Raw genomic sequence first — 72,089 nt, 5'->3', positions numbered from 1 at the left:
TACTTAAGTTCTAAACATTAAAGAAGTATAAGCTTAAGACTAGATCTCATTCTCCTAGGTATTGAATGCCTTTAGTTTGTTGGTGAGGATTGGTATTTATAGCCCCCTCTGCTCCAGGTATATCTTTGTTGTCTTTGGATCCATCCTTTCATGATATACCTTCCATACAAATGGTACCTTCGTTCGCCGCGTGCTTCCTCCAGTCGAACTATGCCACCTCAGCTGACCCATGTTCCTTCGGGAACTTCCCAGACTCAGTACAGATTGTACCTTCGTTCACCGCTAACCTTTTCCAGTCATATTCCACCACGTCACCTCTCTCCACGTTCTTTGGTTATGCGTGTAGATAAGAGATTTGTGCATTTAATGCTGATTAGATGCGTCATCTACCTCTGTCCCTTCGCCAGCTGCCTATCTCTAGACTAGGCTTTACTTTATCCATCTTGGTCGTCGAGGTATCCCTTCTTGGGATAAGATAAAGTACATCTGCGAAGGTATTCTCTGCCCCTTAGGTTTCTCTGGATAGCGAGGGCTATATAGTTATTATGTATGCGACCACTAAGATCGTGACACGTGCTCTGAATAATATTGGTATTCACACAGACTTATTAGGTCTTTAATGTGTTTGCCTGCTCTGATACCAATTGAACATGCGGGGGTCTAACAACCACACCCAACAATTCGTTTGGCAATCTGAGAGAACTTACTCCAATACACTTTCTATAGAATCAACTAGACAGTCAGACTCAATCTAGAGTAAAATATATCAAAGAGTTTAATATCTCTAACTCTTAATTCAATCCGCAATCAACAAATAGAAATCTACGAGCCCAATTGAATATAAGAGGAGTAACTTGAATGGTACCAAAGACCAATGTTCAATTGTCAATCAATGTAAATCAATAACCCAAGGTTGAATATTCTAATTGATTGATCTTAACGCACAACCTGTGATATTTCAATTATATAACAAAAATATAATGCGGAAAAGAAATAACACAGACACCATAATTTTGTTAACGAGGAAACCGCAAATTCAGAAAAACCTCGGGACCTAGTCCAGATTGAACAACACACTGCATTAAGACGCTACAAACTCTAGCCTGCTACCAATTAACTTCAGACTGGAATGTAGTTGAACCTTAATCAATCTCACACTAATTCAAGGTACAGTTGCGCTCCTTACGTCTCTGATCCCAGCAGGATACTACGCACTTGATTCCCTTAGCTGATCTCACCTACAACTAAGAGTTTCTACGACCCAAAGTCGAAGACTTAATAGACAAATCTGTCTCACATAGAAAAGTCTATAGGATTGAATAAATCTGTCTCCCACAAAAATACCCAAGAGTTTTTGTTCCGTGTTTTGATAAATCAAGGTAAACAGAAACCAATTGATAAACCGGACTTATATTCCCGAAGAACAGCCTAATATTATCAATCATCTCACAATAATCTTAATCGACTAGCGAAATAAGATATTGTGGAATCACAAACGATGAGACGAAGGTGTTTGTGATTACCTTTCTATCTTGCCTATCGGAGATATAAATCTCAAGTCAATCTTACGATTGCACTCAATCATGATAGCAAGATCAGATCACGTAACTACAAAGATGATAGTTGGGTCTGGCTTCACAATCCCAATGAAGTCTTCAAGTCATTAACCTACAGGGTCTCGAAAAGAAACCTAAGGTTAAAGGAGAATCGACTCTAGCTATGCAACTAGTAACACACAGGAGGTATGGGGATTAGGTTTCCCAGTTGCTAGAGTTCTCCTTTATATAGTTTTCAAATCAGGGTTTGCAATCCAAGTTACCTTGGTAACAAAGCATTCAATATTCACCGTTAGATGAAAAACCTGATTCAACCAAGCTAATATCTTTCAGTCATTAGATCTAACTTAGCTTGTTACACACAAACGAAATGTACCCTCATTTAGGTTTATGTAACCGTACCTAAATGTGTACACCATGTTGGTTTACAAATAGTTAACCGAGGTTAGCCATATGATTACTCTCATATCAACCTTATTCATCTCAACCATAACTAGTTCAAATGACTCAAATGAAACTCGTTAAAGAGTTATTCAATTTCTATATTCTCATAGAATTATACAAGAACACGATTGAAGCAAAATTGGTTTGATTCACTTGAATCAATACATGAACATTATAGCCATGGTTTGCAAAGATTGCATTCCTTATTGATAAATGTTTAGGTTCATGTACAACCGATTTTATAAAGTAACCCACTTAGGTATACGTACGGGTATGCGTACTTAAGTAACCGGATTTGAGTTTGGTTTAGTTTTCAAGCTCAGCAGAAATTCACGAACGTGAAATTTCCGCCAATGTGTGTACGGGTACGCGTACTTTTGGTAACCGGATGAGTTTGGTTTTGGTTTTCAAACTCAGCAGAACTTCACAGACGTGAACTTCCGTCAGTATGTGTACGGGTACGCATACTTACCCAGTCTCCTACAACATTTTTGTATACACACAAGTATGCATACTTTAGGTTCCCGGTTTTGGACTTATACACTAATGTGCGAACACACTATGCTTATATCCAAAGATAGTTAAAAGATTCTAAACTCTTTATTTCAATCATTGAAACATTCTTAGAGGATGATAATGGACGTTTTCACACACTATTAGCATCAAAGCAATTTTCAAGATATTGAAATAATCATTATTGAAACATTCTAAGCCTACATCAAATGATTGTATCACACAAACCATGTAAGATGTTACTCGACAATTTTCTCATGATATAAGATGAACTTGGTCGAAGCGAAATCTTACCAACACATATTTCGAGAAATATGTAAGCGAGATATACTCATCTCGAAATCTCAAATGTGTATAGAGAAAACTATATCGTTACACGTACGACTTATGTCTCAATATAGGAGATAGAGTAGAAATAGACTTTCCAAGTGATAGATGAGTCAAGTCTCCATATACCTTTTGTCGAAGAAGTTCCACAAGCGCTCCTTAGTAGTTCTTCGTCTTCAAATGATGAACTCCGTGAAAGTTAAGCTCAACTACACAATCTATGTCCTAGTCTGAGACATCTATAAATAGGCTAGAAATCAAGACTTATAGTTTTGATCACTAACATTGACAAACATGCTTGAGATAGAAACGCATGCGAGTTCGACCGAGTAGTGCTCTAACATGATGCTTATGGGTTCACATCTTGCAATGTAAATATTTCAACAATTGTCATCCCCTGCAATATCACAAATCCAAAAACTATTCTTGAGTTTGGACTAGCATATGGTCTTGATATAACCAAAAAAAATTCTATATGGGAAGTTAGAAATGGTCTTAGAATTCATGCTTTTAGAGATAATTTTATCTATCAAATTTATGAACCTCTATGTAATAGTTACCCCAATCCTGATTATATGGTTAGTGAATTCATCGACACTAACACTAGGAACTGGAACCGTTATTTGGTCGCTTTTTTCTTCACCCCAAAGAATAGTTCTAAGATTCCGAATACTAGAATCCCTATTCAGACACAAATATATTGATTTGGATTCATATAAAAGTTGTTACTTTCTCGATTAAGTCATGCTATAAATTCATCACTAGGACAACTGATACAATTACTAATATGTTAGATAATGATACTTATAAGGCCATATGAAGTTTCCCAATCATCCCTAAGATAAAATTGTTTTTGTGGAAATGCTATGAAAATATTCTACCGTCTAAAGTTAGAGTAGGTAGATTTACCTCATCTCGTATTCTCACCCGTGGCATGTGTAATATCAATGAGTTGGAAACTACTGAGCATATTATTTCACATTGCAGTTTTGCTATCTCAATATGGAATTTTGTTCCATGGGGGAGTCACATTCTGCAGTACCAAAACTCTGCAATTACTATCAAGGATTGGGTGAAGGATCTTCTAGCTAGCACCATCTCTATTGATCAAAAATGTGTCATTAGTACTACTATATGGTGTATTTGGAGGGATATATATATATATATATATGTATGATTGTTTTTCAAAATATGAGCCTGAACGAGGATTCCACGTCCAGGCATGCTATTAAATTAGTTAATGAGATGCAGCAAGACACTGTTGTACCTCCCAGTTTCCAAAATAGTGGGAAATATCTAATGCAGATAGACAACTTATAACTGCTTCTTTGCCTTCTGATTGTATGTTATTATTCTGTTATGTTATAAACACAAACAGTCCATGTATTGGTATTATGACAACTGATTTGGCAGGCCATTACAAGGTATTTAAAATATAACCCCCATGACAAGGGACACAGAGGATGCAGAAATTCTAGCAGTATGGGAGGCGATCAAATGGGCAAAGAAGCCAAGAACATCATCTCATATTTACTAAATAAACAAATCCAAATTAGTTGGCATAAAAGCTCAATACTACATGACTGCATCATATTTTTAGGATCATTTCAGTTTATTGAATTTCAGAATATTCACGAAACTTTAATTATATTGCTGATAAAGCAGCAAAGTGTTGTAGACATAATATAGTGATGGGAGAATGGTTTATTTTTATCAACCCAATTTATCACTCAAATCTCTGTAACTTGATTCATTCCGATAAATTTTTTTTAATGACGACCGATTTTCTCGGAGCCGATTTGATTGTGATTTTTGAAGGAAGTCGGATTTCTCTTGATCAATCCATTTATTCATAATCCATTCATCTTGTGCTTATTGTCTCTATGGTATCCACCTTTTATGCTGTGAATTGATCCCTTTGCATCACTGAAAATGCGGAGATCTAACAACCACACCCAACAATTCGTTTGGCAATCTGAGAGGACTTACTCCGATACACTTTCTAGAGAATCAACTAGACAGTCAGACTCAATCTAGAGTAAAGTATATCAAAGAGTTTAATATCTCTAACTCTTAATTTAATCCGCAATCGGCAAATAGAAATATGCGAGCCCGATTGAATATAAGAGGAGTTACTTGAATGGTACCAAAGACCAATGTTCAAGTGTCAATCAATGTAAATCAACAACCAAAGGTTGGATATTCTAATTGATTGATCTTAACGCATAACTTGTGATATTTCAATTATATAACAAAATGTGTTAGATCATAGCTCGGTTGAACCCACCAAGAGTTGGTATGTCAAGTTTGGTTGTCATATTTTAGTGAATCAAAACTCATGTTAAGAGTCGGTTTATTATGTATTAGAGTCAACTTCGTATAGGTTAGCTTGAAAGTATTAGGATATGAGACATTACAAGTATTGCAAAGACTTAAAGATGTGAAGAGAAAGGAGCTACAACGACAACAATCATCCTTCCACTTGAGGTTAGTGATATTTGACTTGAACTGTTTCATTCCCTAACGTATCTTTCAAGTCGTGCATATTGAAAACAAAACTGCGAAGCATATTTGAACTCTAGATAGACATAGTATTAAGGAATACAATATGAGGTTTATTTCTTAACCATTAAACTTTGTAGATAATACATAGCCATAATCATTTGAATGTTATTGTGATTATGTATGGGTATGAGGTGAGGATTTCATCATAGGGAACAATGTTTTACATGTGTTCTAAGGAGGTAAGTTCATAAACTTGTTTGTGAACTGAAAAGGAAATTTCCAGGTGTTATTGGTTTTGTTATTCATTGATTATCTTATGAACAACCAATATGTGTGATTGAGTATAGCCGTTTACAACTTGTTTGTGTTCTTGGTAGAACTATTCACAAAAGCCTGACTTATGTATTGGTATGACTTGTATTAGTGAAACCGATATTAAGTAATCACCTGAGATGGTATGACCGGGTTTGTGATTTTATGTCTGATCAAATCTGGGAAAAGGGGAACCGATCCTAGTAAGAGGTGCAGTACATCACAAAGGGAAACCGATCCTTGTATGACGTGCAACAGGTTTATAGCAGAAAGGGGAACCGATCCTATGGACATGTGCAACACATTCAAGTTAGATACCATATGTATGTGGGGAACCGATCCTGAAACTTGTTTTGGTAGAACCGTTAAACCCATGATTGTGATTGAATGTTATTTGATTAATCTCATAGTTTTTGAAAGTCAGATGAACCAATTCTAAACTTGTTTGGAAGTGTGGCAAATCGGTTTCAAGGTTGTAAGTATGAAAGAGAACTTACAAAGTTAGGATATCGACATACTTTGAACACGTGATGTGAATGTTTATTATTTAATTGTTCAAAGTTATTCCTTAATAGCTAAGGGAAGGGAATCCCAGGATCGAAACATAAATAAGTTAAGAATCTTTTAATTAAGGTTATTAATTTCATTTTGTAGGGAAATAAGAATTAGTAATGTGCATTTACTAATTAGAGATTTTCTTAGAGATTTCGATCATTATTTTTGGACAGAGCATTTCCAGGAATTATGGAAACCGAATTTTTGCTTCAATGAATATCTTGAGAATATTTTTGGTTTTTGGAAAATTCCTTAGTGTCTAAACTTCCTAGTCTGTAAATACTTGAAGTTTGCATTTCTAGCAAACTACCTCTTGTTGTGCTACTACTGGTGAAGCCTCCTATTCAGAGAGGAGAGTAACCTAATTAGGCGAAATCTCTTACGCCCGCTCGGTTTAAAGTCTTCTTTGGGATTTAGAAGCTGTAATCAGTACCATTTGTGGAAAACTAGATAATTGCCGTTTAGCTTTTGTTTTTATTGACTTGATTGACTAACAGTGGTTGAACTTTGATTGCACCTAGTTCTTTTATTCTTGAGAATCTTCTCTTCTTATATAAGATTCACTCAAACTAGTTCAGATTTTCGACAGGGATCTTTAGACTGTTGTTAGTTCTAAAGACGATCTTGTGATAATCAATTGTTAACAGACTCCGTTCTGTGTGTTATTGATCACAAGAGATTCAAGTGATTGTCTGCAGGTGTTTATTGAATATCTAAAAATATTTGAAGACGAAGAAGATATTGAAGATTTCTGATTTGTGAGTTCATAATCTTTGGTGTGCACAATACTTGTTTCAGTAAAAAGAGGATCCAATTAATAATCGGTTTTATCCTTGTGATATAATTGGATTGATTAATTGAGTAGATCGGCATCAACACAATTCTTTGGATTAAGAGTGTTGATTGCAAAATGTTAACGATTACTTTGGTAATTGAACATAAGATAGATCTAAGGACCTAACGAAGGAGTTTGTGTTAAGATAAACAGAAGAGCCTTTGTCCGACTCATATCACTTGGTTGAAGAGAGTTGATACCAAACAAATTTGTGTTCCTTTACTGTTTGGAATATGAACCAAAGGAATTGATCCAAGTACGTGACTTATTTATAAGTTGGACGCATGGGAATACAAGCGGAACTAGGTGAACTATAGGTTTAGTTGCTTGGTCTCAACTATACGAAGTTGGTGTAATTTTGTGTAGCGGCTTAATCCTGAGAGTATTCAATTCTGGACTAGGTCCCGAGGTTTTTCTGCATTTGCGGTTTTCCTCGTTAACAAAATCTTGCTGTGTCATTTACTTTTATTTTCCGCAATTATAATTGTCTTTATTATAATTTAAAGTAAATCACACAAACATTAATTCCTATTTACTTGATAAGTGAATCCTATTGTGTTTGGTTAAGTCCGAACTTTTTTTCAAGTAACATACTTCGTTGTTGTATTGTCTCGATCTCGTATCCAAAGACGATCACACGAAGTGTGAACCGATTAGATGCATTGTCTCGACTCAGTCCATAGACAATCACTTTCGGAGAAAGGACTTATAGGTAGAAAAAGTTTTAGATTGAGGTATATTTGTGTACGCTCGTCTTTTAATCGTTATTAGAGCAGGCAAACGCGAAAAGATCTAACAATCTGTGTTTGGTGGGATCCAACCTATAAGAAATTGAATTTATGTCTGACTCATTTAATGTTATGCAAGAGTATGACTGCTCAAAGGTTGAAGATGTTACTACTTCGTTGACTCATGATCCAGGAGTTGCGAAAACATCTATGTCTATCTCTGATGAAAGAGAAGATGCTGATAAAGATTTGATAAAACTCCTAAAGCATATACAATCTCTGTCTTCTAAAGTTCCAATATTAAAGACAGAATCAAATCTTCTTAAACAGGAGATCAGAGAAAAAGACATTCAACTGAATTGTCTAGCCAAAGAGAAAATGGATCTCACTGTCAAACTAGAGGCTCTTGGTAAATCTCTTACAGATAAAGAGACGCGTCCTATGATTCTAACTAATGATGTTGTTGTGATTTATTCCGATGAGGAAACTAAAAGTCCGTGCTCAACTTCTACAGACTGTGATAAAATCGGTTTAATCACATCTGAAACAGATCAAGATGATGGTATTTTGCCTAACTACATCAAGTTAGAAGAGGATGAGAAACCAGCTTCTAGAGTTACGGATGATCAAACGAAATCTTGTCCAAAGGAAATTTTGGATGTAGTTTTTACAGTGGTAAGAAAACTTCGTTCAACTCGGACTTGTGAAGACTGGGTTCTAGACTTAAATAAAAAATATATACACAAAATATTGTCACAATATCGAGAGAACTGGGACTTGGGATTCTACCATTAATCACAATCACTTGGTTCAAATAATGACTCAAAACAATTCTAGCTCTTTTGTAGACTCTTATCTTTGCCAAAAGTGGATTTCTAAAACATTAGATGTAAATCACAAGCATGGTGTATCAAAAGCTCTTACGTCTAAGCATACACCATCAAAAGAAATCACAACTAATTAGTAAAAATCATAAATCAATTAAAACAAGTGCAAAAGTCATGAAGAATCAATTATAATTACCAAATGATTGTGAAACATGGCTTCCTCCATTGTCCCAGTATTGGGGTTTAGCTCCTCAGATTATTCACGTGCTCAAAATAGTTGTTCATAGCTTAAATAGGTGAAATACAAGAGAAAACTAATAAAGCAGACAGTTTGCTACGCTGTAATATCGTTACAAACAGCTATTACAACGGGTGTTGAACTGTTACATGATAGACACATTTTTGTGTTTAATTTGATCTCAATACTATATATTGTTGGCACTCGAGTTTGTACTAATTTTGGTGTTTTATGTGTTTGTAGGCACCTTTGGAAAATAAACATTTTTTGGAAAATTCGGCTCGAAAAGTTGGTAAAAGCCCCGGAGGACACGTGTTATTCGGACTCTCACCGTTGGATAAGGGGCACCTCAGTTACTAAGGGGCACCCCAGGTCACCCCAAAAGGCATCTGCTATTCGCACCGCAGTACAGGATTAATGGGAGGTCATCTTCTCCATTTGAATTTTGTTTTTGGCGGGAAAATGGAGAACACTTCTGCATATTTTTGATCGAATTGTTGAATGTGTTCTAGGGAGATTCAATGGCTGATTTTTGGTAGATAGTTGTGATATGGCCTATTAAACACACTGTGGGCGTTTGGTTCGACCAGAATTGGCTAGAATCAGCTAAAAGATTCACGGGTTGAAAACAGGGCAGTTCGTGTATATCACGGGTTTCACGTGATTTGGAGAAGATTCAACGTGTTTTGTGCGTGCATGGAAGACCCTCACAGCCTGTTGGAGCGTGAAGGAGTTAAATATGGTAATTTGGAGGCTTGAAAACGCGTGAAAAGATGAAACATGAAAGAAAATATTCCTAAAAATATTTTATTTACTACCGAGTTAAAGAGAATTATATGGAGTGAATGAGCGAGATTCGATGGGTCTGTTGGCTATAAATAGGTTGCTGATTAATGATTTTTCGTGGGTTGTAGTAATGAGGTTCAAACTCTCGGACTTGTGAAGGATAATTTTTTAAACTTAATAAAAAAAAATATATACAATAAAAATATTAACACTGGTGCAAGAAACTGGGACTAAAGATTCGGCCATGCAAAATTTAATTCTAGGCGATTATAGTTCAAAACAAAACAAATATTAACTCTATTCTTTGCCAAAGTAGATTCTATAAAATATTACTTGTATTTTATGAGCATGGCGCATCAAGAATCCCTAAGACTAAGCATGCTCCATCAAATAAAATCATAAATAATTAATTAAAATCTTAATTCAATTAAAATTGGTGCAAAAAATAAATAAAGAATTAATTTAAATTACCACATGGATGAAACACGGCCTCCTCCGTCGTCCCAGTGCTTGGGGTTTAACTCGTCATATTAGTCATGTTCTCAAAATACATAATTGATGCTCAAACTTTGATTAAAAGAGTGAAAAAGTATAAAACAGTGAATCTACGACCCACAAAAGGCGTCCAGAAATCAACGATAGAAGTGTATTGCTGTAAAACAACGATACTTAGCTGCTTCTGTTGACACTGTTGAAGAACGACAGTCCTGGGACGTCTGTTCTTCGTCTTCTCCTTCTTCTTCAACAGCAGCAGGAAACTTTCCTGCAGTTCTTCTTGTCGCCTCTGCAACCTCCCTGGTGGTCTCCCAATCGACCCCAAACTCTCGACACCCTTTCTCTGACCTCCAAGGACACTATTTAAACCCGAAGCATGCATCGAATTTCCTCCATAACTCCACAAATCCTCGGCAGTGAAAGAAAATATTTTCGGATATTTTCTTTCCTGTTTTAGCTTTTCACGCGTTTTCTCTGGTCTAGCACGCTCCAATTCGATTACACATTCTCCAAAAGGTTGCTCGATGCATGAAACACGAGCATAACACACACAAAATCTTCCAGAAGTCGTAGAGAAACTCTTCTGCATGTGTTTTACCTGTTTTGAGCCCGTGAATTGGCTAGCCAATTATAGCCAAATTTGATCTAAGAGAACACTCACAACAGCTTTTCCATGTTAAATCACAACTTCTCACCAATTTTGAGCGATTGAATCGCACTAGAACACCTTCATTTTGTTGATTGAAAATCTGTCAGGAGTGAAAATGGTTTTCCCGCCAAAACACGAATTTGAATGTTGAAGATGATATGCCCCCTATCCTGAACCGGGGTGCGAATAGCAGATGCCTTGGGGGTGACCTGGGGGTGCCCCTTAGTAATTAGGTTACCCCTTATCCAAAAGCGAGAGTCTGAATAACACTTGTCCTCGGGGTACCAAGATCAACTTTTCGAGCCGAATTTTCCAAAAATATTTATTTCCTAAAAATACATAAAAACACAATATTAGTACAAAAATAGGGTTCCAACAATACAGACATTGAGGACAAATTAGACACAAAAATGTTTCTATCAGTTGTTGGGGTTGAGTAGAAAGGATGTCGAGAGTCTGGGGGGCTGAGGAGAGCCAGAGAAGAAGAAATTCGAGTTTTCCCAAACTCGGTTTATGCTGTTGCTGCTGCTGATGAACATGAAGAACACAAAGAACGGACCTGCACCAGCAGTCTTTTTTCTACAGTAATAACGACTCACACCTGTGGGTCGTACATCAGGCAGACTTATTTGCTACAGCGTTTGCAACACAGCTGCAGCAGTCTTATTTTGTCACTGAGGGTAGTAGTTCTCTGGTTTGTAACAAATATAATTGTTACAAACCCGGTTTTATTGTATTTCTCATATTCTCATCATTTGTAAACCATTTTTGAGCATCAATGAAATATTTTGAGAGGTTTTCCAACATGATGAGCGGCTAATTCCCTCGTAACCAAGGCAATGGAGGAAGTTATTCACGCAACATAAATGGGTAACTATTTCATTTAATTATATAATTCACCTAATCGTTGCTTTTGCAGAGTTTTAAATTATTTGAATGATTGTCTTAATTATTTGTTATTCAGTTTGATAGGTTATGCTTGGGTTAATCTCTTGATAATCTATGCTTAAGGTTTACAAATAATGTTTGAGAATATGTATGATTGATAGTGAATTAACGATAAAAGAGGACTTAAGAATTGAATAGAGTTTTGAAATATTTATCATTCAATTTTGCATAATAGTGGAATCTAGTGTCTTGGTTACCTCTCACACCCATTGTTAATATTTTTGTATATATAATTTTATTAAATCTAAAAATTCCATTTCCTTCACAAGTCTGAATCTTTTTACCACTATCACTACAACAACTTTTGCAAAAATCATTATCATTTTGGCGCCGCCGACGCGGATTTGTGCTTAGGTAGAATTTTTAGGTTTTTATTATTTTTTATTATTCCATTTGTTCTTTTTACGTCTCTTTGGTTGTGTCTTTGTATTAAAGGTTTGAAGTTGGATACTAAAGACCTTGAAATCAAAGCTTAAAGCTAAAAGAGAAGGAAAAAAGACAAAGCAAAAAAATAAAGAAAAAAGAGAGAGAAAAAAAAAGAGAGAGAATTATTATTTTTTATTTTCTTTTAAGAGACTTTCCATTTTTTTTTGTAATTATTATTATTATTTTTTGTATTTCTTTTCGCTGGACTGGACTTTGGACAATTTATTTTAATTTTAAACCCTACGGAAGGGTTATATAAATTTTTTTTAATATAAACTGTTTGCATGGAAGGACGACGATTACAATATCGTCTCGGCCCCTCGGGTTCGCACACTGACACCGGAGTCAGTGGCCCGAGACGAATACAACGGTTCTTCGCCCATCTGGTACGGGAGGTAAACTTCTAAACACCCACGAATCTCCTGTCAGCGGGTTTACTGTCTGCCTTAAGGTGATTATATGTTGAGGACTGAACCGGCTGTTTTAATTTCCTAGTAAAGGGCAAGAACTGTCCATATAAGATAAGGGTTCGGATTTCATCACCGTTCCCTTCTTTCCCGCCTTAGGTAAACGAAACCTAACGCGAACCCAAGCTTAAAATTTGATTAGAACGAGACCAATAGGGTAACGAGCTTAGTAGGAAAGTCGTTCGAAAAATATTGGTTACTCTTTTAGCATACTTAGAAGTTCATGATGGTTTCTGTGAGTTGAATGCGTGACTGCGCCTCCTTGTGATAGCGGTGAGGCCTTTGGTATCAAAGCTCCACTGAGCTTCCCTCGCCTCAATTCAACTTACTTTGACTCGGATTGATTCCAGAGGGGTTTGCTTAAATTGTAACGAATTCCCTTTCGAAGGATTAGAAGCTGGTCTAGAAACAATCTAAGTGGATCCATCATGCTTTTTGTTTGCTAGAAATCAGTAGGTTTGATTTGTTCGAGTCAGCCTTGTTTGTGATTGTGTAGAATTCCCTTGCAATTAAGAATGTCGAACTGGTATGACAGAAGACAATACAATGAGTATCGATCTGAATTTGAATATGGACATCATCATTTTTATGACCATGGTGGGAATAGTAGTTGGGAACGCCAACCTTTTCAAGGTTATGGTTCATACCATGGTGAGCCCAATTACTATCCACACGCGAATTGGTCTTACGAGCAAGAAAATCAGGAACATTGTAGTACTGGTTACTCGTTTTTGGAGCAAGAAGATTATAGTACTAGTTCTTCGTCTCTAGAGGATACAATCAAACCTTTGAAAAGTAGTCCTTTTATGATCCCTCTGTTCCTATTCCTCCTTTAGAAGAGTCCCTCAGGAAGTTAGCTGAGTCGACGCGTAAGTTAGCTGAGATGAATAGTATAATTATAGACGAAAGAACTACAATAATGAGTGAACCTTCTTTAGAAGACCACCTCAAGCGGATAGCTGAGACGAACGAAAGAATTGCTCGAAATTACTTGAATTGCCAATATAGTGTATCCAATAATACCCTTGAGAATGAAGATAGTTATTTACATAATCAAGATAACAAGGTTAGAATTGGTAGCACTACTTGTTTTGATGAGGTTCGATCTTTTTCATGTTATTATGATGAGGATAGTGTTGATGGAGAATCATACTTATGTAGGAATAGTGATCAGGAAATGGATACTCCAATTGAGCTTTACAATGATAATATTATTTCTATTTCAAATCCAAATAATTTTAATAATTATTCACCTGTTCAAAAGGACGAGGATTTGACTAGAGATACCCTCGTTTTAGACGATGTAGTATTTCCTGTTTACAAAGCCGATAATGATTTAGAGGAACGAGTTTATTATGAGAATAATGTTTTAGAGTCTAGCGATTTAGAAACAATAGTCTTAGACGAAGAAGATGAACTCGTAGAGCTTTTAAATATGAGTGAGGATGCATCACCTGAGTATAACCTAACAGAAGCAATTGACCATTTTCAGGATTCCGATGATCTAGAAATTAGGAAAATTGTAGTTAGTCTACCTAGAGACACCCAAAACTCTAAGTTTGGGGGTGATTATCATTCTCCCTGTGCTTTACCTTTAACTCTTAGAAAGTTCCCTCGTGTAGGGATTGACATTTGTGCCTCAACCATCGTACAAGATTATCTCCATACACGTTTTCCCGAACCTAATAATGTACAAAGAGAAGATCAGTTGTTAGAAACCCATCCTCTGGTTTATGTGGTTGACCCAGGCTATGATACCAAGATTGACTTTGTTTTCCCACCAAGAAATTTTCTTCCAATTGTGGGAACATTTGATTTTAAGATGTGTCGGTTATTAATTTTTGAGACTAAACCTAATTACTTTAGGAGAATAGGGTCGACACATTTTCTTAAGGAAGACCAACTCTTTCATTGTGGTCAGTTTTGTGAGTCAAGTCTAATTGACTTTAAGGATCCGCAGTTGTTCAGGTTATTGTTATGTGCTTCTAAGTTCCTACTTGAGTATTTCCAGACTCTACAACCTGATCTTAAGAATCCTTCTTTTGAGGAAGTCCAGCCTATGAAAGCATTTTATTTATACCCTTTTATAGAGCCTGAACCTGAGCCATAACTAGAGATAGTTGTCTTAAACAAAAAGTTAAATAAGGGTATGTTCGGTATCTTCTTGGTCTGTTGCAGTTTCCTCTTCTTGTGGTTAGCACTTTTTGATCCAGATGACCCATAATTATTCCGACTACTTCTATATGATTCTATGAGGTGACTAATTCCTTCCGATGTCTGGCTGAAGACTTTAAACTTAGCACATCTTGGGAGGTAACCCAATCTCATGTAACATGGTAATATCTTTCCTTAACCTTTTTGCTTCAAATGGTAACAGTTTCTCCTTGTTCATATGCTTTTAATTTTATCTTTAGAACATTGAGAACAATGTTAGATTTAAGTTTGGGGGTATGGGAGAAACTTTTTAGTTGCATTTTTGAAACTTCTAGCGTCACATGGTATCCGGTTAGCTAAGTTTACATACTATTTCTCACCGAAAAGATAGAAATTAGAATGTTAGGGATAACAACTTATTGAGACATTAGAGAAAAAGACATTGAGATCCTTGAAATTCAGGAGAGAACTTGTTCCTTTTAGAGGGTAACTGTGATGGACCTAACCATACATGATGGAAAGGCAAGTAGGTCAGGGAAATGCCAGAAAGACAAAGCCACCTCACAATGTAGTCTTAGTTACTGGATTGCGACTCTCTCTCAGTAGAAACTTATCATCATCAACAAGCGGAGCGACATCAAAATCTATGAAGAAAGTGAAGACTTTTTAGGTTTAGAAGCAACAATAGAAGAGAATAATTCAAAAATCAAAGTTGAAGTAATAAGAGCAAATGATATAAGTTGTTAGAATCCATGATACCAAGACATCACAAGTTGCGAAGATCCAAGTTTTGAAAGTCCTTCTCTCATGGCCATGTAAATTTTTGTCTTGTAATTTTTTGTTCATCAAAAAAAAAAATGAATGAAAAATGAAAAAAATAAAAAAAATGAAACATCATTACGTTCTTTTTGTTCAATAAGGCCATAGGGAAGAAGAAATTTATAAGTCAAGCAAGAAATCGAAGAGAAGAGTTAATTGTCTAGGTTCTATGAGGTTCGAGAGTTTATCACCAACAGTTGAAGACCGAAGAAGACGTTATTTCTACTGAGCACTGTGAGAGAGTCGAATAAAGATGCATTTTGGTTGCTTTTTTAGTCTGCTTTCAATCTGGCACAAGATCTTTCTAGCACTGGTTTAACTCATCACACGTAATTAGTCCAGCTGTGTAGCAGATGTCCCTCTCATTTTTATATCTCTCCTAATCTTATCCAGCTGTAAAGCAGCGGACGCATCTTACAATGTTTATCTAGCTGTGTAGCGGATATCTCTCTATCTAGCAGTGGTGCGGATGTGTCTCCCTTTTCTTCAGTCAGCTTTAGAGCTGACACCTTTAATTTCTCTGGCATTCTACTTACTTGGAGATAGGTTGATAATATGTATGTCCTCATAGCTCTTTGGATACTTGTGACCAATTAGGAGTAAAGGTTTTGTGGGTACACCTCTGGTAAACCCTCCGGAGACAACACTCCGCCGCTAGGGCCACCTAGCGGTTTAACGGCCTGCTGCACGTGCTAAGTGTAGTCTTTTTATCTTTTCAAAAATAAATTTTGCTCGAGGACTAGCAAATAATAAGTTTGGGGGTATTTGATAGACACATTTTTGTGTTTAATTTGATCTCAATACTATATATTGTTGGCACTCGAGTTTGTACTAATTTTGGTGTTTTATTTGTTTGTAGGCACCTTTGGAAAATAAACATTTTTTGGAAAATTCGGATCGAAAAGTTGGTAAAAGCCCCGGAGGACACGTGTTATTCGGACTCTCACCGTTGGATAAGGGGCACCTCAATTACTAAGGGGAACCCCAGGTCACCCCAAAAGGCATCTGCTATTCGCACCCCAGTACAGGATTAGGGGGAGGTCATCTTCTCCATTTGAATTTTGTTTTTGGCGGGAAAATGGAGAACACTTCTGCAGATTTTTGATCGAATTGTTGAACGTGTTTTACGGAGATTCAATGGCTGATTTTTGGTAGATAGTTGTGATATGTCCTATTAAACACACTGTGGGAGTTTGGTTCGACCAGAATTGGCTAGAATCAGCTAAACAATTCACGGGTTGAAAACAGGGCAGTTCGTGTATATCACGGGTTTCACGTGATTTGGAGAAGATTCAACGTGTTTTGTGCGTGCATGTAAGACCCTCACAGCCTGTTGGAGCGTGAAGGAGTTAAATATGGTAATTTGGAGGCTTGAAAACGCGTGAGAAGATGAAACAGGAAAGAAAATATTCCCAGAAATATTTTCTTTACTGCCGAGTTAAAGATAATTATATGGAGTGAATGAGCGAGATTCGATGGGTCTGTTGGCTATAAATAGGTTGCTGGGGTTGAGTAGAAAGGGTGTCGAGAGTCTGGGGGGCTGAGGAGAGCCAGAGAAGAAGAAATTCGAGTTTTCCCAAACTCGATTTCTGTTGCTGCTGCTGCTGATGAACATGAAGAACACGAAGAACGGACCTGCACCAGCAGTCGTTTTTCTACAGTAATAACGACTCACACCTGTGGGTCGTACATCAGGCAGACTTATTTTCTACAGCGTTTGCGACACAGCTGTAGCAGTCTTATTTTGTCACTGAGGGTCGTAGTTCTCTAAATTGTAACATTACAGAGAAAAGATGACAAGATTATGATATATGTGATATGTTGAACAACGATACTTCTGTTATGTTGTTTGAATAAGACTGCCTCTACGACTGTCCTCGCCCGTCCAATGTTCTTCAGCTTCTCTTCTTCACCAGCAGCAGGTAAATATTACTACAACTTCACCTGCGCTTCTCTGCTCCGATTCTATCGACCCCAAACTCTCCGATCTCCTTCGTAGACCTCACATAAGCCTATATATACACAAAAGATCGATAAATCTCCCGAGAAATCTTCGATTATTTTCTTCTTCTTCACGGCCAAGTTACAGATATTTTATTTCCTTCTAAACTCTCTTTCCGGCTTCTGTTACCTTGTTTATCTTAACCTTCCTGTTAGAATGGAATCCTCCAAAATATATTGTCTACAACCCCTACGTAACTTCCAAGAAGAGGCTTAAACAAAGACCCGAGAAAAGCATCACCTCTGTTTTCCTTGAACATGATTACACAACCCAATTTGATTGATCCAAACACACGTAAAATTACCATTATCCTCTAACAGGTCCAGCCCAAGCCGAAACAGCGATTGAATCTCCATTGAAATATCTCAAAAATCCAAACAAAACCGACAAAAACTATTGTCCCCTGTTTCGTTTAAACTCCGCGTAAATCCCTAATTCTTCGAATATAAAACACTTATCATTCCTGTTTTATCTCCACCAGTTAGTACCAAGTAAATCCCATGAAAAACTCCAATTAAAACTCGATGAAAATCCTGCCAGAATTTTACGCAGGAGAGGAAGAAAATTTCCCGCCAAAACCGTGTGTTCAAACTATAAAAATGGTGTCCCCCTAACCAGAGTAGGGGTGCCCATAGAAATGGGTATAAATAACACATATGGGGTGCAAATAACAGTGGAGTGCCCCTTATCCAAATTGGGGGTGTGAATAGCAGATATCCTCCTGGTGGTTTACACAACTTTTCGAGCCGATTTCGCAGCAAAAGCTCATTTCTCCAAAAACACCTACAAAAACATAAAATTCCAAAATAAGTACGAAAATGGGTACTAATAATATAGAAAATGGAGAACAAATTAGACACATAAATGCGTCTATCAATTCCGCGATGGTGATCTTAAGGAATACAATTTTCAGTCACTTGACAGGAAACTTATACTTCTTCAACATACGTTGGTAAAAATTTTGAAGGAAGTTTCTTGTCTTAAAAAACTGAAAGATCATTCCTCAGTAGAAAGACATATTATACCACATCCAGATAAGATCAAACCAAACGAGTCATAGGAAAGAGTTGATATTCGCTTCTGGAAAAAGGTTCCTCCTCACCCATATCGAAACAATTCTTGTTTTGATGAAGAACGACTCCAGAAGAAAGGGAAAGAAAGAATCTCTGCCAAAAGAAACAATCAGGAATTTCCGATAGTTGTTTCAGACAATCACACTAATGTGGAAAATAAGGAAGTCCTTAGAATGAGAAAATCTTATGAAAATCTCATTGAAAGAATTAAACGAGATTTATCTATCTCTGAGAATTCTCACATTAGTACAGTTTCTCCACATGATCATATCTCTAGAGTTAGAAAAGATCATCGTCTTGGGATAAATTATTTTGGGCAGAAATTCTCAAAGAGAAACATGAACTATGTTTCTGATATTCACTGTAAGCTGGAAAAAGCTTACTCCGATGCAACTTAGTTGTATCAAAATTGTGCATTCTCATCCCTTTTCGTGCTCATAAACTTGGATGGGAGACACAATAAAACAGGAGCACATTTGTTTTGTGTAGTTGTTTATCAGAAAAATTCTGTGACACTTTATGGATAGCTGCGAATCCATGGATGTCAGAAAAATGTTCATGTTTAACATGATCTTCCAAAAAGGGGTTTTATTTAGAATTTTCGAATTTTAATAAACCTTCCAGCTTGAGAAGTTCGGACTAAGGAAACAAAATATATTATTTAATATTTTCGGATTCTCATGAGGTCTTTTGGTCCGAAAGTTGTCTCTTTTAAAAGGAGAAACTATCTCTTGCATGTATTCTGAAACCCTGATCAATCCTTTTATATCTATTTATACATAACTGAGCATGCCTCCAATAACTCGCAGTGTCTCAAAGGCTAATAAGGAGGAAGCTCAAAAGGTTAAGGATTGTCAAGGAATCAATACAGAGAGGAAAAAGAAAAACATATCTAATATCATGTCTGATTATGATTCTGATAGTTCAGTTAGATCACAAGATGAGTCATGTATATTGGCCTACAACCTACAAGATCCAACCAAAACCAAGTGGATTCGTTCTGACAGTATGATTGACTATATCCAAGGTTTTGAGGAACTAAGAACCAACCTTATTATAAAGGTTCTAAATCAAGATTGGCTCAAAGATAAAGTTGAGGAAAAAAAAGCTGATATTGTTGATATGGAGATTAAAGTTGAAAAACTTGAGAAATAAGAAGTGGTTGCAGACAAGTCTCTTGAGACATGCTTTAAGAGTTTGAACACTGAAGAGACCTCAGTGAACAACAAGAGCACCATTAGAGATTAAGTTATATGCTGTAATACTTAATCCAGAAAAATAGACATCAATTTTTTATTTCTTCCAATGATTGTATTAATCTATAATGAATAAAACTATTATGAATAAAATTATTTGATTTATAATTTTCTTGTGATAGTTTTCGGTTTACATATCATGTGCTTGAATGCTTTTATATTATTGTTATGTATGTTTATGGGATGTTTGGTTTCGGTTTTACTACCTTAATATTCGATCTCATATATTATGAACACTTGTGGTTTTGGTGACTTTTTGATTTAGCAGGATTAAGTTCTAGCCCATGTTGGTAGGCTTTATCAAAGAATCATGAGGGGTTCTGGTAGAAACAATGTGTGAAAAAGTCACAATATATTGAATCGTTTTTGGTTTAGCATAAAAGCATATGTGTTTCGACGGTTTTCAACTTTTGCTTGCAATTGTCAAAAATGATTTTCAACCTTTCTCCGGTAAAGGTTGGTTGTTGTTATTCTTTTGTTTTTGCACAAGGATGACAACATGATGATATTTCGATATCAATTCTCCTTGGACGAAGACATTGGAGAAGTGGATGCGAAATTTGAGGTAACAATCTTGTTAGTTAATTGTTTTCATGTTTAAGAAAATCCTGAGTTTATTTCATATATATTTATTGCTTTTGCTTAACAAAATTTCGGTACAATTGATGTTTATTCCATTATGTGTGTATGGATGCATGTGTGATTCAATTGGTTCCGGTTAAGAAAAACTATTGCTATCTTTCTTTATTGTGTGGTATCAATTGTTTAGGCTTACAAAATTTCGGTGCAACAGCGGTGCTATAATGTCTATGTTGTTTAAATTGCTTCCGGTTGAGGTGAATAATTATGCAAGTTGATTTATTTGGTTTGTATGAATTATTTATGGCTTAATGAAATAAAAGGTTTACGGGATGAGTTGTTTAGTCCAATTCGATTTCGGATAAGATAAACTAAGTTAATTCTGATCTTAGCTAGACTTATCGAAGTGAGGTTTCGGTTATTCAAGTCTAATCGAATGCCTTAAAAACAAATGCTAGTTAACTAACCTAGTACTTGTCTTGTTTAAAATTGAAAGGTCTAAGTTTATGGATAATTAGAACCTGATGAGAAAAATAGAGTTATCTTTATTTTGGTCTTATCGAATAAGCGATTGTTTTTGTACAATCGGTTTAGCAAAGGAACTAAGGTGCTTAATTGATTTTTGGTTTTCTAAACTAAAGTGGAAAAATTGTTTCGGCAATTGTTTTCTTGATAACATATCAAAATAAAACTACTTGTAGTTTCGGTTTTGATATTGGTTATCAGAATGTGGTGTGTGGAACCCTCGTGCCTAACTCTACAGGTTGCAAATTTATTTTGAGATTTGTAAGATTTTTTTCGTGTTGTCCTTTATCTTTTCGTTTCTTTGTCATTTTGTGACAAAAAGGGGGAGAAATATATGGAGTAAAAAAGTGATACTGGTATTGATTGTTATCGCTAAGGAAAAGAACATTGGTGCTGTAACGTTTAATCTAAACGAAAGAGTGAAAGTGCAGACTAAGGGGGAGTAACATGTCATATTAGTGGTATAACAAAGACGTGCAGATTGAATATCTACCTATCTTCCTTAGGGGGAGTATTATCTTTGTTATTATAATGTCAACATCGACATTTTTTAGGATTAAATGTATGCAGTTTACTGTGCTGTTGAATTCGGGAATCAGACGTATGTGTAATGAATTCTTGTAATTTGTTTATCCATATGATGTAAGAGTTTTGTCACTAAAATTGACAAAGGGGGAGATTGTTAGAGCATAGATCGGTTGAACCCACCAAGCGTTGGTATGTCAAGTTTGGTTGTCATATTTTAGTGAATCAAAACTCATGTTAAGAGTCGCTTGATTATGTACTAGAGTCAACTTCGTATAGGTTAGATTGAAAGTATTAGGATATGAGGCATTACAAGTATTGCTAAGACTTGAAGATGTGAAGAAGCAAGGAGCTACAACGACAACAATCATCCTTCCACTTGAGGTTGGTGATATTTGACTTGAATTGTTTCATTCCCTAACTATCTTTCAAGTCGTGCATATTGAAAACAAAACTGCGAAGAATATTTAGACATAGTATGAAGGAATACAATACGAGGTTTATTGCTTAACCATTAAACTTTGTATATAAGACATCGCCATAATCATTTGAATGCTATTGTGATTATGTATGGATATGAGGTGAGGATTTCATCCTAGGGAACAATGTTTTACACTTGTTCTAAGGAAGTAAGTTCATGAACTTGTTTGTGAACCAAAAAGGAAATTTCCAGGTGTTATTGGTTTTGTTATTCATTGATTATCTTATGAACAACCAATATGTGTGATTGAGTATAACCGCTCACAACTTGTTTGTGTTCTTGGTCGAACTATTCACAAAGGCCTGACTTATGTATTGGTATGACTTGTATTAGTGAAACCGATCTTAAGTAATCACCTGAGATGGTATGATCGGGTTTGTGATTTTATGTTTGACCAAATCTGGGAAAAAGGGAACCGATCCTAGTAAGAGGTGCAGTACGTCACAAAGGGAACCGATCCTTGTATGAGGTGCAGCAGGTTTATCGCAGAAAGGGGAACCGATCCAAGGGACATGTGCAACACGTTTTTAGGCAATGGGGAACCGATCCTATGGACATGTGCAACATATTCAAGTTAGACACCATATATATGTGGGGAACCGATCCTAGTACCTAGTCAACCGAATTTTGGAAAGATAGTGTGACTATGCACAGTACTCACATGGAGGTAGAACCGAAACTTGTTTTGGTAGAACCGTTAAATCCATGATTATGATTGAATGTTATTTGATCAATCGCATATTTCTTGAGAATCAGGTGAACCAATTCTAAACTTTTTTGGAAGTGTGGCAAATTGGTTTCAAGGTTGTAAGTATGAAAGAGAACTTACAAAGTTAGGATGTCGACATACTTTGAACACGTGTTGTGAATGTTTATCATTTAATTTTTCAAAGTTATTCCTTAATAGCTAAGGGAAGAGAATCCCGGGATCGAAACATAAATAAGTTAAGAATCTTTTAATTAAGGTTATTAATTTCATTTTGTAGGGAAATAAGAATTAGTAATGTGCATTTACTAATTAGAGATTTTTCGAGAGATTTCGATCATTATTTTTGGACAGAGCATTTCCAGGAATTATGAAAACCGAATTTGTGCTTTAATGAATATCTTGAGAATATTTTAGGTTTTGGAAATTCCTTGGTGTCCAAACTTCGTAGTCTATAAATACTTGAAATTTGCATTTCTAGCAAACTAATCCTTCGTAACAGCAAACTACCTCTTGTTGTGCTACTACTGGTGAAGCTGCCTATTCGGACAGGAGAGTAACCTAATTAGGCGAAATCTCTTACGGGCGCTCGGTTTAAAGTCTTCTTTGGGATTGAGAAGCTCTAGTCAGTACCATTGGTGGGAAACTAGATAATTGCGGTTTATCTTTTGTTTTCATTGATTTAGAATCTTCTCTTCTGATATAAGATTCACTCAAACTAGTTCAGAGTTTCAATAGGGATCTTTAGACTGTTGTTAGTTCTAAAGAAGATCTTGTGATAATCCATTGTTAACTGACTCCGTTCTGTGCGTGATTGATCACAAGAGATTCAAGAGATTGTGTGGTGTTTATTGAAGATCTAAGAAGATTTGAAGACGAAGAAGATATTGAAGATTTCTGATTTGTGAGTTCATAATCTTTGGTGTGCACAATACTTGTTTCGGTAAAAGGAGGATCCAATTAATAATCGGTTTTATCCTTGTGATAGAATTGAATTGATTAATTGAGTAGATCGCCATCAACACAATTCTTTGGATTAAGAGTGTTGATTGCAAAATCTTAACGATTACTTTGGTAATTGAACATAAGATAGATCTAAGGACGTGACGAAGGAGTTTATGTTAAGATAAACAGAAGAGCCTTTGTCCGACTCATATCACTTGGTTGAAGAGAGTTGATACCAAACAGATTTGTTGTTCCTTTAATGTTTGGAATACGAACCAAAGGAATCGATCCAAGTGCGTGACTTATTTATAAGTTGGAGGCATGGGAATACAGACGGAACTAGGTAAACTATAGGTTTAGTTGCTTGGTCTCAACTATACGAAGTTGGTGTAATTTTGTGTAGCGCCTTAATCCTGAGAGTATTGAATTATGGACTAGGTCTCGAGGTTTTTCTGCATTTGCGGTTTTCCTCGTTAACAAAATCTTGTTGTGTCATTTACTTTTATTTTCCGCAATTATAATTGTTTTTATTATAATTTAAAGTAAATCACACAAATGTTAATTCCTATTTACTTGATAAGTGAATCCTATTGTGTTTGATTAAGTCCGAACCTTTTTATCAAGTAACATACTTCGTTGTTGTATTGTCTCGATCTCGTATCCATAGACAATCACACGAAGTGTGAACCGATTAGATGCATTGTCTCGACTCAGTCCATAGACAATCACTTTCGGAGAAAGGACTTGTAGGTAGAAAAAGTTTTAGATTGAGGTATATTTGGATACCCTCGTCTTTTCACAATGTAATCAGCAAATGAAACAGATAGAAATCCGCGAGCTAGATTATAATGTGAAATAATTTGAATGGTACCAAAGACCAATGTTCAAGTGTCAATCAATGTAAATCAACAACCAAAGTTTGGATATTCTAATTGATTGATCTTAACGCACAACTTGTGATATTTCAATTATATAACAAAATATAATGCGGAAAAGAAATAACACAGACACCATAATTTTGTTAACTAGGAAACCACAAATGCAGGAAAAACCCCGGGACCTAGTCCAGTTTGAACACCACACTATATTAAGCATACTACCAATTAACTTTGGACTGGACTGTAGTTGAACCCTAATCAATCTCACACTGATTCAAGGTACAGTTGCGCTCCTTACGTCTTTGATCCCAGCAGGATACTATGCACTTGATTCCCTTAGTTGACCTCACCCACAACCAAGAGTTGCTACGACTCAAATTCGAAGACTTGATAAACAAATCTGTCTCACACAGAAAAGTCTACAAGATTGAATAAATTTGTCTCCCACAGAAATACCCAAGAGTTTTTTTTTCCGTTTTTTGATAAATCAAGGTGAATAGGAACCAATTGATAAACCAGACTTACCCGAAGAACAACCTAGTATTATCAATCACCTCATAATAATCTAAATCGTATGATGGAGAAAATAGATATTGTGGAATCACAAACGATGACACGAAGACGCTTGTGATTACTTTTTATCTTGCCTATCGGATAAATTAATCTCGAGTCAATTATTTCAATTGTACTCAATACGATAGTATCAGACAAGATCACAACACGCAACTACAAGAGAAATAGTTGGGTATGGATTCACAATCCTAATGAAGTCTTCGAAGTCATTAACCTACAGGGTCTCAATAGAAACCTAAGGTTAAAGGACAATCGACTCTATTTATGCAACTATTAACACACAGGAGGTGTGGGGATTAGGTTTCCCAGTTGCTAGAGTTCTCCTTTATATAGTTTTCAAATCAAGGTTTCCAATCTAAATTACCTTGGTAACAAAGCATTCAATATTCACCGTTAGATGAAAAACCTGATTCAACCAAGCTAATATCTTTCAACCGTTAGACCGAACTTAGCTTGTTACACTCAAATAAAATGTACCCTCATTTAGGTTTATGTAACCGTACCTAAACGTGTACACCATGTTGGTTCACAAATAGTTAACCGAGGTTAGCCATATGATTACTCTCATATCAACCTTATTCATCTTAACCATAACTAGTTCAAATGACTCAAATGAAACTAGTTAAAGATCCGTTCAATTGCTATATTCTCATAGAAGTATACAAGAACACAATTGAAGCAAAATCGGCTTGATTCACTCGAATCAATACATGAACATTATAGCCACGGTTTGCAAAGATCGCATTCCTTATTTCATAAATTTTTAGGTTCATGTACAACTGATTTTAAAAAGTAACCACTTAAGTATGCGTACGGCTATACAAACTTAAGTAACCGGATTTGAGTTTGTTTTAGTTTTCAAACCTAGCAGAAATTCACGGACGTGAACTTTCCGCTGGTATGCGTACGGGTACGTATACTTTGGTAACTGGTTTGAGTTGGTTTTGATTTCCAAACTCAGCAGAAATTCACGGACGTGAACTTCCGCCAGTATGCATACGGGTACGCATACTTAGCTAGTCTCCATCAACCATTTAGTACACACACAAGTATGTATACATTTGGTTCCCGGTTTTGTACTTATACAAAAATGTACGAACACACTATATGCTTATATCCAAAGATGGTTACATGATTCTAAGCTCTATATTTCAATCATTGAAACATTCTTAAAGGATGCCAATAACCGTTTTCACACACTATTAGCATCAAAGCAATTTTCAAGATATTGAATAATCATTATCGAAACATTCCAAGTCTACACTAAATGATTGTATCACACAAACCATGTAAGATGTTACTCGGAAATTTTCTCATGATATAAGATGAACTTGGTCGAAGCGAAAGCTTGCCAACACATATTTCGAGAAATATGTAAGCGAGATAAACTCAACTCGAAATCTCAAATGTGTATGTAGAAAACTATATCGTAATACGACTTATGTCTCAATATAGGAGATAGAGTAGAAATAGACTTTCCAAGTGATAGACGAGTTCAATTCTCCACATACCTTTGTCGATGAAGTTCCACAAGCTCCCCTTAGTAGTTCTTCGTCTTCAAATGATGAATGTCGTGAAAACTAAGCTCAACTACACAATTTATTTCCTAGTCCGAGACATCTATAAATAGGCTAGAAATTAAGACTTATAGTTTTGATCACTAACATTGACAAACATGCTTGAGATAGCAACACATGCGAGTTCGGCCGAGCAGTGCTCTAACAATCACCTCTAGCTTTTCCCTTGCTGTTAGGGTTTATTACAGATGCCAAGTAAGAGATCCTCATATACCCATGATTCCAGTCAATCACATCTTTCTACTGCAGGGTCAAGGAAACACAGTGAATATTTACAATTCCCTTATTGTTGTTTTAATGGATGCATGAACGGAGTTGGTGTTAGAAGTCTTGCTTGGCTAGGGTTTTACAATCATTTGAATAACAAACACTATAAATAAGGGGGTAAGAATATTTTATGTGATAGGATTAAGAAGAATCTTTAAGTTTTCAGAGCTTGGGAGGGTTTGATTTAATACCTACATATGTGGCTATGTTTGGATTGTATGCGTATCATAGATTGGAAGAAGAGTTGTAGCTCATATTCAGGAGAGACTATGCTTGCTCCATTCAATGATGTTAGGGATAATTTTCTCATCCATGGTTGTCAGTGCCCTGAAAAAATTGTTCAATCCACTGGTACTATAGTCAGATCCGATATGGATTGTGCAGTGTCATGCCTTAGTTTGGAATTGTTGGATAAGGTCTTTCAATATCAAATTCCGACAATTTCCAGCATCCCTGCCAAGTGTAATCTACATTATGCTAGGACATTCAAATTTGATATGCAGAAGGTTGTTCTTAGTACCAATGAGGTTTCCTTCTGGATATAATTGTTGCTCTTCCCTATTTGCATATACTCTTCGTCTATATACTCCCAAGAATAGTGAGGAGGAAAAGTATGGCACGAGGAAGAAACTTTAAATTGCCTTTATTAATTAGGCTCTGGCATTATGGGGTGCACCTAATGGATGCCTGAAACTGGTTCATAAAGTTCTGGAGGAGCATGAAACCTTGCTTGAGCTTAGGAAGAAAATGAAAAGGAAAAAGAAGGAGGATCAAGAAACAACCAATCTACGTCTCTGTTGTAAGAAGTTAAGGAATGCACTTTATACTTCGGCCATTCGCACACTCACTTCCAGTGGTGTTGCACCTTAGAATGAAGATGCATTGGCTGAGCTGAAGTTCAAACATCCACATGTTGCTCCTCCCACCATACCAACTGAGCATTTTCTGCATGAGCCCTTTGGAGCTTCTAAAGAACTGGTTATGGGTAGATTGAAGATATTCCTTAAGAGAACACCATGTGTCTGTAATGTCCTCAGAGTACAACATTTGCTCGATGTTCTAAGTGGCTCTACAGCTGCAATTTCAGATGAGTTGATTACAACCATCACCGACATTGTGAACTTGTGTCTTGTAGGTAAATGTCTACAAGCTCTTGGGGAGTTTGTTGATAATGCTCCCCTCACTCCTCTTCTCAAGCCGGGAGGTGGAATTCGTCCCATAACAGTTGGTTATGGAGAAGACTCGTTTCTAAGGTAGCTGCAACACACATTGGTAAATAGATGAATTTATATTTAAGTGACTACCAGTTTGGAGTTGGGGTTCCTAGTGGAGGTGAGGCTGTTCTCCATGCAGTAAACAGGTTGTTGGAATAGAATAAAGATTACAGTTCAATGTCTATGTTGTTGGTTGACTTCTCCAACGCTTTCAATTTGGTTAGTAGGACAACCATGATTAGATAGGTAAGGAAGCAGTTCCCTTCTGTCTCTCGATGTATTTAATTATGTTACTCTTCTCCTTATAGGCTTTACTACATGGACAATGTGCTTGCTTTTGCGCAAGGGTTTCAGCAGGGTGACCCCTTAGGTCCCATGTTGTTTGCTCTTACCTTACACTCACTGATCAATTCCATCTCAGAGAATTGCCATTTGGAATTGCAAGATAGGTATTTAGATGATGGAAAAATTATTGGGGACACACTGCAGGAGTCCAAAACCCTCAAAATAATTCAGGAGAATGGAATTGAGTTGGGTTTACATCTCGATATTGCTAAAACTGAACTGTTTTGGCCGTCAATTGATTTCAGATGCACAAATGAAGGTGTTTCCCCCCCTAACATAGGCAAACCATCCAAGGGTGTGAAGATGTTGGGGGGTTCGGTCAGTTTGAGCTCACAATTTTGTGTAAACATGGTCATCAATAGAGTTCAAAAAACCATGGATCTAATGGATGCGTTTTTGAAACTTAAAAACCCTCAAATGAAAATGCTGCTTCTTAGAAATTTCTCAGGGGTTTCGAGGTTGTATTTTACAATGCCTACCACTAAGCCGGAATTTGTGTGGGAGGAGGCTGAGTTATTTGACATACATTTGCATAAGTTTCTGCGTCGTTCGATCACTGTTGATGGTACATGCTTCGGTACTTTGCAACAATGTTTAGCTACCCTCCCCCTGAGACATGGTGGCTTGGGAGTCTATACCATACCAAACTCTATTGCTACCTAGCTTATTTTATGCAAACCTATGCGATGTAGAAGACTATTATTCGATGCTCTGAGGTGAGTGGTTGTAACCCTAGTTATGTGCAAGCTATCCAGGTTTTCAACCAAACTTGTGGTGCTAATTTTTCTTCACTTAATATCGACTGTATTTCCCCCATACTATGAGTTCCTTGGCAACCATATATTTCTATGTAATGAAAAAAATCTATGACCTCTAAGTTTGTCTTGTCTGATCGAGACAAGTTCTTTGGAATTGCAACCAACTTAAACATGCACATTATTTTTTGATGGCCATCCCCATTAAGGGTCCCAATAAGAAGATGGGTGTAAGATAGTTTAGTTTGGTGCTCCTTTATAGACTTGGGATTCCATTATTTAAAGATGGAAGTTTATGTTCTTGTTGTGGACGTGAAATATATATCTTCGAAGACCATGCGTTTCATTGTGTCAATGAGGTTGGGATTAAATTTAGGAATGAACTTTTACGTGATACTATTGTTGATATGTGTTTTCATGTTGGTGTCCCTGCTAGAAAATAAGTTGCCTTGGGTTTTTTCTCTGATGATGGTGTTGACCGGCTGACATTTTAGTTTACAATTGGTACAATGAGTGTGATGTTTGTTTGGACGTCACTGGTGTATCCCCTTTCACAGGTGGAGGAGCACGCACTTTGAACCCAGACAAGCCATTCATAATGTCGTCACCCGTAAGCGTAAGAAGTACCTGGATAAGTGTACTACTCAAGGTTATGGTTTTGGCGCCTTTTAGCTTTTACGACATTAGGAGAGCTTGGTGATGATATTATTGAATTTATGAAGTGTCTATGAAATTACATGTCTAGCCATGATGCTAACATTAGGGTAGGGGATTATCTTTTCCACAAAATTGAAGTAGTTATCCAAAAATGGGTTGGAGCTCAGCTTGTTGCTAGGCTCCCATCCAATTCTTGTAAACTTTTTTCGACTGATTATTAATAAGATTTTCTTTTTTCCTTTAAAAAAAAAGAAGAAGAAGAAGAAGAAGAAAAGAGTATGAAAACGATTCGCTCGCAAAACGATGTTGTATGTAGCCGGTAACTTATCTTGACTTTACACATGGAGTGAAAGAAGCTTCATAGCTTCAAAAAAAAGCATAAGACTGGGTCTTAGGGCTCTTCCCGATTTTCTTCCATGTCAGCTTGGGAAGATCATAGCCCTTATGGTTGTTCCCGGTTTTAAGAGAAAAACGGATGATGGTTGTTCGTTTTCTAATTTGTTGGGTCCACCAATTTTGGAAACCCCACTTATTTCTCTACTGGTCCCATTAAGTTTTCCCTAAAACAGATGATGATTATCCGGTTTATATAAGTTAATTTATTTTTATGCTAAAATATCTCTTGCCCCACTAAGTTGTTAGGGTTTTAAGAATGAAAGGGATAATCATTACGAACAACCATTGTCCGTTCACGATCTCTTCCCGCAAGGATTCCCACTTAACAGCGAACGTGTGTAGGAATCAAGATTTTAGGCAACGGTTTTTAGAGATGGGAAGAGGTTGGGAACCTCCATAAGATCCAGTCTAAACATGTTGTTAGAGCACTGCTCGGTCGAACTCTCATGCGTTGCTATCTCAAGCATGTTTGTCAATGTTAGTTATCAAAACTATAAGTCTTGATTTCTAGCCTATTTATAGATGTCTCAGACTAGGACATAGATTGTGTAGTTGAGCTTAGTTTTCACGAAGTTCATCATTTGTAGACGAAGAACTACTAAGGGGAGCTTGTGGAACTTCTTCGACAAAAGGTATGTGGAGACTTGAACTCATCATTCACTTGGAAAGTTTATTTATACTCATCTTCTATATTGAGACATAAGTCGTGTTACGATATAGTTTTCTCTATGCACATTTAAGATTTCAGCTAAGTATATCTCGCTTACATATTACTCGAAATATGTGTTGGTAAGATTTCGCTTTGACCAAGTTCATCCTATATCATGAGAAAATTTCCGAGTAACATCTTGCATGGTTTGTGTGATACAATCATTTGATGTAGGCTTGGAATGTTTCGATAATAATTATTTCAATATCTTGAAAATTGCTTTGATGCTAATAGTGTGTGAAAACGGCTATTGTCATCCTCTAAGAATGTTTCAATGATTGAAATAAAGAGTTTATAATCTTGTAACCATCTTTGGATATAAGAATAATGTGTTCGCACATTAGTGTATAAGTCCAAAACCGGGAACCTAAAGTATGCATACTTGTGTGTATACAAAAAGGTTGTAGGAGACTGGGTAAGTATGCGTACCCGTACGCATACTGGCGGAAGTTCACGTCCGTGAATTTATGCTGAGTTTGAAAACCAAAACCAAACTCGTCCGGTTACCTAAAGTACGCGTACCCGTACGCATAACGGCGGAAACTTCACGTCCGTGAATTTCTGCTGAGTTTGAAAACCAAACCAAACTCAAATTAGGTTACTTAAGTATGCATACCCGTACGCATACTTAAGTGGGTTACTTTCTAAAATCGGTTGTACATGAACCTAAACATTTATCAATAAGGAATGCAATCTTTGCAAACGTGGCTATAATGTTCAATCATATTGATTGGCTTGAGATTGATATCTCCGATAGGCAAGATAGAAAAGTAATCACAAACACCTTCATCTCATCGTTTGTGATTCCACGATATCTTGTTTCGCCAGTCTATTAAGATATTGTGAGGTGATTGATAATACTAGGATGTTCTTCGGGAATATAAGTCTGGTTTATCAATTGGTTCTTGTTCACCTTGATTTATCAAAAACAGAAAAAAAAAACTCTTGGGTATTTCTATGGGAGACAGATTTATTCAATCTTATAGACTTTTCTGTGTGAGACAGGTTTGTCTATCAAGTCTTCGACTTTGGGTCGTAGCAACTCTTGGTTGTGGGTGAGATCAGCTAAGGGAATCAAGTGCGTAGTATCCTACTGGGATCAGAGACGTAAGGAGCCTAATTGTACCTTGAATCAGTGTGAGATTGATTAGGGTTCAATTACAGTCCAGTCCGAAGTTAATTGGTAGTAGGCTAGAGTCTGTAGCGGCTTAATACAGTGTGGTGTTCAATCTGGACTAGGTCCCGGGGTTTTTCTGCACGGTTTCCTCGTTAACAAAATTCTGGTGTCTGTGTTATTTCTTTTCCGCATTATATATAACTGAAATATCATAGGTTGTGCATTAATATCAATCAATTATAATATCCAACCTTCGGTTGTTGATTTACATTGATTGACACTTGAACATTGGTTTTTGGTACCGTTCAAGTTACTCCTCTTATATTCAATCGGGTTCGCAGATTTCTACTTGCCGATTGCGGATTGAATTAAGAGCTAGAGATATTAAACTCTTTGATACATTTCATTCTAGATTGAGTATGACTGTCTAGTTGATTCTCTAGAAAGTGTATTGGAGTAAGTCCTCTCAGATTGCCAAACGAATTGTATGGTGTGGTTGTTAGACCCCCGCATTTTCACATGTATTCTTGCCAACCACTATGTTGACCTTTGTTATAGTTTACTTTCAAAAACTAGATCACAATTATCATAGATCGTGTACACCACCTAATTGAATGCTTCTTCGCTACTACATCGATCATGAGAACCACCTAGGATATACTCGCAATGTACCAAAACCCAACTCCTTAACTGAAACACTTCACATTTGGAATCAAAGTCATTGATGGTAAGAAGATTTTTTTTCCTGCTTCTAAGTTTGAAGATGAGGTTGGGGTTTGTGAAAGTTTACTTGTTGGTTTTTCGTTGGTCGTCGATTATCGTTTAGCTTTGTTGAATCAAAGATGAAGAAGTTCTGGAATCTTAAAGGTGATTGTAGGCTAAACATTCATGAAAAATTCATATGCTTGTCCGATTTTGATTTGGAAGAAGATATGGTCGCTTATTTGGAACATGGTATCGTGTTACTGGCTAGTAGGCTTTTTGTAATTCATATTTGGCATCTTTTCCTTGAGAAATCAATTAATACTAGAGATGAATTTGAGGAATATTCTATCAATATGTGAAATGATAAAGAAATTTGCATGATTGCAATATTTTTAGGTGTTCTTCTTATTATTGGTAAACATACTTTGTCTAAAACCAGAATGAGCAATGCTAGTGTTTGTGTAAAGATATATTTGAATGTGAATACCCATGAGTTTGTACCTATCTGTTTCGATGGAATAAGCTTTAAAGTTCTAGTGGAGTATTCTTAGAAATTTCCATTGTGCTTAAATTGTTCTACTTTTTGGTCACTCGAGTGGTAAATGTATGAAGGATTTACCTAATAGAGTTACGAAGAAAGTTTGGATGATCAAAGTTTACAAGTGAGATACAATTGAGGTCGGGATGAATATAAAATTTCAAGGAAGCAAAAACCCTTTTGATACTTTATTTGTGGATGATGAAGTTGTTAGGGATGGGTCAAATGTCGTCTTATCGTGAATCAACTATGATTCAGCAGTAGCAGATAGATAGCTTGGAGATGGTGACTCAACCATCAGTGGAGATCAAAATTCATCCATCAGAGGAGAATTGAACTATGTATATTAGAACAAAGAAAGAAATAAAAAAAAAAGGGGGGATTTGGGCTCGTATCTAGAGTCCAACCCCGAAGATGCAATTATTAAGAGCTTGGAAGAATTACTAAATATTAGAGAAGTGAAAACTGGGAACGAAGTTGGCACTGACAAAGACATAGAGGGGGGGGAGGGAATCAAGAGAGACTTGTGGTGACTCTAATTGTACATCAAAATATGAAACAAATACTGAGAGTATGTGAGTATAACAAATGATTATGATGGAATCACAGTGCAATAAATCCAATGTAGTTACTTCAAATTTAACTACTGATTCTATTGGGAAGGCGAATACCGAGGCATCTACCAGCTCAAATGGATTTGTGTTGGGCTACAATCCGAAAAAGAAGAAAGGAGTAAAAATTAATGGCAAATGATTTGGCTTCTCCTTCAAATTTTGTTTGATCCTCTTCTAGACAGTTAAAGCAAAAAACTAAGCATGTTGCTCTCCCTGTGTCTATTAGTAAGGTAGATTCCAAAATCTCTACTAACAAAATTATGGGTATCTTTGACGAGATCTATGTGTAGAGACCTTTTGGATAGGAATGAAAAATTCCATTCATGGATGGAAATGCCTCTGAACGAGGATGATGACGGTTTGGAATATTTCGACCTTGACTCTGACAATGAGCATTGCTCATTTCAAGTTGAAATTGGATTTCGAATGGTGAGTTGCTTACCTCCTATAATACCTTTGAAATTTCTTTTTAATGAAGATTTTAAGATAGTTCTTGGTTGGAAGTTGAGTTAGGATTGTATTTTATTTTTTTGGAGGGTTTCGAGTTACTCCTTTATGGGCTTGCTATGTCACTCTTCATGACATCTTTTTTTAATAAATTTTATACTTTTCACGTAAAAATAAATAAAAATTCCTGGAATAATATTGTAAGAATATAATAATTTTTTTTTTGAACATAAAAAGGCAAATTATATTAAGATCATCGCTCAACAAAGAGATGAATGAAGATAAAAACAAAAAAGTTAATTGTGTCCATTGACATCATTCAAAATACATATTAAAGTGCTAAGGGGATAACCTTAAAACAACTTTGTGTGTACAAACCAATTATACATTGTACACTTGACAAAGATAATAAGCTGCTCTTTTTGTTGTTGTACATCCCGTAGTTTCTCTTCTTCCAGATGTTCCACCAAATTGCAAAAGGAAGAAATCCCCGGATTTTCTTTAGCATGTTATTGCTTCTTTTGTTTTTCCATTCCCAAAAATTTGTCTTCAGACTCTCAGAGAAAACCATTGAACACCAAAATTTCCAGGAAATAGTGCCAAAATATCCTAGTTTTAGTGCAGTGAAGAAAAAGCTAACTCTGAGATTCTTCCGTAGAAGAGAAAAGACGACACTGGCTGTTGTCAACTAATCCATCTATATGAATAAAATCCAAAGTGGGAGCACCACTATGCCATAATGTCCGGACAAAGAAAGACACCTTTAATAGTATCTTCATATTCCATAATTGCTTGTGAGGAAAATGGATGAAACCATCTACGTCAAGAGATGAGTAACAATTGGCTACGGGAAATTTCGTACCAAAATCCCATTTCCTTGTATCTTATGTTAAGCAATTATGAATGTCACGAGTGAAATGCTCAAGCAACTGAATCAGATGCGATATTTCTCCAATTTCAATTCCTTAAGGTCCCTCTTAAAGTTAAAACTCCAAGAACCTTGAGTATTTAAAAATAGCTGGGAATTTCTCTTTAAGAATAACTCCTCCAATCCATTTATCCATCCAGAAAAGAATACTCTTTCCATTATGGATTATAATAGAGATATCATCCTTTTACATAGTTTCTTGTTTTTAAAATCCCTGCCCAGAGACTATGTCCCACAACTTTTGAGTTTAAATCAGGAAAGAATGAATTAAGATTACTGGTTCAAATTTTCCAAAACAAGCTGCCTCCAGAGAGTATTTTTCTCTTTACCGTATCTCCAAATCCACTTACAATGTAAAACCTTATTCACTAACTTCAATTTCTTAATACCAATACCTCCACTGGATGTTGGAAGGTTTGCTTTCGACCAAGATACCCAACTCCTCTTTCTAGAGTTATTTCAAGAATCCCACAAAAAGTTGTGCATAATTTTTTCCATAACTTTAACAACCGACACAGGGATCTAAAACAATTATAAATAAGCATCCTTGCTATCACAATGTTTATCAATATCAGTCGTTGATATCTAAAGTGAAAAAACTCATGATTTATAAGGGCTGATACCAGGATTATTGAGGGCTGATACAATTTAATCGGTCCGACGGCCAGGATCGTTTAAGATCTTGAGATGGTATCAACCCGTGATAATGTTGGTATCAGCCCTTATAATTCTTGGATAAACCGAGTAAAAGATTAGCTCGTGAAAAATGTGACATGTATGAAAACCAGACGCGTTCCAAACTGACGCTGTATTCAGCCGGAACTTGTTTTGACTTTAGACATGGAATGAAGCTTCCTAGCTTCAAACTAAGCATATTCGGTACATACAGCCATACTTCACAACCACTCTGTTGACCTTCCGTATAGTTTTTTACTCCCAAAATGTATCATAAATCGTGTAAACCACCTGCCTAATCTAATGCTTCTCCAATGCTACACAAATTAGGAGTACCATCTTGGATACACCCGCAATGTACCAAAACCCATCTCCTTAGCTCCAACACTTCACATTGGGAATCAAAGAGCCTAGGTCAGAACTAAAGCACTTTAGAAACACAAACAAAAATAACAGTACTTTGCTTGCAGAAACAGGAAATCAGTTATCAAGAACAGAACTGGATTAGCTTCAAGGAGACTTTGAATTTCAGCAAAGAATCTCCTTCTTCTTGTTCAAGGGTGTTACAGTGTTTCAAGAAATTAAGAGGATAGATCATCATCATCATCAATCGAAGACTTTTATCAATTCAGAGAGAGACAGAGAGAAAGTGGGAAATGGTCTGGTTAGCATGGCTCCTCTCCTTCTTTCTTCTCATCGCTTTGCTTGCCCTATTAGTTTACCAGGTTTGTAATTTTCCTTTCCAATCTTGATTTTGTTAAAAAAAGAAGTGTTTTTCTGGAATCAATTGCTGGTAGATTTGTTAAAAGAATCGACTTTTTTTTTGTTGTGAATTTCATGCTTTAGTTGGTTTGAATTGGTTGGGGATTTTCAATTTGGGGAATTAGGGGTTGGGTTCTGTGACATGATAGAAAAGAATTGTTTGAGCTACAGTTTTGAGATCAATTGCTTGAAAGGCATGGGATTTTTGTTTTGAAAGTTGAATGTTTTTTGTTGAGTGGCGTTTGCAACTTACAATTGCAGAAAAGATCACACTTTTTTGTTACTTTGATTGAATTGTGTTTACAAGATTGCATGGGTGGGTTTGGATTATGATGTGTGGGTGTTAGGGTTTACATACTTTAAATTTTGAATCTGCACCTTCTCAGATGAATACTGAACATGTATACATACTTTAGTGTATAATATGGATGTTGTAATGCATCTTGGACCATGAAAAAATTCTCTAAGATATACGTATACCCAGGAGTGTTACCTGTTCTTCCTTTCCCGGATAGGTGTTACCAGTGTTCATTACTTGAGCAATTTAGGATTAAGCCGTTTATGCAGTCTTCTGGATTTAACCCTTTTTGTGCGTGATTTCCTGAATACATAACGAGGAAGGCATTAGAGTTTTTGTCTAGGTAAGGGAAAAATTTGGGCAGTTTCGAGGCTCGAGTGTTTAGCACTTAATAGCTCAACTCAGGCATTCAACAGTTTCTTCCATAAGCACTTAAATTTAGCATCTATTCTTTCTTTATTTTCTCATTTAAGTTGGTATGATATTATGACTTTTGGAGTTTCAGTTTCTACCAATTTTGCATTGGCACCAAACCTTGAAGAAATGTTATGTCCAATAGCAATACGCTGTAGGCTCTTTACTCTCATGAAGGAAAACAAAAGGAGAAATCAAATACCCTTGAAAGATTGCATCTTTTGGTGCCAAGACAGTTGACTTTGCATTATAGATTTCTGTACATACAAATAATTCAAACGTGTATAGAATATGATATAAGAACGTTTTGAGATTAAAAATTTCAATGATGTTCTGTTAAGGTGTTACAAATCTAGTAACGTAATTCCTAAAATCATCTGTTGCAGCTTATGTGCTTAGCAGACTTGGAGTTTGATTATATCAATCCATATGATTCAGCGGCAAGGATAAACAGTGTAGTTTTGCCCGAATTCATTGCACAAGGAGTTCTGGCCATTCTTTTTCTCCTATCAGGGCACTGGGTTATGTTTCTTCTCAATATCCCATGCCTTTACTATAATGTCAGACTGTAAGTACTTTTTCTCCTTCTTGCTGTAAGCTTTTCCTGTACATAGATCTGAAATACCAATTGTTTCTTGCTCATAAACTATGTGTTTTCAAATTCGTCGATAGAGAACCATAGGGAAATGTTCAGGGCCTTGAAAACTAATTGTATGATTATGAATCCTTCACGAGTGAAGATTTGGAGGGGAAATGAAAAGGTCCAACCTTGTTTTCTTACATATATGAAAGCATTTTAAGAGCTAGAGCCCAAGTCCCAAAGTGAAACAGCTAAAAACTCTTGAGGCAGAACCGTGGTTAGAATGTGTGAATATACTAAAATGACAGTGGCAAGGTGACCAGTGCTTATTTTGCTTTTATAAACCAGGGTATTTTCTAATGAAAGCTATACCCTGGTTAACATTTCTTTACTGCTGATTTCTTGAAACATATGCCTGATACTTCTCGAAGTCATCACACCGGAAAGGATTATATTCTAGTCTCCGACAAATAGGAATTTTATGACGTAACCGCGTAGGTGTTGTTATTATCTTTTTTTTGTTCGTATAGTTCGCGTTATTAATTGTCTGTTTCAGTATCAAATGTGTATCAAAGCTTCAGTAGAGCATTTTAAGTGATTACATTTTGGTGCTTCAGGCATTAAGCTATCCAACTCCCAACTTAGTTGTGATTGTTTATTCCATGATCAGTTATATCGGGAAGCAGCATTTAGTAGATGTAACTGAGATCTTCAACCTGCTCAACTGGGAAAAGAAGCAACGGCTTGTTAAGCTAGTCTATCTTGTTCTTGTCCTCTTTTTAACCCTATTTTGGTATGTGACAAAACTCGCCAGCTTTTCAGATAGTTCTATTAAAATACATATACTAATCTTGTGGCGATACTTTTTCCCCAATTAGGTTGATTTATAGTGTGCTGGAGGACGATGAGTGATAAGCAGAACACTTTATGTTGCATCTGTCCCCCAAACATGTACGTATTATCTAATTTAGTTTTCTTTGAAAGAACATAGTTTAGTTTCATATGCTGTAAAGGGAAAACACATGGAATTTTTGTAATGGTGTAATCAACGCCTTTGATAGTCGCTGGATGATTTGCCGGAATCCTAATTCCAAGAGAAAATGCTCGATTTCGTTCACCCGTACTTGTAAGGGGAGTAGACAAAATCCTTTAATAAGATGCCATAATTTACTTAAAAATATATGTCGTGCAGCAAGCAAAGTGTGCTTTCTGTCAGAATGATGAAACTCATGTTTTAGAAACGAAGTGTTACAGTTTAACTGATACTTAACTGCCATTTTGGTTTTGACACAGGCCACAAGGGATCAAAGCTCTCTACTGAAAAACTAAGGACCACACGCAGATGTGTCTTGAAGATGATGATCCCTCGTATCTGCTGTTTTTGCAGTGTTGTACACTCATTTATTGAACTTAAATTTCTTGTGCAATTGTAATTTTATGGTGCCTGGTGGTTCAATTTTTCATTCATCCCTAATTTAATCTTCTTTTGGTTCTTTTTTTACCCCTGAAGTTGTAAGAAAGAACAACTTTCTACAAGCATAGCATTGGGTTATGTAGCTGTTTGTTTTGATGTTTTAGAAAATATGAATAAGTGTGTTCCTGGAATTTCAATTTTTCCGAGAAAAACGGTGCTGACTTTTGAACCCCATTTCAGATTTATGTACAGGTACCTCGACTCGGGGGATTAGAAAATCTGTTTCCAAGAAGTGTACATAAACTCCCGCATGGAGTTTTGAACCCCATAGCATTGAGCTACAACAGCTGCTTATAACCGGACAACTTTTGAATGAAAAAGTCTAGCTAGGAACCTGATTACCTCATTTATTTCCCAAATCCAATATTATAAATAAGTTCGAGTTATTTTTTTCCATCCAGGACTCTCCCACAATCAAGATTTACTTGAGACACAGAGAGAAGCGGACGATGGATGAGGTGAATGATGGTGCTCTTACGCTTCCTCAACTTCCATGCGACTGCATAATAAACAACATACAAGAGTTTGACTCGATTCAGGTGCGTATGCAAACAGTGGTGTAATTAATTCAATGCTGCTTTCTTCATCAATCTTGACAGAAATCAATTACAAGACGTAGGTAGTTTCGTGTGGTGTAAAAAAGTTACCGAGGATGGAACAAAATATACATATAGTCTGGTTTGCTTTGATATCCGTAACAAGGAAGAAGGAATTATTCCGTTTCGACCACCAGAAAATCTTGATATAAACGATATGTTTGTTCAGATTGAATCACACGGTGAATTTCTTTTTCTAAGCATTAATCAGCGGAATGATGATGGTGAGCACTGGTACTACCTTTATAACCATATACCTCTACAAGAGCGCTACCTCGGTGGTCGTATTTGTTTAAGATATGACTCGACCACTTCAGAAAATAAGCTGGTAGACCCAGAGATACATGCGCACAACGATTTATCCTGGTTCTTTATTTTCGATGATCATCTTAGAAAGTGGAAAACTGTTTACATGCCTTCCGGTGTGAAAATTGTTTCCAATCCCCAAGAAAATCAGTCTGAAGCTGTTTTCTCATACCCTGCTCTGCATTGGCTGTGTTTCGGTGCATCAAAACAAGGAGGGATACTTAGTTTTGATGTACGCACTGAGATTTTCTCTATAATAAATTTTTCTTGTGAGGTAGTACATATTTGGAGTAGTAATCTACTGGAGATGGGAGGATTACTATGGCTTGTTCATCCATTGAAGTCTCCTACTAATATTATCGGTGGAAACTATGGTATTTGAAGAGAAATGGTGGAAATCAGAAATGGGTGCAGAGACATTGTTGAAAGATACTATATTACCCGAGCCCTTCTTAATCCTTACAGATCCTACATTCAAAGTATTCATCAAGTTTGTCAAACATGACCATACCAAGCAATATATTTACTCTTATGATATGGATTTAAAGCAGTGTGAATCCGTCTGCGAGAATGATGGAGCTTTCATAAGTTATTGGAATGCCAACCGCAGTGTTCTTGAGAAAAAGATTTTCGCCCCAAGTAAATAAGTACGTGCTCAATGATGTTGGCCGATAATAAGAACTGCATGAGATCACTTCTACTACAATCAACCATCCATTCAAAAAGCATTCAGCACCTCCTTTTTTTTTTCTTTTCTTTTTTTTATGAGCATTGAACGCCTTGACCTTGATGTGTCTATTGGAAAGTAAAATCGAGATCATAAATTGTAAGGCATGCGTTACATATTGGGATTCTGCTGTTTTTAAGTGAAATATTTTTGTTTTGTGAATTGACAATTGCAAAAAATATTAAGCCTTTTTGTTTCCTTCTTCATAGATCGTGTCTACAAGATATGCATGGTGGTTTTGTGTTACGATAGCTCTTGTTAAATGCAGTGCTTAAGATTTTGAATGTGCACATTCTAAGATGAATACTGAACATGTCTAGCTACTTCTTACCATATAATCTTTGTGCTACAGCATTTTGTGGCTTATGTCCGGACATCTAAACAAATGTCTCCCAAGTACAATTGCAAGGTTCTTCAACCAGATGCGCATGCTTGGACGCTGTTTCAATACACACTTATTCAGTCCCTGCTGCAATCATTCAAACAACTAAAAGTTCAACCAGTTGAGCACATAAAATCTGATAACAATTTTTTGTTTTGTTTTTGAGGGCCACACGCAGGATTTAATGGTGTAAATCAATGCATTTGATAGTCACTGGGTGACCATGTAAGTCTTACGAAGGCACCTTGCTGCAACTCCAAAGGATTTTGTCGACATCCCGTGATAGGAATAGGACGATGCTATATTTTAGTTGAATGCATGTCTTGCAGCGAGCTAGTCCGCTGGGCTGGAGGACAAATACAAAGCTAAGAACCTGATTACCCAAATCCAGTATTTATTCATTAAATAGGGTTTGAGAAAGCAACTCTGGGTCTTTCCCTTAATCACGTTTCCTCGAGAACTCAAGATTGAACCAGACGATGGATGAGTTGAATGATGTTTCTCTTTCGCTTCCTCAACTTCCTTGTGACTGCATGATTAATAACATACTCACAAGAGTTCCAGGTAAGAGTTTGGCTCGATTCAGGTGCGTATGCAAACAATGGTGTAACTTATTCAATGATACTTTCTTCATTAATCTTCACAGAAAACAACAAGACGTTGGCAGTTTCATATGGTGTGAAAAGGATGAAACAAAATATACATGTCGTCTTGTTTGCTTTGATATCCGCAAGAAAGAAGAATGGATTATTCCACAACAATGTCGTGATATAAACAATAACTTAATTCAGATTGAATCACATGGTGAATTTCTTTTACTAAGTATTAGAGAATGGAATGGTGTGCGGCACTACTCCCTTTATAACCCTATCACTAAAGGCTTAATACCTCTACGAAATCGTCACCTCAATGGTCGTATTTGTTTAGCATATGAATCGACCACTTCAAAATATAAGCTGGTAGACCCAGAGATACATGAGCATAAAACTGATTCCTTATGTTGCTTTGTTTTCGATGATCATCTTAAAGAGTGGAAACCTGTTTGCATGCCTTTCCATGTCATAATGGTTGCCATTTCCCAAGGAAATCCGCACGATACAACTAGTTAGTTTTCTTAAACCCTGCTATGCATTGGATATATTGCGATCGATCATCAAGAGAAGGACAGATACTTCGTTTTGATGTGCACACTGAGATTTTCTCTTTAATACAATCTCCAAAGGAGGTAAAAGATTTATGGCATAATTATCTACTAGAGATGGGAGGATTACTATGGTTTGCTCATCGACCGAAACCTTTTGAGTACCAGTGGAAGCTTTGGTATTTGAAGAGAAATTGTGGCGGCGGTCTTTGTGATGAAGATGATAAATGGGTGGAGACAGGCATTATTGATTTTTCGGGCGCCGAGAGATTGTTAAAAGGTACATTATTCAGTGAGCCAACAATGGTGCGTATGCAAACAATGGTGTAATTCATTCAATGATGCTTTCTTTATTAATCTTCACAGGAATCGAATACAAGACACAGGTAGTTTCGTATGGTGTAAAAAACTTACTGAAGATGGAACACAATATACATATAATCTTGTTTGCTTTGATATCCGCAAGAAGGAAGAATGGATTATTCCGTTTCGACCACCACAATATCGTGATATTAACAACAGCTTAATTCAGATCGAATCACATGATGAATTTCCCTTTTTTTTACTAAGCATTACAAAACAGAATGGTGTGCGGCAGTACTCCCTTTATAACCCTATCACTAAAGCTTCAATACCTCTACTTCCGTGTTACCTTGGCGGCCGTATTTGTTTAGGATATGACTCGACCACTTCTAAATATAAGCTGGTAGAGCCAGAGATATATGCGACCAACAGTGACTCATCCTGTTGCTTTGTTTTTAATGATCATCTTAAAGAGTGGCTACCTGTTTACATTCCTTTCCATGTAGCAATGGTTTCCAATATTCCCCACCAACAACAGTATGAAAGAACAACTAGTTATGTTTTCTCAAGCCCTTCTATACATTGGATATGGTTGTGGTATATCGCAAGGAAACATACTTAGTTTTGATGTGCGCACAGAGATTTTCTCTTTAATAAATTTTCCACGTGAGGTAATAGATTTAGTAGATAATTATCTACTGGAGATGAGAGGATTACTATGGTTTGTTCATCGACTAAAAGCTTTTAATTATCGGTGGAAGCTATGGTATTTGAAGAAAAACTCTGGGGATGGTCTTTGTGGTGAAGATAACAAATGGGTGGAGAAAGGCATTATTGATTTATTGGGCGCGGAGAGATTGTTAAAAGGTACATTATTCAGTGAGCCTTTCTTAATCCTTACAGATCCTACATTCAAAGTCTTTATCAAGTTTGTCAAAGCTGACCACACCAAGCAATATATTTACTCTTATGATATGGATTTAAAGCAGTGGGAATTCGTCTGCGAGAAAGATGGAGCTTTTGTAAGTTATTGGAATGCTAACCGCAGGGTTCTTGAGGAACAAAATATAGTCTCAAGTAAATAACAACTGTTGGAAGTTAAACCAAGATATGGATTTGGTTCTTGGATCAACTGCTGCAGTTGACGCAATCAAGTTGGATCAACAGGAACTGTTGACACACTGTGCGATATTTGGAAGTTCGAGTTAACTAGAATAGCAAGTTGTGTAGGTTGCTTGTTTTAGAGTTTTACTATATTTAGAGTTTCTTTGTGTTTCTAAAAGTGTGCTTTATTTAGAGTTTGATTTTATTAGGAAACTAGTTTGAGTGATTGTCAAGTTTGTGAGACTATAAGTAGGCTGTTAGGCCATGAGAGAATGTACACCAAACTGATTATCAATGTAGTTTTTTATTTGCTTTCGTTTGTGCTCTCCTCTTTCTTGCTCGATCCCACAACAACATGCTTAACGATTATGCATGATAATTAAGAACCACATGAGATTACTTGTTGAGTTAGAAATCCTGTTCTTGTGATTGCTTCAAACCACAATGTTGATGGTGGTATTAAATCTTAATTTCTTAATAGTACATGAACTTCTTATGTATTGATTTTGTGTTCTAGACGTATGATATCTTCTTAGGTGGATTCGTAAAAATTGAAAATGAAATGCTTTGATTTCATTGGAATGAAATTCGGAATTGTTATTGAGATCGTGATCCATTTTACGTAACTTTTATTTGAATCATGTTTAAAGCCTCCAAACATCTGAGTTGGCCTCAACCTCAAGATAGAGCTAGAAAGTTGTAGGAAAATGTCTGAAGTTTTTTGGATGCTATTACTTGGGTTGAAAGATATACATGCTTCAGTGTGAGCCGTGAAATCTGAGAATAACATCATTTTTGGACAACTGCGCCAACATCCATCAATTTATGTGCGTACTGGTAAGGATTTAGCCAAAGTATTCTTCATGAAAAGTGCTTCCCTAAGTTTCCACTATAACCTTTTAAAAGGGCCTTGAATGAAGTTTTGGAGGGAAAATGAAAAAGTTCAACCTTGCATTTTTACATATATGAAAAGTAGCTTGGAAACAGCTAAAGAGGTCATCTACTGGAGATGGGAGGATCACTATGGTTTGTTCATCGATTGAATCGTATTAAATATAAGTGGAAGCTTTGGTATTTGAAGAGAAATTATGGGGATTGTTTTTCTGATGAAGATAACAAATGGGTGGAGAAAGGCATTATTGATTTGTCGGGCGCAGAGAGACCGTTGGAATATACATTATTAATCCTTACAGATCCTACATTCAAAGTTTTTATCAAGTCTGTCAAATCTGACTACACCAAGCAATATGTTTGCTCTTATGATATGGATTTAAAAGCAATGGGATTTAGTCTACGAGAATAATAATGATGGAGCTTTCATAAGTTATTGGAATGCCAACCGCAGTGTTCTTGAGAAAAATATGTATTAACAACTACATGAGGTAACTTGTTATTGCAATCAACCATTCACTCAATAAGCATTCAACACCTTCTCTTCTTTCTTTTTTGTTACGAGCATTCAATGCCTCGACCTTGATATCTATTGGCAAGTAAAATGACATCGGGATTCTTCTGGTTTAGAGTGAAATATTTTTGTTTTGAAAATGGATGTCTGCAACCAACAATAACAGAAAAGTTTATGCATGGTGGTTTTATGTTATGCATTTGTTAAATACTTTAGATTTTGTATTTCGATGCCCTCTTCAGCTCTTCTTATACCAAGAAGAAAGAACTCCCAATAAAAATTATTGTCTAATCAGAGCAGGTCTCCCTCGCGTATAAGAAAAAAAAATATACAACCAGTTGAGTTGATGCCCTCACGCAGGATTGAACTGCGGGCCTTCAGTTTACAAGACTGACGCTCTACCACTGAGCTATAAGGGCGGACGATTGGCAGAGATTTGGGAAACAAATAGATGCTAGAATTTTTAGTACGTTTGGCAAAATAAAAGGAAATGATGGGGCATTCCGAGAATTGAACTCGGGACCTCTCGCACCCTAAGCGAGAATCATACCACTAGACCAAATGCCCTGTTGTTGGCTGAAAAGTAGATACGTTTTATTTAACTGAAATCGAGGAGCCAAATGCCATTATATGGGCTTCTTTACTTCTTTTTCATAGCGTAATATATTTCAGATTCGAATGCATGGCTTTTCCGGTTCGAAGATGTTTTAATTTTTCGAACAGCAATGACAAATAATGGAGAGGTATAAATGGCACATCGTATCCTTCTTTTTTCGCTTTAACTGAAAAGTCAAACTGCCTTGTAGCAGTAGAGTAGTGGAGCAGTTTTCCAAGGAGAACCGTTTTTTCATATCCTTCAAATTCACAAGTCACCACCACCCACTTCTACCACTTCATCACTCTTCTGATCTTCATTAATCATTATCAAAACCAACTTAAATTTTGATCCCAAAACCATATTAAGACTTCAGGGTCTCAAATGGATACGATATGATGGATCATATCAGCTAACAAAAAGAAGCTAACTTCTTTCTATATGTTTACTGTAACAACAACTGAATAAGATGAACTTATTTTACATAATCTTTGGATGGAGAAAAGCTTCTAAATGGTAAATTATGTTTTCCTTGAATTCGGTTTTCTTTTAAACGTCCATTCATAATCTTGATAATTCTTGTAATTTCAGCAAGAAACTCATCAAACGAGTTCAATGTCGAATAAAGTTATCGAAGAACAAGAGAGATTCTATGATAAGACATTTACGTGAAGACATTCTTCAGCTTCTAAAGAGTGGTCTAGATCGAAGCGCATTCGCCCGGGTACTAATCTACCTAGTGGAAATAGATGACTACGTAATTTCAGCTTCATTAAATTAAACTAATTTCCTAGTGGTTTTGTTGATGGGGCTTCTTCTACGCTTGGTTTTTTAGGTTTGGCAGCTCTCCAAAGACCAGAACATAGTGGCTGCTTATGAATTACTTGACCATTTTTGTGAATTCATTATAATGAACTTATCATATATTCGGCGACACAGGTAAGGCTGTTGAAAATATTATCATTGTCTTCATCATACCAAAATCGTTTATTTAAGCATTTGAATATCTACTTTTCATTTACGGATGTGCAGGGACTTCCCGAATGACATTAATGAAGCAGCATCAAGCTTGTTATATGCTTCTGCAAGATGTGGTGATCTGCCTGAGCTACGCAAGTTGTTTGGTGACCGATATGGGAATAGGTTTGCAATTGCTGCAGTGGAATTGCTGCCCGGAAATCTAGTGAACCGTCAGGTTTGCCTTTAACTTATTGTATATGTAATTCGGTTCTATATTTTAGTAATTTTGTTTCTTTGATTTGTGATCAAAAATAAAAACTCCCACATTTTTCTTTGAAACAGTTAATTAAATATCTCTTAGTTGAATCGATATCAGTTGACGTCAAATTCAGATTGATGAAAGAAATAGCTCGAGAAAATTTCCTCGAAATGGATCATTTGCAAACTGATATTAAGTGTTGGCAGCAATCAAATGATGTGCGGTTTGATACTATAATCATTTATATCTTTCTGACTTGTGTCACATTGCATTTATTTGCTTACTTGATTTAGTTCAAGCCATATTGTTGCAACTGCAGGTTGACGAGTTTTATTCCGCGATGGGCGATTTTGATTGGGATTTACAAGACTCCGACCCTGACATCTGCATTGGGTTACAAGATGTGAAGCAAGTAGAGACTCGAGAAGACACTAAATTTGATGATGTATTTTCGGGTTCAAGGGAACTAGTTATAGCAACGAAAGTAGACAGAACAAATTTCGAAGCACTGCCATCAGATTCCAGGGAACTGGTTATTGCAAGCAAAGTAGACATTCCATAGAAATTGGTCACATTTGGTAAACTCGAAGTCTTTTTTCAGGGTAGAATTACTAGCCAGAGAAATTCAGGAATATGCAGCACTCCGAGTAAAGTCTCCAATTCTTCTGTACCAAACTCTGAGAGTTCATTTCAGATTTCAGATAAAAATATTGTTTATCTGGACGACGTTGAGGAATTTGAACCTAGCATACAAGTGGATGGCAATTTTAAGGAGCTAAGGCTCTTTATGTTTAGATCAGCTTATGGACTTCAGGGAAAAGAATGCACTGAGCAGGATAAATTTTTTGCCAATAGCAATAGAGCTAGTTTGTCTGATTTATTTCTTGGCCTCGATGATGATCGAATAGAGAAACCAGTTTCATCTGATGGTAAAACAAGTTCAAAGAGTTCTACCAAGAGGAGAAAATCATCGGGGGAGAAGATTGAAGAGGCGATATTTATATATGGAGAACCAAATGTGTCGCTCACCAGCCTCAGTCTGTAATGGCAACTGAAAGATGAAACTTAGCTTATATAAATAAAGACAACTCTCTTTATTGATGTTTAGAAAATCTCTCAAAACTAAACACAAGCTCTAATCTTGCTCATATGATCAACCACAACTTTGGTGATCATATATATATAGAACTATGAATTCCTTTTCCTAGTCATATTACCTTATTACATGTCTTTCCTTTTCTTAAAACTAGATGACTTCTAATTCCCTTAGGATTACATCAATTTCCTAATCTTATCCTAACCAGTTTATTAGTGACTTCTATGTTGAAGTTAGTCCAACAGTCCGTTCAAGCATCAAGGATACTGAATATGCCTTTTACTACAATGGTTCATGGCATAATCGCAGAAAGAACCAAAAGAGCATGTCAGTTAGTGACCGTGGGGGTTTTTCACTTAACAGTAACGAAATTAAGCTTTTTTCTTCCCAACAGTGGTGTATAGAACTAAGATCTCCAGAGGAAATTCGCTTCGACGAAATGGAAGAAAACTTTCAATCTCATAAATGGAAGTGTCTGAGAAGAGCCACTACAAAACAGGTGGCTTCTAGGGACGGTCAATTTTGTAAAACAGTCCCTAGAGATGGTTATTTGGGATGTCCATGGGCTGACCGTCCCTATTGATCGTGGGATAATTAATTTAAAGTTATTTTTGGGCCGTCCCCAAAAGAAAGTACGACCAAAAAGTATTAGTGACGGTAGAATAGGGGACGGACAGAAAACCGTCATAAATATCTCTTGGGACGATTTTTAGGTCTTCTGGGATGCTTTTTAGCCGTCCCAAGAAGCCTTCTATTTTGTAGTGAGCTAAGAGTATTTGTGGGTGCAATTGTGGTATCGCAGCTGAATGTTCATTATATCATCCATGTTATTTCGTCACCAGTCATGTTAAAGATGATTGGGGAAGTCCAGCCTCAACTCAGACGAGTGGGAGCACAAAATTATTGGAGTGTCCAAATGGAAAAACGGGATCGGTTTCTCACTTCAAGAAACTAAGAGTAAAAAGAGACCGTAACCGCATCCAACTCATGAAAGGAGTCACAGTCCCTCAAATACAACAAGAGGAAGTGAGAGAGAAACTCGCACCCGTTGGTCAAGAAAATTATGCTTCGTCTCGTGAATCATGCACCAGGGAAACGAGTCCATGGAAGAACAAAAATGTACGCCCACCGTATTTGAAGGTGCCACCACCTCAGAAGCAGAAAGCAACAGCAACGGATCAGCAGCGTGGTAGCACTTCAAACTGCAGTTCTTCCTCTTCTTGCAGCCATATCCATCCAAAGCTACCGGAGTACCACGATCTAGAAGCCAGATTCCTAGCTATTAAGAGACAACATTCAGGAAGTAGTATTAGTCTGAATTAATAGTTTAATTTTTCATTCATCCATAATTTAAACTTATGAGTTGGCTTATATGAGTCTATGGTCGGACAACTTTTGAATGTAAAGCATTGCCGACGGTCAACACTTGGTCAAGCCACATTGTTTAGTTTCCTATAAATAAGAATTCAGTTTTAGTGTTTGAGAAAGCAACTCTGGGACTCTCCCATAATCACGTTTCGTTAGAAAATTCAAGATTGAACCACACGATGGATGAGTTGAATGACAGTGCTCTTTCGCTTCCTCAACTTCCATGTGACTGCATAATAAACAACATACTTACAAGGGTTTCTGGTAAGAGTTTGGCTCGATTCAGGTGCGTATGCAAACAATGGCATAATTTATTCAATGATACTTTCTTCATCAATCTTCACAGAAATCAACAAGAAGTTGGGAGTTTCCTATGGTGTGAAAAAGATAAATATCGTCTTGTTTGCTTAGATATCCGTAAAAAGGAAGAATGGATTCCACCACAAATTCTTCCGATCTTTAATAGTAATTATATAGATGAAAATAGCTCAATCCAGGTTGAATCACATGGTGAAGTTGTTTTATTAACTCTTACTCAATCGAATGGTACGCGTCTTTTTTTTTTAATTTAAAAGGTTAAAATTTTATTGAAAAAGAAAAGAAAAAAGAAAATTACAGAAGAAGGAAGCACTAATCAAGTGTCGCAAAAGGGAACTAAACTAAATAAGGCCTACATGCCTTAACAACAACTAATAAAGGCATACGGCTCTCGCTCTCAGCTTCAAAGAGCTTAAAATAAAAGACATAAAAACAAAGGCCGCAGTCTATTTCTTCCTAGCAGGGGTTCTTTTCTCTCTACCAAGCATATCATTGTTTGTAACCCCAGGCCAATTGAGTTCAGCGAATTCTTTTTCAGGGTTTATCTTGGATTGTCTTTATACTATGCCAATGAATACATTTTTCATGTCGGCTTTCTTTCCTCCAACACCTAACAAAGCACTAACATTCATAAGATTGTCAACCTTTTGCTCCCGGCGTTATAGGTCTCCTTCTAGGTATTTCTTCTAGAGTTTTCATCTTCTTAACTTACATACCTTCATTATCTGTTTCATAGTCCGACTCTTCACTAGAATCATCACAAGATTCAATTGTTACTTTGTCATCGCTGACTTCCTTGTTACCCTCTTGTTCTCTAATTTCTTCTTCTCTACTCCCTGTCAAAGATTCATCTAATTCTGCATTCACACTATCAGCGCCTGTATCTAAAACAGAAAAAGGGTTCAGGGAGCAAGGTTGAACTTGCGAAGTACCTTTTCTGTTTGATTTCTTCTTCTTTTTAGTACAAACAGTCCAATTTTCTGTTGAAGGTTCCACTGCCACTTCTATGACCCCATCATGTTGTATACCAGCAGTCAAATTCTCCTTTGATTAAGCCACCACCTCCAAGTCTTGTTGCACAAACCTTGTAACCGCTTTTGTTGTCTCCCCTGTACTAGTCTCATGAACTTCCGTAGTGGCTGTTGCAGCATTGCTAGTTTTAGGAACCCACCTTTTTTTTTACTTAGGTGCAGGATTGTAACCACACTTAGCACTTGAGTGCCCAAAACTCTTACAAAGAGAACATAGAGCAGGCTTCCATGGATATTCAACCCTCACCTTATACTTTTTGTCATCAATTTGATAAGGAAGCTCTGAAGGAAAGGTGCAGTTTGAATCAATTTCTACACAAACTCTAGCAAAGGACATTCTAGTTTTCATTGCTGTAGGAGTATCAGTCATAATTGGAGTTCCTACAAGACTACAAATCCTAGCAAATCCAGTAGCATTCCAAAGATGAATTGGCAAATCTCTAATTATCATCCATACAGGTACAGATCTGATTGAACTAATATATTGTTCAATAAATGGAGACCATGGACGAATTAAGAACAATCTACTAGAAATATACAGAGAACCCATTTCTAAAAGTCTTGTTCTATCCTCTTCTTGGTACTACCTATATAACCCAATCACTAAAGCTTCAATACCTTTACAAAACCGTGTCCCTGACAGTCGTATTTGCTTAGCATATGAATCGACCACATCGAATCGACCACATCAAAATATAAGCTGGTAGACCCAAAGATTTATAGGCCGAGTTGTTTAGCATATTATGGTTGTTCCCATTGCTTTGTTTTCGATGTCGATCTTGGAAAGTGGAAAACTGTTTCAATGCCTTTCCATGTGGATATTGTTTCGGCGTCTTACTTTGTAATAAGATGCTTGCATCAAAGACCTATTTCAGTTTCCTCAAATCATGTTATCCACTGGATTTATAGAGATCTTGTTTCGAAACAAGAACAGATACTTAGTTTTGATGTGCGTACTGAGATTTTCTCTTTAATAAAATTACCAAGTGAGGTAGTAGATATTTAGAGTAGTAATCTACCAGAGATGGAAGGATTAATATGGCTTTCTCATCCATCGAATTCTCCTACTAAGTATCGGTGGAAACTATGGTATTTTAAGAGAAATGGTGGAGATCAAAAATGGGTGGAGAAAGGCATTATTGATTTTTCAGGCGCAGAGAGATTGTTGAAAGATATTGTCTTATTACCCCAGCCTTTCCTAATCCTTACAGATGCTACATTCAAAGTCTTCATCAAATTTGTCGAATATGGCTACACTAAGCAATACATTTACTCTTATGGTATGTATTTAAAACAGGGGGAATTAGTTTGTGAGAATAATGGAGCTTTCATAAGTTATTGGACTGCTAACCGCAGTGTTCTTGAGAAGCATAAAAAAGTCCCAAGTTAATAACTACAGGCACAACGACGGTGACTGATGATTAAAAACCATATGTGGATCATTTACTTCAGCAATCAACCATCCATTCAAGCATTCAACATCATCCATTTTATTTTATTTAGGTGAACTTTTTTGAGTGCATATGTTAGATTGATTTTTTCTTCTTAAAAAAGCATTTTAATTCAATAAAGTACGTGTAGAATTTTTTTCTTGCTATCAAACACAGTCTTATCTGATACAAACAATCATTCTCAAAAAGATTATAACAGTAATGTACACTTGGTATATAGAGTAAGTTTGAAATCTAAACCAATCTATGGGATCAAACCAAGTGTTAGATTAAAGCCCCGTTTGGGATTGTTTTTTTTCCTACAAAAGCACTTTGTAACAAACTTTTTAGGAAAATAGCGTTTGGTAAACTTTTTTCAAAGCGCTTTTCTCCAAAAGCACTTCTGTTTTAGGCCAACTTTTAAAAGCTACTCAGGAGTAGCTTTTAAAAGCAGTAAAGCAGAAGTTGTGGACCCACTCAATTTTAATTAATTGATACTATTTTAACCTTGCTATTATATTAAAAAGACAAAATCTACCCTTAAATATTTATTTATGTACAATTATTTCAATCAAATTTTATTAATTTTTGTTATAAAATAATAATTACAACAATAATAATAATAGTATTTAAAGGTAAAAATTAAACTAAAACTAAAATATTAAATGATTAAAATATGAATAAGAATTATTATTATTATTTATCCTTATTTAAATAATAATATTATTAATAGATGTAATATATAAAAAGAACCATGTCTATTTTGGTCATTAGCCACATCATAAACACTTCAATATGATAAATTACCAAATAGAATTTACAGTTTGTTGATTCCACAACACTTTACATATTATGGTTTACCAAACGTCGGACTACTTTATTTTTAAAGCACAACAACGAACAACACAGCACAACAGAAAAGCCCTTTGCAAAACTCACAGCAATACCAAACTAGGCTTAACTGGAATGGACCGGAAAATTTTCCAGGGTTTCAATCCAATAAGCAAGGCTAAATTCCCCTCCCGTCACAGCTGGTATCAAAGGGTGTTCTGATTTACATGGATTGTATTTGGTTTTCTTTGCTATAAATATAATGTGGGATTAATCTATTTTTAGTCGTGTGTTTTATTGAAACAACCGATAGGATATTGTTTTATAGGCATAATCCACAATGCCACAGTTAAAATCAAAGGGATGTTTCATTATGGGCAATATTGCCTTCAACTTGCAAGAAGCAATCAACTCCATTATTTTATAAAAAATGAGTATAACAGTAATTGAAGAGTTCAAGAGTGACTGAAAAATAGCCATAAACACGAGTCAACTAATTACTAAAATTACATGAACTGATTCCCTTGTCGTGACGAAAATAGACAGAACTAAATTCGATACACTGCCATCATATTCCAGGGAACTGGTTATTGTAAGAAAAGTACATATTCCAGGGAAATTGGATACAATGTATGAACTCAAAGTCGTTTTTCAGGATAGAATTACTATCCAGAGAAATTCAGGAATATGCAGCACTCCGAGTCAAGTCTCTAATTCTTATGTACTACACAAGATTGAAGCACTAATAGGAGTTACCACATCTGAGAGTTCATTTCAGATTTCAGATAAAAATATTGTTTATCTGGACGACTTTGAGGAATTTAAACCTAGTAGCAAGTGGATGGAAATTTTAAGGAGCTAAGGCTCTTTATGTTTTAATCAGCTCGTATAGACTTCTGGGAAAAGAATGCACTGAGCATGATAAAATTATTGGAGATAGCTAGAGCTAGTTTGTCCGACTCATTTCTTGGTTTCAATGACTGTTGAATAGAGAAACTAGCTTCATCTTGTCAAACTCAAGGTTCATCAACTAAAAATGTTGGATAAAATATATTCATCTCCAAGAGGAGGTATTTATCAAAGTTACAGAAGATGAAAAGCTAGAGAAGACAAACATGTATACAAACCGTGTTGTCAGGTAAAGAAGAAAAGAAAGTCAATTTTAGACTACTATTACAACTACTAACAACTAGACCACTGTTACAACTACTAACAACTATTATGCACAATTGATTGTTTAACACTCTCCCTCAAGATGGTGCATATAAATCACAAATGCCCAGCTTGATAAGTGACTCATTAAATATATTATTTGATACGACATTCGTAAGAATATATGCTAGTTGTTGTGTTGTACGAACATATGGTACTTCAATTATGTTTTCTTCGAGTTTTCCATAGATGAAGTTCCTATCGATTTCAACATGCTTCGATCGATCATGTTGCACCGGATTTTCTGCAATTTTGATTGTTGATTGGTTATCACGAAACAACTTCATAGGTTTTTAACAGGGAAACCAAGTTCTCCCATAAGCCTTTTCAACCATAACAATTCACAAATTCTTTTTACCATTGCCCTATATTCTGCCTCAACACTTGACAAGGAAACAACTTGTTGTTTCTTAGACTTCCAAGTTACTAAGTTACCTCTGACGAAGGTAACATACCCAGATGCCGATCTTCTCCTATCACCTTTGCCTCCCCATTCCGAGTCAGTGTAACCCGATACATCGAGGTGTCCATGTTTCGAAAACATCAACCCTCTACCTGGTGCGGACTTCAGATATCTCAGCATCCTTATGTGACGCCTCAAATACTAAACTTGTTTAGCTGATAAGATTACAACCTGATTGAAGCATCAAAACTAGATTACCGATTTTAAGAATCATAATTACAAAAGTTCTAATAACAAAACCCAAACTCTCTGATATTGTATGAATGAAAGTCTTTCGAGTTCTATGAATATATTAATGTGTTGTTTACAAAATAAGAAAGAATACATGTAGTAAAAGATAGTCAACAACACTAGATTCGATAAAGCTCTAAACTACGAAACAAATATCTTCGGGCGCTCCATTTCTTATGATTACTGAAAACTGAAGTGGAAACAAGTGAGCACATCATCCCAAAGGGATTCCCAATGACAAAAAATAACTCTCAAGTAATAACTAACATGCTTTACAGTTCTAAAAGAATATAAATCGAAAGAAACAAGAAGAAAAGAATCATTCATCTATTTATGCATCATGAAGCAAGTGTCACTCTAACCTCGTCAAACTCATTGGAGAAGACGACGCGAGAGCAACCCTAATCAATAATAATAACATCGTCCACAAAGAGTGCCCATACAAACCATGATTCATAATATTACCATCAAGATCAGAAAGTTAGTCGATCGAGTATAATATGCATACGAGTGATTTCCCTTAAATAAAATAGTATATATACTATTGTCGACGGATGGCGTACCTCCCTACTAGATATTATTTCCAACGGATGGCGTACCGCCATAGTATCTTAATAGGCAGTAATATTCAAACGGATGGCGTACCGCTCTACTAATTGAAATAGTTATAATAATACTATGACGGATGGAGTACCTCCCTACTAGATATTATTCAACAGGAGGGCTTACCGGCATACTTAACTTAGCTAAGAGCCGTGGGGAATCACAGACACTCCTCGCAGGGAAATCTCACAATACATATCACACACAAACACATCATAACAAACATCGTACATATAGATGCAACATATACATCATACTTAAAGATACAGGAATAGTACATCAAAGTACATGCAATCATGCACATAAATAGTAAAATCTCATCATGCTCGCTGATAAACAAAGCTTAATGCTTACAAGAAGGTTACAGAGTTCCCACCTGAATTGATAACAGGTCATGCCTACCTCGAGATCCACGATCCACTGGTTCATCTTTTGAATTGATTGTTGTTAATATAGACTAACTGTTAATCACACAATCATAATAAGAAATTAACCAAAAGGCTCACTCAAGATTCATATAAATCTATCAAATGGTTCTAAGCCCATTTATGACTTTACATCTATTCATTCTCTACCTTTAGCATAGATAAGGTATACTAATTGAATAAGGTTGATTTTATAATCATTAGCTAAGTCCCATGAATATCTACAACTTTGTAGAAGGAACCAGAGGCTAATTCGGATCATAAGAAGTCCAAATCATCAAAATATGAAACTAGTCCACATCCCAAATCTACTAAACAAGTCCGTTAATCTAAGGTCCAGTCCATCTGAGTCAGCTAACGGTGAAATGGACGGTCACAGATCAACTAACAGTCAACATCTAAATCAAAGTCCTGGTCAATTGGTCAACTGGTCAAGGTCCACTGAGTCAAGTCAGGTTAACTGAGTCGAATCGGGGTCAAATCCTAATTACTGAGTTAACTCACTCAGACTAACGGGTCCAGACATCTAATTGGGCAGAAAGGCCCAAGGCCAATGCCTTTGCACATGACAAACTTCAAATGCATACTTAAGATGCATCACAAACACATGTGAAGACCAAAAATGCAATCCTAACACTTCTTGCGAAAGTACACAGCCTAACTATCTCTTCCTTGTTTCAATTCATACACTATATTCGCATAACTCCATGAAATACAACTTCAGTATCACTATCATTCATACTACTCTAAATAGCAACTACATCAGCGTAACCAATGCAATGAAAGTTGAACAAACTCAACTGCACCACCACTACACTGCAACTCTTGTGACTTCTCAGTTACAACCATCTTCATTACCACTAGCAATTAAATTTACTCACTTCCATTTCCACCAAACCTCAGACACAAATCTTCACCTCTGTTTAATTCATACACCACCTGCAACTTCAGTAGACTTCAATTATGCATCTGAAATTTAATACAACACCAACATTCTCCTTGCATCTCAATATCTTTACCAGCCACGTACTACAATCCATGTACCACTTGTTCCACCATATGCCGCATAAAAATCTCATACAACTTGTTACAATTTGTTCATCTCAGACTCAACTGCACAGATACAACTTTAACCAATCCTGCAACCAACTCATGATCTAATTCAATTCAAATTTAATCTAACACCTCCAGTCTAGTTCCATCTGCTGTAACGCAATAACTTCAATATCTACATCTCCAACACCACCAGTTCACATCCACAACCAAAATCCATTCTAGCATTCCCTTTCTTGAGAAACATCTGTAGATGCAATGTTATTAGCAGCAACTACAACAACTACAGTAACATCACAACTACAACCTAAAATGTGAACCATCAACTAGTTCCATATATATTCAGCTGCAACATCTCCATTAATCCCATGGACTGCTACCACTTCAAACCACCACCAATTACTTGTCCCTGAAACCTAACCCAGACCCAAATTACAATTCACAGTCCATATCTGCTCCATGAATACCAACCTCTGGTCTATGATCTTCATATACGACTTGAAATACATCAGTGAAAATCCATTGAATTCCTTTTTTATTTTCCCAATTCCAGAATTCTTCTTCAAATCCCTGATTTCCTATTTCCCCCTTACAAAACCCTAAATCAATACTTCAAACCCAAACACCACTACTCCTTTCATCTCCTTCATCTGAAATCTTCCAAGTTTAAGAACCCTAATCTTCATCTCTAAATTATCAAAACCCTAATCCGAAACTCAATTTCTTAAAGAAAACAAAATTAAACCTTACACAATCCTTTATACCCTAATTAACATCAAACCCATGAAATATAACCCCAAAACAAACTCAATTCCATAAAGAAAATTAATCAAAACTGAAACCCTAAATTAATTCTCTAATTTACCTTTTTCCTCGATTCTGAATCATCAACCCTGATCAACACCACCACCATCACTTGATTCTTGATTAGTCTCTTCTTATCTCGATCTTAGAATCTCTCTCTCTCGACTCTCAAAAATCAATTGAAAACGAGTAGAGGAGAAAAGGAGCAGAAGAAGAAGAAAGAAGGAATGAAGACCAAGAGAAATGAATTTCTCTTCGACACGTTTTGCTGATAAGCCAAAGGGATTTGGTAAGGAACTCGGCCAAACTGATAAGGGTATCCAGGTCGGTTTGATTGCAAAAAGATTAATTTGCCCTTTAAACTAATCTGATGATATTTTCTTCGTCTGGTAACTGATTAACGCGTTCGAGTAGTCCATTGCGCATAGATTTTCGAGATCTATTTAATAGTAGTAATTTCGATTCTAAATCGTTGTTAGATTAATTTCTATTAATTAAGGTTCGTCTCTAATTAATCGAGTCATTAGCGTCTTAGTCGTCTCTTGACTGGTCTAATAGTGTTGACGAACTTGAGGATCCTTACACCTTATGACTGCATCCATGTGTTGTATGAGAAAGATAAATCAAACGGCCAACTAACCTTTGGTATTTCCCTTTGTCAGCTGGTACTTGATCAGAACACTCTTCAAGACCATGATTTTGTTCCATTGGAGACCCTAGTGGCACACAACCAAGCATACCGGTTTCCTTAAATATGTCAATCACATATTTTCGCTGAGCCAATAAAATACCTTTCTTAGATCGTGAAACTTCAATTCCCAAGAAGTATTTAAGTCCACCTAAATCCTTCATATCAAATTCTGAGTACAGAGACTCTTCAGATTACACATCTCTTCGGGATCATTTCCTGTTACCACCATATCATCAACATAGATAATAAGTGTTGTGACCTTGTCATCTACTCTTTTTAGGAACAAAGTATGATCAGCGTTACTCTGTGTATACCCAAATTTCTTCATTGTCAGACGAAATCTACCAAACCAAGATCTGGGAGACTGCTTCAAACCATATAGACCTTGTTAAGTTTACAAACCATGTTTGCACCGTTCAGAGCATTATAACCTGGAGGTAGTGACATGTAAATTTCTTGTTGTAAATTACCATGTAAAAAGGCATTTTTTACATCATATTGTTGTAGAGGCCATCCTAAATTCGTTGCGAAAGAAAACAATACACGAATGGTATTGATTTTTGCAACCATAGCAAACGTCTCTTGATAATCAATACCATAAGTGTGGGTAAATCCTTTCGCCACAAGTCTTGCTTTGTGCCTATCAATGGAGCCATATGAATTATGCTTGATAGAATATACCCACCTGCAACCAACCGTCTTCTTCCCTTGAGGTAGTGAAACTATATCCCATGTACAGTTTTCCTTATATGCTAACATCTCCTCTTTCATAGAGCCAGCCCATTTCGGATTAGATATTTCTTCTTGTACATTTTTTAGAATAGTAACGTCTTCCATCTGGCTGACAAATGCTTTGCCAGCTTCTGACAATCTATGAGTAGACATGTAATTCGCAATGGGATATTTCACCTTCTTTATCGGTTCAGGTGAAAAACGATCAGGAGGTACTCCACGATTACTTCTTTGTGGAAATTGGTACCTATCAGTTTCAAGTACCTCACAAGTATTGTCAGTATTAATCGAAGGATTTAGATTTACCTCAGGAATTTCAACAGGAGGATAACTGGTTGTAGGTATTATTGGAGAAGAAAGGGAGGAGTCTTCAATCACACGCGGTTCGATCTCGTGGATCACTTCCTCAGGTTGCATGGTAATCACAGACAACTCATTAGAACTTGGAGTATTACTTGAACTTTCTTCTCTGAAGGGAAGATTTATCTCACTATTACTTGGAAATAGATTTATCCAATTCAAATCTTCAATAATGCTCTCTCCCTAAAGAGGAGAATTGGATTCATATGATGAATAAAACTTCTCGTGTTCAGAGAAAGTAACATCCATGCTAACATAGAATTTTCGAGTGGAAGGATGATAACACCTGTAGCCCTTCTGGTATGGATGATAGCCAACAAATACACACTTTAGAGCACATGGGTCAAGCTTACTTTGCAAATGTTTTTGTATGTGGACATGAACAACACATCCAAATATTCGTGGAGGAAGTTTAAGCTGAGAAGGAATTGCCCCAAATGAAGCCAATTTATCCAAGGGTGTTTGAAATTTCAAAACACTAGTGGGTACAGGATTGAGAAGATATACTGCAGTATTGAGGGCTTCTTCCCAGAAATCTGGCCTCACGTTTGCTCCAATCAAACAAGCTCTAGTAATCTCAAGTAATTGCATGTTTTTCCTTTCTGCAACACCGTTTTGTTGTGGCGTAGAAGGACAAGTAGTCTAATGAATTAAACCATGTTCCTGGAAGTAAACTTGTAAAAACTCATTAACATATTCACCACCATTATCAGAACGAAGAACCTTTAGAGTGCTTGAAAATTGTGTTTGTATCATCTTATGAAACGACTTGAAGATATCAGCCACATCACTTTTATTTTTCATCAAATATAGCCAAGTCATACGCGTGTAATAATCGACAAACAGAACGAACCAACGAAATCCTAAATTACTAGTAATTCGGCAAGGGCCCCAAACATCTGAATGAACCAAAGGAAATGGAACTAATCTTCTGTTAAAGCTATCAGGGTAAGTAGTACGGTGACCTTTGATAAGATGCAGGTTTCACAGTTAAAATCAGATGGTTTGCAGGTTGAAAATAATGTTGGAAATAAGTGTTGCAAATAACCAAAAGAAACGTGACCCAATCGGTGATGCCATAAAAATATTTGATCTTCATAAGCACGAGAATACCCCTTTGATGACAAAGAATGGCCTTCACATACATCATCTACGTAATACAACCTCCCCCCCCCCCCCCCCTCTTAGTACCACGCCCAATTATCTTCCCATTGCTAAGATCCTAAAGAAAACAGACAGTCGAATAGATATACAAATAAAAGATTATAGACAGAAAAGGGATCAATAGAGTATGTACTAGAGTTAAGGAAGAATTCAAATCCACTCTCTCAGATACAGTAACCGGATACGGAATGCCATTGGCATTATAAACTGTTGAGCACTCAGGTGCACATACATCTTTTAAGATAGATGCTTCAAATGTAGAGTTGCACATGGGTCGGGCGGGTCGGGTTTTAGCTAATACCAATCCCGCACCCACAACGACGGGTTTTTATTTTCATAATCAACCCCGCACCTACAAGCACCGGGCGGTTTTTTTTACCCGCCCGCTACGGGTCGGGCGGGTTCGGGTTTATACCCGCTAAACCCGCTTCAAGTAGTTCAATGATCATCACACACACAAATTTTAAAGTTTAATCATACTTCTTACTTAAGTTCTTAATACTTCACAAACCAAACCATAAACATAAGTCTTCATTGTTAAGCTTAAACAAGTACTAGTGTACTACTAATCTACTACTTCCAATAAAAACAAGTTTAAACATTACTACTAGTTCAAAGTTAAGATTAAAATTCAAACAATAAAAGTTTGCAGACCAACATTAAGTGACTCATGTCTCTTCTGTCATCTTCAAGTCTCTCTTCTATCATCATCAAGTCTCTCTTCAATCATCTTCAAATCTCTCCTCATATCATCTACTAGTATTAGGGTTTCAATAATGGACTGCTAGAATTAGTTTTATCAATGGTATATATTTTGCGGGGGTTTTCGGGCGGGTTCGGACGTGTTTTAGCTAATACCAACCTCGCACCCACAAACAGCGGGTTTTTATTTTCATAACCAACCCCGCATCCACAGCGGACGAGTTCGGATTAAAAACCCACGGGTTTTGCGGGTACGGGCGGGTTCGGGTAACGTGTGCGGGTCTTGTGCAGCTCTATTCAAATATCATGTGATTAGTGGCACTGAAGTCAAGTACCCAACCATGATCTTCTTCAGAATTTGTAGTTAGTAAAGCCACGTCAACTTTACTTGATTGATGAAATATTTTCGAATTGACCAAAGAATAAGAATCAACAACGGAAGGAGAATGAGTATCGGTTGTTGTTGCCAACATCGAAGGACATATATCTTCCCCATTTTGGTTGATCTTCATTTTAACTTTATAGGTTTCCCACCACTCGGGATACCCAATTTTCTTGAAACATTTTTCCACAAAATGTGTATGGCTTCCACAATAAACACAATAACTATTCGCAGACATCATCACGATCAAAAACAAATTTAAAAAAGGTAGATACTTTGCAAAAGAATCTTCAAACAATTAGCAAACTGGTTGGAAAGAGTTTTGCAAATGGATTGCCAGTAACAAAAACTTTCCACAATCTGGAACAAGGTTAAAAATGGGTAAGTAAAAACAATCAGTAGAAGAAAAAAAATCTTCCACAAAATTTGCCGGTACAAACCAAACATAGGGTAATCAAATTGATTAATAAATCAATTAAAAAGTGTCATTCACGTCCTCATTAGCTCAAGGATTAACGAAATAAATTTTTGTTAGCTTTCACAGAAAGAAATAGTATAGTAAGGCAGTAATGGTTAAAACTTTAATGGCTAACTTGAATTGTAGTGCATCAGGAAGGTAGTAGGGGGATTTAAATAACAATATTTGGAAACAAACAGATTCAAACTCAAGTAATAACAATTATAGAATTAATTAACAAAGAACTCAAAGATCAAACAGACTTAGTAAGTAAGATCCAACAAAGAGTTCAAAAACAGATTTATAACAAATCAATTGATAAAACAAATAAGTAAAGCTGGTAGTCGAAAATGAAAACGGATATGACGAACCTTAATACGGCGGAATAACGATCGATCGGAAATAAGAAGCACTCACTCTACCATGGTGCTCTGATACCATGTCAAACTCAAGGTTCATCAACTAAAAATGTTGGATAAAATATATTCATCTCCAAGAGGAGGTATTTATCAAAGTTACAGAAGATGAAAAGCTAGAGAAGACAAACACGTCTACAAACCGCGTTGTCAGGTAAAGAAGAAAAGAAAGTCAAGTTTAGACTACTATTACAACTACTAACAACTAGACCACTGTTACAACTACTATGCACAAATGATTGTTTAACACATCTGATGGTAAAACAAGTTCAAGGAGTTCTGCAAAGAGAAGGAAATCATCGAGGAGAAGCACATGTCTCTTAACACACTCTTTGAGAAACAACATCGTGGTGGTTTAAGCATTGTCGACGGTGAATAGGGTCAACACTTGGTCTAGCCACATTGTTTACTTTCCTATAAATTAGCGCGGGTCTGAACTGGGTGGGAAAATACAATCACCCAAATCCCATAAATATTCGATTTTAGGTTTTGAAGAAGTAATAACGTTTACAACTGAACAGAAGAAACAAACACGAAGACGATGTCGGATGATGATGGTGCTCTTTCACTACCTGAACTTCCATGTGACTGCGTAACTAATAACATGCTTACAAGAATTCCCGATAAGAGTTTGGCTCGATTCAGGTGCGTCTACAAACAATGGCATAACTTATTTAACGGTACTTTCTTCATTAATCTTCAAAGAACGTATAAATATAATCATCAAGGAGCAGCAGGTAATTTTGTATGGTGTAAAAATCATACTGATGAGGATAGAGCAGAACATGCATATAGTCTAGTTTGCTTTGATATCGGTAACAAGGAAGAATGGATTATTCAGTTTCGACCACCACGATGTCTGGTTTGCTTTGATAATATTGTTCAGATTGAATCACATGGTGAATTTTTTCTTTTAAGCTTTAGTCAACGGAATGGTAATGGTGAGCACTGGTACTACCTTTATAACCCTATCACCAAAGATTCAATACCTCTACTAGAGCATTACCGGAACGGTCGTATTTGTTTAGCGTATGACTCGACCACATCAAGATATAAGTTGGTAGACCCAAAAATACATACAAACAACACTGCTATTTCATCCTTTTGTTTTGTTTCCGATGATGATGGTAAAAACCGGAAACATGTTTCTATGCCTTTCCGTGTGGGAATTCTTCCCATGCCTTGCATTGTTGAAGGATGGCAGCGTCAAAGACCTGTTTATGTTTCCTCAGATCATGTTATGTATTGGATATGTATGAATCTTGAAGCATTACAAAAACAGATACTTAGTTTTGATGTACGAACTGAGATTCTCTCGTTGATTAAATTTCCAAGTAAGGTGCTAGATGGTAATCTACTGGAAATGGAAGGATTACTCTGGTTTGTTCATCGGTTGGAACCTTTTAACTATCGGTGGAAGCTATGGTATCTGAAGAGAAATGGTGGGGATGATCTTTGTGATGAGGATAACAAATGGGTGGAGAAAGGCATTATTGATTTGTCAGGGACAGGGAGATTGGTGGAAAATACTATATTACCAGAGCCTTTCGTAATCCTTACAAATCCTACGTTCAAAGTCTTTATCAAGTTTGGAAAACGTGGCTAACAAGAAATACATTTACTCTTATGATATGGATTTAAAACAGTGGGAATTCGTATACGAGAATGATGGAGCTTTCATAAGTTATTGGAATGCTAACCGCAGTGTTCTTGAGGAAACAAACCAAAATAGGAGGCAAGCCACAAGGTACCAAAATCTTTCTACTAAAAAACTAGCTAGGGATTGAACGCGGATGTGTCTTGAAGAATTTTGTTGATAGGTAAAACCTTGCATTTGGTTCTTTTCTTTACTAGAATTGCGATGAAAACAATACTTATTTTGAACTAAACAGTCTTTTATTTCCGAAAACTGGAATACAAAGTGCTTCTTGGATCAGAGAGATTCCTAGACAGTTTGTACTGTCATGATTGATATACATCCAGCATAACTCTTAGTAGTCGGTGAACAAAACAAAATTAGCATCTAGTACTTGACTGCAAATACTCTGGAGATGAAATCTACGGTATATATAAAGATATAATGTTGCTCATTTTTCAGAAGCGTTGTCCTCAAACTCATAAAAGCATTCAAGTTACTATAGTGAATGATGAGACTGGGGAGTTATCCCACCGCTGCTAGCTCCAAAGCCAAACAGAAAGCAAAACACAAAAAACCATGTTTTGCCTCTTTATGCGTCGTTTGCTTCCCAGGCCCACGATTCTAGCTCCATCATAGCACGAGCCATTTGGCAAAATTCACATTGTCGAAAATGGTACACTAATAATTGTATGGATCTGCTATAATCCAGATTCCATGGCGTTTTATTCACCACCATTGAGTAGCAGCAAAACTCAATAGAAATAGGTGTTGAATGAATAAAGACGGATTGCAATAGTGGACAGTAATGCTGGAATATCTCAGCTGGTTAGAGCGTGTGGCTGTTAACCACAAGGTCACAGGTTCAATCCCTGTTTCTAGCGAATTTTTTACAACTTAGTTGAATCTATGTGGGAGATGGTCAGGGAAAATTTTAGATGAAAAAATCCAGGATACAAATAAATAAACTGAGGTGTTCATGTGTCATGAGAATCACAAGCTCCTCGACAAAATCGAAGTGCAGCTATATGGGAAAGACCGTAACACAGGAGATAGTAATTCGTGCACCAACTGCATTCCTGTCAACGCAAATAAATTCTATAGCCTTTTGAGCAAACCAAATCCTTTTGTAATCCGAGGATTTACCAATTAGTGATATAAAAAGGAGTAATACAAAATAACTATTTATTTTGAGGAGGAAATACAAAATTTCCCAACGAATCACAAAATTTCCCAGCGAATATCGAAAATATAGATGATGTGGATGTTCTAAACTAGACAAGAAAGCAGGTGTGCTCGTACAATTGACAACTGAGTTTGAGGGGCCCGAAAGAGTAATGCTACGTTGACCGTGAGAATTTATCGGGGTTCTCCCGTGACTCACAAAAAAGGGAAGCAGGGGGCTGCACAGGAAGAAAATAGGGGGCCAAGTATTTTGCGTGAGACACGGGAAAATCCCTGGTAGGTTCTCCTGGTCAATGTATCATTACTGGGCTCGAAATACAAATTCACCGAGGAAAACACATAAAAAGTGTACCTTTGAGTGCAAATCACCCAATGGCCACTTCCCAGCTAGTTTCTTTTTCTTGTTTTTCTTTTTTTTTTGGTAAGTCCCCAGCTAGAAATAGCATGATGAATTCTGAACAAAAAAGGTTATAGCAGTTCAAATTCAAACTACGGATCATAAAGAGAACATCACCAGAACTTACAAAAAAAAAATATTTAGTAGAGAAAAAAAATCTTGCTAGCTGGTTGAGATTTACTAGTTGGAATTGGCCCTTTGAAGGATTCGATGGAGAGACTAAATAACTCAGATTCAGAATAGTTGGATTAGATGAAATACAAAAATTCTAACCAGACCGCCACCCCAAACTACTCAAAACGGCAGTCACATAAGTGATGGACCCAGTTCAGCCGTTAATGGACCCCCTGCTAAGGCTAACCCCTGTGGGCTAGACTGAGTTGTTAGATTGGCCAAAAAGTGTTGCAAATTAAAAAATAAGTATGGGAAAAAAGTTAACACATGTACCTGCTACTTCTCTCTCATAGCATTTGCTTGCAGTTCAAGTAGCAGCTAGATTCAAAAGCTGAACCATTCGGCGCTCAAAAATTAACCCAAACGCTGAACGGTTCAGCGCTGGGAGATTAATTTTCTGATTTAACGACTGAGATTTAAAGCGCTGAACCAAACAGCTTTGTATAGTGGTCCCAGATGACGTGGTCTGGTTTGTCAATCTAACTGCTAGATTAGAAGACCATAGGACTTAACCTAATTTCCGGAGGGGGAATCTCACCCACCACACTTACATGACGGTTTTGGACTCTGGAGTGGTTTAGGGGACGGTCTGTCCAGATTTCACGCCAGATATGTACATTACCAAATTTACGATCAAATGACAAAAAGAAACATGAGCCCACAATGTATTTCATCTTCTTGAGCCATTTGTCATAACGCTAACCAAGTAACATAATGTTAAAATGTTAAACTACAGATTCAAATAAGTTTCAGCGGATAATTGAGCAGTCTCAAATAGCCTGGGAGATCCTTCTACCGCAAGCTAATTGTCTCTACGTACCTTCTCTTCATCACCCAATAAAGATTTTTACCCAGCAAGAGGAACTCATATACCGCAGCTTACGTTCCGGTAGTTTATGGTGTCTCTGAAAGAAGGATACTGAAAGTAAATCATCGTCGTTAGTAACTGAAAAGAAAATGATATAGAATCACAATACAGGAGACCAATGCATTCTACTGGTATGATTAAAGATTATCGCTTAGGAAAAACCATGTAGTATAAACAGAGAGACACTATGCACCTGGTGGTAGTAACTGCATCAGGTGTTGCAAGGAAGGGATGAATTGCAGCAAGCTGATCTATTTCTTATCCTTTTCCAACAAATTAATAGGGAAACCTGGAGGAGCTGTTAAAATCAACTCTCAGATCTTCAAGAAACGTGAGGGACGTGTTAAGATCATAGGGGATTGTCTGCTCATTCAGTTTGTCGCATTCGTTGATAGGCAATTCCCGGAGAGAATTACATAACCGTAAATCCGGTAGAGATGTCAAAACAGGGCAACTTTGAAGCTTCAGTGATTGAAAAGAACTGCTGTTGTTGTTGTAGTTGTTTAGATCATCATCATCATGGAAACCTTGAAAGTTAGAGCACCACCTGATCTCTAGTTTTTAAAGAAGAGGAGCATTGCGTTGGAGTAGTACGCTGAGTGGTGGTAAACATACTAGATCTGGAGAATTCGCTATTTCGATGATTGTGAGAGAGGTCAGACATCCTTGGCTACAGAATAATGAGTTTACTGCATTATCATTGGTACCAAATAAATCCAATCTCTTGAGAGAAGAAAACGAAGTTGTCGGAATGGTTCTCAATTTTTTAAATCCAAAACCCGAAAGTGCTTCTTATCCTTCAACTTTGCTCTTTGTGCGCCTTCTTTACCACTCACATTTTCAAGTTTTGTTATAGATGACACCTGAATGGAGTTGAAGCCTGCCAACTCTTCCATGCCATTATTATTGGGATTTCCTGAGATCTCATTTTCTTTTCTAACCATGTAATCCTCTAATCTTTCAAGGCAAGTGCCATCATTATCTCTAGAGTGCACAAAAAATCTCAATTTCGGCCAATTCTTAATTTCTTTTGGAAGTTCACATTCCCAACCTAGTTCTAGTATCTCCAAATTGCAGAGGTTGATTATGCATGATTCAGGACCAGTCAAATCAAGACGCCTTAATCGTGTCAGTGCTCCTAGCTCTCTAGGTAAGACATCTAAATTCCGGCATTCATCTAACTTCAACGTCCTTAAACTGCTGATAAAAGTGTGATAGAATCCGGTAACTTAGAGATTTTTGTAAATGAAAGATCAAGGCAACTTAAATGTTGCAAGGACCCAATATTTTGGGGTATAAGTTCTATACTCGAGGATGAGATATCAAGATGCCTCAAACTTTTGAAAGACCCAATTTCACGAAGAAGCCGGCTTGGAACGTTTTAAAGACACTTTTATCAGATTTAAAGACACCTTACCAGATAAATTTACGCAGTACAAGTGTTTGCAAATTGTAAGAATGATTTAAAGACACCTTACCAGATAAATTTACGTATGCGAGGTCAAGGTACCTTAGATGCTTCAGCTTAGAAATCAATGAAGTAAAACATGGTTCGTGCCCAATGAGACAAGATTCGAGGCCATCCGAAAGTGAGCATGTAGACCAGTTCCTGAGAGGAAATAATATTCGTAATCGCTTATAACGAAAGAAAGAATTAACATGCGAAAATTCCCATGGGTTAAGAGCAATAATAGTTGGCAACTTCTTCGCATTTGGTAACACTTTTGGAGATGCCAAACCTCGTTCTTTATCAAATAGCAGTTGTAAGCGACGAACTTGTGCAACTTCTTTTTTTCTATTTCTTACCGATGTGATTCCAAATTCATTGCAATCTAGAACACTCGATGCAAGATCATGCATCTTACATGACTCAATGTCACCCGATTCTTCATCCATCTGCACATCTCCTATGTCTCCAAGAGATGCATCATCTCCTCCACTAGATGACAAAAGGAATCCTTCTGCCATCCATAATCGAATTAATATTTCTCTATTTATTTTCCAGTCTTTTGGAAAAATACAGCAGTATGAAAAACATTGTTTCAAAGGAGAAGATAAATTATCGAAGCTAAGTTTTAATATGGATATGATTGTTGTATGTTAAGGCGTACCTTGCAATCGATTAATGCTGTTTACTATTGACAGCCAATAGCTTTTGTCTCTTCTGGAGCATATTAAACCTCCAAGTGAGTTCGCTGCAAGGGGTAAGCCATCACATTTTCTTGCTATCTTAGTTCCAATATTTGTCATTTCTTTAGTCAATACTGCTTCACCTCGAGATAGTACTTTTTGCTCGATAATAGACCAGCAAACAACGTCTGATAACTTTTTAAGATCATGCACTGTACCGCCAACAACAGATGCAACTTTTTGATTGCGTGTAGTAACTAATATTTTGCTGCCGTTCCCGCCATAGACGAGGAAACTCTTAAGTTTTTCCCAATCTCTAACATCCTCATTCCACAAATCATCCAGCACTAGCAAATATTTCCTACCAAACAATTTTTCTTTGACTTGTTTTGCTAGTACGTCGACATTTGATGGATTCTCACATTTATATCCAGTAATGGACTCAATGATATCTCTTAAAATCTTATAGATGTCAAAAGTATCAGAGACACAGACCCAAGCTCTTAGATCAAAGTTTCTCACTATGGAGTCATCTTTGTAGATCAATTGAGCTATTGAAGTCTTACCCAGTCCTCCCATACCCACTATGGATAAAGTGGATATCTTCTCTGTTAGAGAAGAAATTCCACATGATGATGAGGCAGATATTGACGGTATCGAATCAATATCTTTATTATGTCTGATTTCTCACCCTCCCTCCCTAAAAGTATTGAATCATCACCGACGGCGATGGATGAGGTTAATCGGTTACGCTGCTCCCTAGTCTGATTATCTCGAGCAGTACCAGTATTTTGCAATCGGTACCTATCACTGTTTTTGTAAATTTCATCCAACTTTTTATTGATGGCTCGAATTTGACGGGCCATCTTGAAACGAAATAAAAGTGGGTTGGAGGATGAAACAAGAGCCTGTACCTTGTGTTTAAGCGGACGCATGGTTTCGTAAGATAACTCATCCATAACATCGTCGGCATCATAGACAACATCTTTAAGTCTTGTCAACCAAAGTCCTACAGTAGGATCATTAACTTGTTTTTCCTAGGCAGAAGTAATTAGAGCTTGGACCGACTCTAAGGTATCCTTAAGCTTTCTTAAGTCGTCTTTTACACCCCATGCCAGAGTAATCTGTTGTGAAATTAGAAAGATCAAAGGTTTGAAGATCTCGGTTACACCGTTGACTAAAATTTTGTCCATAGCCATGATGAAAGTATGTACTGAATGGAGAAAAACAATGAACAAATGAATATGGGTCAGCAAAGAAAGAGAAGATGCTATGAAAGTGTAGAATTAGAAATGTGGAATGTATTTTATTTATAGAACCAATATTAGAGCATGAGCCTTCTAGGTTGTTTTCTACCAGCACCACGCATTAGCCCAATGAATGAAAAAAAGGTATTAAAGCATTTAGTGTCCCGCACTGAAATATACGCATGGATAATACTAATTTACTTAGTGCAGGACAATATTGCTGATGTGATTGACTTGAGGGCTAATGCAATTGGGGAGTTCTTTCTTTACTAGTTTTGGTTTTTCATTCAGAAACAACCAGGAAATTTAATTGTGATGACAGGTTCGATTAGGCTGAAGAATATCCTATAGTTAAAAATTGTATCTATTTCTCTAACTCTCCAACTCTGGCTATTTTGAAAGAAGGGTACACCAAAATTCGCTTTGCAAAATAGGACTGTTCAGCTGAATATCTGACATGCTAGCAATCATATGAATGTGATTGCTAACTCCATGATCGCCATTGTCAAATTCATCCTCCTTTTTTCTGAACGAAAAAAAGTACTCATTTGTTTCCCTTCTTTTGTTCCATTCTAGCGCCTTTAATCTTACAGATAGGTTCATCTTCTTGTACAAGGAGCTTCAGAGCTGGATGAACCTTGAGGTCTTTGGCTATTATCTTCTTGCCCACATCCAACTCACTCAGATCAACTTCAATATAAGGCGGGACAATGTCTGCGGGACACAGGTACTTGACGTGCCTTCTCATGGTATTCAAATAAGCCCCTGTAAAGGTCAGGTTAACACTTTGCAACTGACATTTCAAGTAAGATAGGCAATAAAGATGAACACTTCCGGGGGGAATTGTTCTCAAGCATTAAACATAGCAAATTTCTACTAAGAACATAATATGCAGAATGCAGTAATTGAGTTGAAGGGTACAAAATCTTCATTCTTTTGACCTTTAAAATGCCTCTATGACCTAATACAAACACAGTTTTTTGCGTAAACAGACGTATCAAAATCACAACACAAAAAAGGTGAACATTACAATTCAAAAGAATGGCAAATAAAGACTTTATGGGGTAGAAAATGATGTTGGCTTTCCAAGGACATGGTTGCGGTCATGGTACAAACACGATGTCAACAATTAGAAGATATATCCCCTGAAAGACATCAAAAGTTTATCCAACAGACATGATATGTTACGGGTTGTGCATGCACCTAAATATTTCATTTTACAATACCAACTTTCTTGACCTATTCTACCAATTTCCAAATGTGATCAAGATCAACTTACCCTACCACTTATTCAATTAACAAAATA

General features: G+C 36.6%; 4 protein-coding genes and 3 non-coding genes across 9 annotated transcripts in view; 2 read left to right on the top strand and 5 right to left on the bottom strand.

Moving 5' to 3' along the window:
- Positions 1-36,466: 36,466 nt before the first annotated feature.
- On the top strand, positions 36,467-39,771 carry LOC113306753 (protein cornichon homolog 4-like). Its single transcript, XM_026555664.1, has 5 exons — positions 36,467-36,796; positions 37,932-38,113; positions 38,796-38,918; positions 39,004-39,076; positions 39,419-39,771. The coding sequence occupies exons 1-4, from the start codon at positions 36,728-36,730 to the stop codon at positions 39,035-39,037; spliced, it is 408 nt and encodes a 135-aa protein (XP_026411449.1). The 5' UTR covers positions 36,467-36,727; the 3' UTR covers positions 39,038-39,076; positions 39,419-39,771.
- A 6,139-nt stretch (positions 39,772-45,910) lies between these two features.
- Positions 45,911-45,982, bottom strand: TRNAT-UGU. Its single transcript has one exon. It is a non-coding gene; the product is annotated as a tRNA-Thr (tRNA).
- A 76-nt stretch (positions 45,983-46,058) lies between these two features.
- TRNAP-AGG lies at positions 46,059-46,130 on the bottom strand. Its single transcript has one exon. It is a non-coding gene; the product is annotated as a tRNA-Pro (tRNA).
- A 5,208-nt stretch (positions 46,131-51,338) lies between these two features.
- LOC113305345 lies at positions 51,339-51,740 on the bottom strand. The gene has a single exon (XM_026554399.1). It carries the CDS (start codon positions 51,738-51,740, stop codon positions 51,339-51,341), a length of 402 nt encoding a protein of 133 aa, XP_026410184.1.
- A 13,852-nt stretch (positions 51,741-65,592) lies between these two features.
- TRNAN-GUU lies at positions 65,593-65,666 on the top strand. Its single transcript has one exon. It is a non-coding gene; the product is annotated as a tRNA-Asn (tRNA).
- Positions 65,667-67,195: 1,529 nt separating this feature from the next.
- Positions 67,196-70,775, bottom strand: LOC113301477 (putative disease resistance protein RGA3). The gene is made up of 3 exons (XM_026550256.1): positions 69,518-70,775; positions 67,600-69,367; positions 67,196-67,457 (listed from the first exon to the last, which is right to left on the bottom strand). Exons 1-2 carry the CDS (start codon positions 70,113-70,115, stop codon positions 68,820-68,822), a joined length of 1,146 nt encoding a protein of 381 aa, XP_026406041.1. The 5' UTR covers positions 70,116-70,775; the 3' UTR covers positions 67,196-67,457; positions 67,600-68,819.
- Positions 70,776-70,816: 41 nt separating this feature from the next.
- The window catches only part of LOC113304766 (50S ribosomal protein L25-like), a 4,943-nt gene continuing 3,670 nt past the window's right edge, over positions 70,817-72,089 (bottom strand). For all 3 annotated transcript variants that reach the window (XM_026553904.1, XM_026553906.1, XM_026553907.1), the window contains one exon: positions 70,817-71,548. In XM_026553904.1, the coding sequence (XP_026409689.1) occupies positions 71,328-71,548 (221 nt within the window). In that variant the 3' untranslated portion in view covers positions 70,817-71,327. The remainder of the gene's footprint in view (positions 71,549-72,089) is intronic.

Source organism: Papaver somniferum, chromosome 8 (genome assembly GCF_003573695.1).
Source record: "Papaver somniferum cultivar HN1 chromosome 8, ASM357369v1, whole genome shotgun sequence".
Classification (NCBI taxonomy): Eukaryota; Viridiplantae; Streptophyta; class Magnoliopsida; order Ranunculales; family Papaveraceae; genus Papaver; species Papaver somniferum.
The sequence above is the reverse complement of the archived record's forward strand: the minus strand, read 5'-3'. Positions and strand labels throughout refer to the sequence as shown.

Excerpts from the sequence above, each read along its gene's own strand:
- LOC113306753 (XM_026555664.1), top strand. The coding sequence starts at position 36,728 with ATGGTCTGGTTAGCATGGCTCCTCTCCTTCTTTCTTCTCATCGCTTTG. Across the intron at positions 36,797-37,931 it reads TTGCCCTATTAGTTTACCAG|CTTATGTGCTTAGCAGACTT; the intron begins GTTTGTAATTTT and ends CATCTGTTGCAG. Across the intron at positions 38,114-38,795 it reads CTTTACTATAATGTCAGACT|TTATATCGGGAAGCAGCATT; the intron begins GTAAGTACTTTT and ends TTCCATGATCAG.
- LOC113305345 (XM_026554399.1), bottom strand. The coding sequence starts at position 51,740 with ATGGGTTCTCTGTATATTTCTAGTAGATTGTTCTTAATTCGTCCATGG.
- LOC113301477 (XM_026550256.1), bottom strand. The coding sequence starts at position 70,115 with ATGGGAGGACTGGGTAAGACTTCAATAGCTCAATTGATCTACAAAGAT. Across the intron at positions 69,368-69,517 it reads CAGCATTAATCGATTGCAAG|AAGGATTCCTTTTGTCATCT; the intron begins GTACGCCTTAAC and ends TATGGATGGCAG.